At 50.1% G+C, this 69,739-nt stretch overlaps 2 protein-coding genes, 1 long non-coding RNA gene, 2 other non-coding genes and 1 pseudogene across 12 annotated transcripts in view; 4 read left to right on the top strand and 2 right to left on the bottom strand.

The window, feature by feature from the left end:
• Positions 1-1,514: 1,514 nt before the first annotated feature.
• Sirt4 (sirtuin 4) lies at positions 1,515-10,178 on the bottom strand. Of its 3 annotated transcripts, XM_076559940.1 has the most exons (6): positions 10,002-10,080; positions 7,919-8,054; positions 6,475-6,969; positions 4,781-5,075; positions 3,754-3,967; positions 1,515-1,957 (listed from the first exon to the last, which is right to left on the bottom strand). In XM_076559940.1, exons 3-5 carry the CDS (start codon positions 6,960-6,962, stop codon positions 3,815-3,817), a joined length of 936 nt encoding a protein of 311 aa, XP_076416055.1. In that variant the 5' UTR covers positions 6,963-6,969; positions 7,919-8,054; positions 10,002-10,080; the 3' UTR covers positions 1,515-1,957; positions 3,754-3,814. The 3 variants fall into 3 exon arrangements, with proteins under 3 accessions (XP_076416055.1, XP_006970887.2, XP_015853096.1); XM_006970825.4 differs by lacking the exon at positions 7,919-8,054 and having other exon boundaries at positions 10,002-10,178; XM_015997610.3 differs by lacking the exon at positions 7,919-8,054 and having other exon boundaries at positions 3,758-3,967; positions 10,002-10,153.
• Positions 10,179-13,779: 3,601 nt separating this feature from the next.
• LOC107401424 (uncharacterized) lies at positions 13,780-15,180 on the top strand. Its single transcript, XR_001578246.3, has 2 exons — positions 13,780-14,182; positions 14,405-15,180. It is a non-coding gene; the product is annotated as an uncharacterized LOC107401424 (long non-coding RNA).
• On the top strand, positions 13,995-14,135 carry LOC121825542 (U4 spliceosomal RNA). The gene has a single exon (XR_006067870.1). It is a non-coding gene; the product is annotated as a U4 spliceosomal RNA (small nuclear RNA).
• Positions 15,015-15,155, top strand: LOC121825541 (U4 spliceosomal RNA). The gene has a single exon (XR_006067869.1). It is a non-coding gene; the product is annotated as a U4 spliceosomal RNA (small nuclear RNA).
• A 1,656-nt stretch (positions 15,181-16,836) lies between the features above and the next one.
• Positions 16,837-17,527, bottom strand: LOC102925833 (small ribosomal subunit protein uS7 pseudogene; annotated as a pseudogene).
• A 21,384-nt stretch (positions 17,528-38,911) lies between these two features.
• Positions 38,912-69,739, top strand: part of Pxn (paxillin) — a 53,206-nt gene continuing 22,378 nt past the window's right edge. For 2 of the 6 annotated variants that reach the window (XM_076560542.1, XM_076560544.1), the window contains exon 1: positions 38,912-39,186. In XM_076560542.1, coding sequence (XP_076416657.1) covers positions 39,174-39,186 — 13 coding nt within the window. In that variant the 5' untranslated portion in view covers positions 38,912-39,173. Of the gene's footprint in view, positions 39,187-57,584; positions 58,862-63,815; positions 64,928-69,739 lie in introns of those variants that run through there. The other 4 variants (XM_076560541.1, XM_076560539.1, XM_042268358.2 and 1 more) reach the window with 4 other exon arrangements.

Consider the following 69,739-nt stretch of genomic DNA (forward strand, 5'->3'; position numbering starts at 1 on the left):
CAACCGTTCTGCCAACTGTGTTAGCCAGTCCTTATTTATTCAAAAATATGACTGAAAATCACACAAAGTAACTTAAGTTCATCTAATTAGTAAAGAGCAAAACAGACTGAAACCCACTTCTGTCTATTTTCTGAGTTTCAACTCCATGCTGTGCTCTATTTGTAGTAAGTAAAAATGGGGGGGGGAGCTTTCTGGGATGGGTGTGCTGGTATACACCTTTAATCCCAGCACTCAGAAGGCAGAGGCAGGTGGACCTCTGTAAATTCAAGGCCAGCCTGCTCTACATGATTAGTTCCAGGACAGCTGGTACTACATAGAGAGACCCTGCCTCAAAAACCAAAAAGAAAAAAAATTAAAGGGTCTAGGAATGTAGTTCATGGACAGTATTTTCCTAGCATGCACAAGGCTCTCGTATTCAGTATCCAGCACTGAAAAATAAAGTATAAGAAAATTTAAGCCAGGCATGGTGGCACACATTTGCAATCTCATAACTAGGGAGGCAGAGGCAGGAGGATTAGAAATTCAAAGTCATTCTCAGATAAGTAATGAGTTAGAAACCAATCTGGGCCTCAGAAGGCCTTGTCTCTGAACTGGCCTGAATTAATTAGTTTATTAATTATTCAAGATCTGCCACCTTTAATCCCAGCACTTTGGAGGCAGAGGCAGGAAGATCTCTGAGTTTGAGGCCAGCCTGGTCTACAGAGTGAGTTCCAGAATAGCTAGGGCTTCCAGAAATATCAAGTTCTTCTTGGGAGAGATTTGTGTTTGGTTGGTTGGGTTTTTTCTTTGTTTGTTTGTGTGTTTTTAGAATTCTACCTCAGTAGAGAATACAAAGAAAACACGTATGTCTACAGGTGAGCCCTTATTTCAAAAAAAGGGTGTGTGTGAGCAGAATATCTAGACAGATGGTTCAACAGTTAAGAGCCCTGGCTACGCCTTCAGAGTTCAGTTCCAAGCACCTTCATTAGCTCACTCGTGAGCAACTGGGGTACCAGCTCCAAGGACTCCAATGCCCTCTTCTGGACCCATTGGGCACCTGTGCATACACACACAGGAAGATACACATGAACAAATTAAAAATCATGTCTTTAGGGAAAAAAATCCTGGAATGACATTTACAACCCTGTATGTCTTCAGAATGAATGAAGGGGCAGCCCCCACACTCTGCACAGCCCAAGACCATGCATCACCCTGGCAGCTGAGATTGCTCCCGAGGCTGGGGTGGAGCGAGCCTGTGTTGCCTGCCCTCAACTCAGACAGGAGGCTTTCCGAAGTAGATCGTGAGTCTTCCACGTGCCTCACGTTTCAGGGCACACCGATTCTTTCCACTGAGCGCAGTGATCAAACATCCCAGCTGGAGAACCCACAGGGAATGAACTGTTTCCTCATCACAAACCAGGCCCAAGGTCGGCGTCCCCTTCTAAGAGCTAACATCCAGTAGAAATCCTGGCGGCACACTGGCAAAAGACCCGTGCTTTCTTGTATATACAAATGCACAGTCCGCACACTTGATATGCTATTAAAAATAATTTATTGTTCGGTTAATAAAAAAAAATTAACTTATGCTATTGCTCACGTTGTTAAAAATATCAAAGTGCTTCAGTCAGACACAATCACTTGGAATTACAAGCGAATTACAGATGCCCTTCTGGTTATCCCCAGAATTACTGAGATCTCAATGTCGGCCCTCCACAGACCATGCTGGCTTACGAACTTCCCAGCTGTTTCTTCTTCCGGGTCGTATGAAAGGGACACAGCTGTGCCATCAAGAACAGCTACTTCTTGAAGAAGGCTTTCTTGTGGGGGAGGGCAGCTCTACCCCGGGACTCTGACGGCTGGCCTGTGAACAGCAGGGGGCAGCGGTGGACAGGCCTGTAGACATTGCTCTGCCGCCCTCTATAGGACGGAGTCGGTAAGCTTCCATTAGTTTGAAGGGAAGGGAAGAATCCTTAGGGACCTGAAAAGAAATCAAACAAGTTCATGTCAATGGAGTGGAAATAATGGTTGTAAACATCAGCCTACCCACTAAAAAACCAGGATGGAGCAGGCACGGTAGTACACACCTTTAATCCCAGCACTCTGGGGGCTGGAGAGATGGCTCAGAGGTTAAGAGCACTGGCTGCTCATCCAGAGGATCTGGGTTCAATTCCCAGCACCCATATGGCAGTTCGTATGTCTGTAACTCCAGCTCCAGGGCATCTAGCACACTCACACATATCTACACGTAAGCAAAACACCAATGTACACAGAATAAAAAAAAATTAGTTATTTAAAAAAAATATCCCAGCACTCTGGAGGCAGAGGCAGGAGGATCAGAGGCCAGCCAGGTCTACACAGATAGACCCTTTCTCAAAACAAACAAATGAACAAACAAACCCAAGACCAGTAAGTTGGCTCTGTGGGTAAAGGTGCTTGCTGCCAGTCCTAAGGACATGAGTTCAATCCCCAGAGCCCACATGATAGAAGGCAAGATCTGACTCCTATACATCCTTCCCTGACCTAGACACACATACCATGATACCTGTGCATCCATACACACAGACGCACATACAAAAATAAATGAAATTGTAAAAATGTTAAAGTTATACAAACAGCCAGGTATGGTGGTTATTGACTTTAATCCAGCACTCAGGAGGCAGAGGCAAGTAGATCTCTGTGAGTTCGAGGCCAGCCTGGTCTACAGAGAGAGTTCCAGATAAATCCTGTCTCGAAATTCACCCGCCCACCCCCAGAAAAAAGATTTATGTTTAATTACATGAGTGTGTGCAGATGTCTTCAGAGTTCAGAAGAGGATGTTGGTGGATTCCCCTGGAACCGGAGTTTCAGGCAGTTATAAGCATCTAACTGGGAATTGAACTCTAGTCCTCCCCAGAAGCAACACAAACCACATGACATCTTGTGTTTTGTTTTGCTTTGATTTCTCAGAAAGACAAATAAGGGCTGGAGAGTCGGCACTGGCTGCTCTTCCAAAGGTCCTGAGTTCAATTCCCAGCACCCAGACGGTGGCTCACAACCATCTATGGGGGATCTGATGCCCTCTTCTCTAGTGCAGACCTACAGGAAGACAGAGCACTCATATACATAAATAAGTAAATCTTAAAGAGAAAGACAAACCCGACTTAGAGCTGAGCGCACACTGGGAGGCTGGGGCAAGAGGATTGCCCCAGATTCAAGGCCAGCCTGGGCTACACAGCAAAACCCTGTCCTTAGAAGCCAGCAACACAGGGCCGGAGAGATGGCTCAGCCCCCAAAGCATTTGGTTCCCAGCACCCACGGAGTGGATTGCAACCTGCAACTCCAGTGCCGGGGAATCTGATGCCCTCTTCTGGCCTCTGCGGGCACTGCATGGATATGTCATACAGACGAACACCCAAGCAAAACATCATACACAAACAATAAAAATAATAGGTTAAAAACAAAACAACAGTAAAAACCCCATCCACTGTTTAAAAAAAAAAAAAAACAGTTAGTTTTAGTTAAAAAAAAAAAACGGTCATATGTGAAGTCTAGAACTGTCTCCTTGGTCAGTCACCTGACTCCTCAGTCTAATAGGGAACAGACTCTGTCTTCTGGCTTTTGTTTTGTTTTTGTTGTTTGGAGTTAGGGTCTCACACCTGTGGCCTAATCTAGCCACTCTGTATGGAGACTGGCCCTGAGCTCCAGGCCACCCTCTTTAGTCAGCCTCCTGAGGGCTGGATCACAAGCATGAACCACTCCACCTGGCTAGACCCTTCCGTCTGAGAAGGTGTTTACCTACAGCAGCCGGACTCAACAACGGAAAGTCCCTTTCCAGCCTCTGAACATCGGACCTCGGTCACTGTGGGTCTATTAAAGGCAGCAACTCTCCGCAGCGGGAATCCAGCTTCAGGCAGGCCAGGTCGTCCGACCTCGTGGGTCCAATGTTCAGAATGGCGATTGGCAGCTTCTTCTCCCGGGCGGTGAGGATGAACCTGTAACCGGAGTACACCTGCCCAGACAGAAGACAGAGAGTTCGCGCTAGATCCAGGAAAAGAACTACCCTACGACCTCAGAAACAAAACACAACAACAACAACAAAAAGACAAAAGGGAGCTGAGGGGCCGGTGAGATAGCTCAGCAGATAAAGGTCCAACCACGCCAGATGATGTGAGTTCAATTCCCAAAACCCACGATGGAAGGTAGGTGAGAACTGACCCCCACCAGTTGTCCTCTGACCTACACACAATCGACGAATCAATCAGTCAGTCGACAAAGGGGTAATCGTGCTTGGGAAATGGTGGATTGAGTTAAGTCCTTGCTATCCAAGTTTGGGAATCTGAGATCAGATTCCCAGCATCCGTATAAACACTGGTTTTGGTGGTAATCACGTGTAATCCTAGTGTTCACAGACGGAAAACAACAGGGTTCCTAGGAGCTCACTGACCAGCCAGCCTAGTCATTCCATGACCCCTAAGTTCACTGAGAGACTGTCTCAAAAGCTATGCCAGGGGCTGGAGAGATGACTCAGTGGTTAAGAGCACTTGTTGATCCTGCAGAGGACCCCGGTCCGGTTCCCAACACCCAGGGCTGTTGAAACCCTGTCTCAAAACAAAAAACAAAAAACCTAAGGTAGACAGCAACAGATGACATCCAACATTGACACGCCTGCATACACATGTGCACACTCAACCACACACACACACATACACACACACACATACACACACACACGAAGACTAGAAAGGAAACCCAAATAAGAGGGAACCTCTAGGAAGTCTCACCCTGTACAACGGGCAAGGGTGACCCTGACAGAGTGAGGTACCTGCAGGGACGATCCCACCACCAGCAGGGAATCGGCCTCTTTCACACGCCTGTGCACGAAGTCAACCTTGTCTGGGTTCACCGTGTCCCCAAAGAAAACGACATCAGGTTTCAGAGGACCGCCGCACCGGTCACAGGACGGGACCTGAAAGCTGCGGACCTGCTCCTCGGTGAGGAACACGTCGCCGTCAGGGGCCACGCCCTGCGCCTCAGCGCTCCAGCTGGGGTTCAGGACCTGGAAGCGTTCCTGCAGCACCCTGCGGGGAGTCTGCTCCCCACAGTTCAGGCACAGGACTCTAAAAGCAAATATGAGGCCTGCTGAGTATTGGTTCCTGCGAGGGATAAAGCTGCCAGTGCAGCCCCAACCATTTTCAAAGCCCCACAAAAAAAAAGAGTCACTTTCTTTTCCTAGGACCGCCCCCCCATCTGAGGACACCCATTTTCATTTTCGTCTTCTCCCTCCTGTCCTTTGCCACCTCTAGAACAGGGGGTTCTCAACCTGTGGGTCGCGGCCCCTTGGGGGCTGGATGACTTTTTCACAGGAGATGGATGGCCTATCAGATATCCTGCATATCGGATATTTGTGCTATGATTCATAACTGTAACAAAATTACAGTCATGAAGTAGCAACACACATAGTTCTATGGTGGGGCGTCATCACAACATGAGGAAGTGTATTAAAGGGTCTACACCCAATCCTCAGCACTCAAACCCGTGCCCCCTCCACACTTGTCCCTGCCCATCTACAGTGACTGTCACTACCACTCCCTGTGAAGTCACTTTTGGAAGGGTGGTGAGATACACCTTTAATCCCAGCACTCGGGAGGCAGAGGCAGGCGGATCTCTGTGAGCTTGGGACCAGCCTGGTCCACATAGTGAGTTACAGGTTACCCAAGGCTACGCAGAGACTCCGTCTCCACCTAAACAAACAAATAAAATAAGAAGAAGGAGAAGTGACTGTGTTAGGGAGTTAATTTCCCAAAGGTGATGCTGGACCAACATTGGATCGGAGATGGTTCATTAACACCCTAGCTTTCACTTTTGGTGAAATAATTGGTTTTTGTTTTGGTTTGGTTTTGGTTTTTCTTTTTTTTTTTTTTTTTTTTTTTTTTTGGTTTTTCGAAACAGGGTTTCTCTGTGTAGCTTTGCGCCTTTCCTGGAACTCATTCTGTAGCCCAGGCTGGCCTCGAACTCACAGAGATCCGCCTGCCTCTGCCTCCCAAGTGTTGGGATTAAAGGCGTTCGCCGCCGCCGCCGCCACCGCCGCCGCCGCCACCACCACCGCCAGGCGAAATAATTTTTTTTTCAACCCAAACTCAGGATTAACAATACTACTCACCACCCTCATGGTGGCTCTTTCTGCACAGTGGCGATGACAACTCTGAATTGTATTCTAGACTGGGAGTCACTGCCGGATGCAGCCCCACTCACTGAACCCAGAGCTCTGCCCATGCGAGCACTGCACCAAGGATACGGGCCAACCGGAAGGCATCCTTTCTCGGTTTGCTCCTTTTCCTGTTTCGGTCCCTACTTCCTCTCCTCGGTTCACTAGGCCTCACCCCAAAGCCAACGACTTGCCCAGGAAGCCTTTGCTCTGGATCCAAGACAACCCTGCTCCAGACAGCCAAAGGCCCCTTCACCTGGGGAACCACACACATCCTCTTAGGGCCAAACCCGGTAGACCTGGGCACCTACCTGTGCATGCATCCATGGAGCTCCGTCAGCCGCTGGTTCCCGGCCTTGGAGTGCAGAGCGTCCACGTTCTGAGTCACCAACCAGTGCAGCTTCCCGAGTTTCTCCCAGCTGCTCAAAGCCCAGTGTGCTGGGTTGGGCTGGTGAGAGGAGAACTGGGGCCAGCCCACAAAGTTTCTGGCCCAGTACCGCTGGCGGACTGGGGCACTGCGTACGAAATCCATGTGCTGGATGGGTCTCCGGTCGGTGCGGGCGTACAGTCCAACCTTCTCCGACCTGTAGTCTGGGATCCCAGACTCCGTGGAGACTCCTGCGCCTGTCATCACGAGAAGTTTCTTGGAAAGGGTAATGAAGCGTTGTAACTCTTTGATCTTCTCAGGGTCCACAGGAGGGCTTGGCGGCACAAATAACCCAGTAGGGCCACGCGAGCTCGGCCGGCTGAGGGTCCTCATCCAACGGCCCTTTGTTGACCCGAGAGTCAATGCACTCATTCTCCTTCTAGAGAAAAAGAAATCCATGAGAGAAGCTAGGTTTCACCAAGAAAGTTAACCACCAACCAAGGGATGGATAATGAAAAAAAAAAGTGTCTATCCACTGTGGGAACACCTTCAGCTATGAAAATTTGCCATGGTGGCCCTTGCCTGGAATTGTGGTACTTGGAAGACAGAAGCAGGAAGGTTAGGGGCTATCCTCAGCTCTTTGGGGCTATCCTCAGCTCTTGTATAATATATTAGCAGGACCAGCCTTAATATTATACATCCCAGGGGCTCAGGAGAGAGAACTACTAACGGCGAGGACTATTTTCAGGAAATAGAATCTCAGCACACCTAGCTCTATCTCGTCCACTTGCTTTAATTCCTCTGGCAAAACATGCTTTATACACAGCTTCAGTTCTGTTCCCGTGCCTAGTTCCTTTCTTGCCTGATTTCTCTCTATGTTTATCTATTGCTTCCTCTAAGTTCTATCTTAATTCTCTCATCTTAGTTCTGCCTCATCTAGGTCCTTTTCACCTTGTTCTTACCCAGCTAGTACTTCCCCATCTGGCTCTTCCTCATCTTCCATCTCGTTCCTCTGGTACTCTCTTTTAGCCCTTCAGTCTAGTTCTTCCCCATCTCAGTTCGTTCCCTCAAGTTCTTACCCATCTAGTCCTTCCATTCTCTTTTCTCTTCTCCATCCCTCATGCCCTGGAAGTCCCGGTATATATACACTTATAAGCAGTAATCCCTTAGCAGTGCAAAGCCAGGCTTCCAGGGTCAAATGGAGGGGTGATAAGAATCACATTGAGAGGCAATAACCATTAATTATCATTTGCAACCCCAAAGGGAAGTGACCAATGGGGAAATGAATTAACTAAAGGCTAAATTCGGGTAATATCTAAGAAGAGGGATCTTTTTTTTTTTTTTTGGTTTTTCGAGACAGGGTTTCTCTGTGTAGCTTTGCGCCTTACCTGGAACTCACTTGGTAGTCCAGGCTGGCCTCGAACTCACAGAGATCCTCCTGCCTCTGCCTCCCGAGTGCTGGGGTTAAAGACGTGCGCCACCACCGCCCGGCTAGAAGAGGGATCTTATGTGCTCAACTATAGCCTTAAACATGATTAGTAGAAAATGTTAAGAATCTGTAAGTTGCTAAGTTAATGGAAGAAAATAAAACTGCCTTCTTTTTTCCTGTGGCTCCTATCTGTCCAAGCTATCTGTCGTTTATCTTCAGGGTGGGAGGTGTGTTCAGTCCCTAGTGTACAGCTAGATGCCTCTGGTGATAGTTAAAGGGAGATCTGGAACTAGAGGTAAGGTTTGGGAAAGGAGGAAGTTAAGAAGGGAGGGTCCAAGCTAAATTGTGTAAAGCTTAACGTCCACCTGACCTAGGTGGTGTCTCCTTGTGGGATTTACCTTAAATCAGGAGACTTGCATGTGGACTGTTATCACTGCTAGTCCTTGAAAGTGGTTAAGGGAGCTATCTGATTCCAGAGAAAGCCTTTCCTGAGGCTGTTCTCCAAATACCTGGAACGTGTATGTCCAGAGAGTGATCAGTCCACACTGTTCGTCGTTCTTAGGGGAAAGTCAATTGGAAAAACTATAAAGGCACACATGATTTTCATAACAGAAGACAGCTGATATATCACAAGCCAAATAACACCAAAAGCTCCTTGGAATTTGGATTCCTCTGGAGGAATTCCCTGATCCCTCCAGGTAGTGACTTTGCCATAACCAGCTGAGTTCTTATGATAGATTCCTGCGGCCCGCAGCACTCAGCTAAGGAGAGAGTTACAGGACAGTCTGGGCTATACTCAGAGGAGAGAGAGATGGTCCATGGGGGGCGGGGGGGGGGGGGATATGCTAAGTGTAAGAAGTCAGTTACAGGGCTAGAGAGATGGCTCAGAGGTTAAGGACACGGGCTGCTTTTCCAGAGGACCTGGGTTCAATTGCCAGCACCCACATGGTGGCTCACAACCTTCTGTAACTCTAGTTTCAGGTGATCAGACACCCTCCTCTGGCCTCTGCAAGCACTGGGAACAAAGGTGGTACACAAATACATGTGTAGGTAAAATATCCAAGCACATAAATTTTAATTTAAAGTTTTTAAAGTTTTTTTGGGGGGGAGGGGCATGTTTCAAGACAGGGTTTCTCTGTGCAGCCCTGGCTGTCCTGGCTCTCACTCTGTAGACCATGCTGGCCTCAAACTCACTGAGATCCGCCTGCCTCTGCCTCCCAAGGGCTGGGATTTAAGGCGTGTGCCACACACCCGTCTACTTATCTATATTTTTGTTAATATTATCCCTCCAAAGACTATTTGTTCTGTAACCCTACTTGTTTTAAATCAGAATTATTACTTTTTCTTCCTGTAGCCCAGGCCAAAGGTTACAGGATACACCCAGCCACACCGGACTTATCTTATTTCTCCATGAGATATTTGAATTCTAGTATGTCAGTTGTTTGGGGGTTTGTTGTTATTGTTGCTGTGTTTTTCTACATGGTGCTGGGTATCAAACCCAGGGCCTCTGCGACCCTAGGTAATCAATTATTCTATCACCAAGCTACGCTGCAGCCCAGTACGGCACGGGACGTTGTTCTGATCTTCCAGGCTTTTGATTTTATTCGTGTCTTCACATACACACCTTCAAGTCCTTCATTTCCCCCATAATGTCTGTTTACTGTACATTGTAGATTCTGCTGTTTGAACACAGAAGACAACACACACACACACACACACACACACACACACACACACAACTTGACTGTCAAGTTTTCTAATTGTATAAACAAGCATTCGGCATAGCTTTGGATATAATGCAGAAACTACCCAGCGACAGACAAACATTTTAGGCTTGGCTCCCTACACTTGAGCTCAGGACCCGGCTTTCTCCGTGACATTGCCCCAACTACACGTGAAACAGCTTAACAACAGTCGGGTTTGGCTGGGACGAGCTGTTTTCCTCCGTGTCCCCTTCAAGCCCCCCCAAAACAAAAAGGACAAAGAGAATCTATTGTAAAAATGCACAGCGGGATTTCCTAAAGACGGATCAGAACACTTACCGTCCACAATTTCCACCCAACAGTGGGACCGGCTCACTCCATGTGCATCTCGGGAAGTGTAGTCCGAGGCGGACATAATCGGAAGAAAACTACAAGTCCCACAATCCTGCGAGTCGACCGCGGTCCTCCCCTGACTTCCGTTTGTCCTTCCTGGTCAGCTCAGTTAAGGTTCCGGGTGTGCTGCGGCCATGCGGCCATGATTGCGTTTTGGAGTTTCTGTGTTTGGTTAGTTGGTTGGTTGATCATTCTGTGTTGTTTTTTGAGACAGGGTCTCATGCGGCCTACTCTGACTCCAAATTCCTTGATCCACCTCACAAGTGCTGGGAATACCGGCTAGTGCCACCACGCCCGGCAAAGAAATGGTTAATGTTTCCACTGTCCTGCGTGCATAATAGCACCTAAACAGCCCTACTTTAGGAATTCACCCTATTTTGTTGTTGTTGTTGTTGTTTATTTGTTTGATTTTGGGGACCGGGTTTCTCTTTGTCCTGGAACTCATTATGTAGACCAGGCTGGCCTACGAACTCAAGAGATCTCCTACCTCTGCCCCTGAGTGCTGGGACTAAAGGCATGCACCACCGTGCCCGGCTAACAGACACTTCATAATGTAGAACTGACTTGTTTTTGTTGTTGTTTGTTCGGTTTTGGTTTTGGTTTTTGGTTTGTTTGTTTGTTTGAGACAGGATCTTACTATGTAGCCTTAGCTGTCCTAGAACTTGTTATGTAGACCAGGCTTGACCTTGAGCTCATAGAGATTTGCCTGCCTCCGCCTCCCCAGAACTGTGATTAAAGGCGTGCACCACCACAATTGGCAGAATTGACTCGTTTTCCTCTTCACTACGTATATTCTCTTCCATTGAAAAGTAATTAAGTCCCCTGCTATGAGTTATATATGGATGGGGGCTGCCAGGTGGCTGAGCAGGTAAAGACTTGCTGCACAGGCCTGGCAACCCACATAAAGGTGGGAGGAGAGAACCGACTCCACAAAGTTGTCCTTTGCCCCACATCTGCACACATTTTTTATTTTTTTAAAAAGGGCCGCTCGGTGGTGGTGCACACCTTTAATACCAGCACTCGGGAGGCAGAGCCAGGCAGATCTCTGTGAGTTCGAGGCCAGCCTGGTTTGCAGAACGAGATCCAGGACAGGAACCAAAACTACACAGAGAAACCCTGTCTCAAAAAAAAATAAAATAAAAAAATAAAAATTGAAAAATTAAAGAATTTTGAAAAAGGGATTATGGTATTATAGAGATGAGACTCTGCCTCAAAAGGAATAAAGTAGGGAGTAAAAGAGGGGATTCCCCAACATTCTCTGGACTCCACTGCCTCCCCTACACATATGCACATACACCACACACACACACACACACACATACACACACACACACACAACCAATGTGGATTATGAAGAAACACGTCCATAAATTTGAAAAAAAAAATGGATGTTTTTTAAGTCAATCTGAGCAAAGCCAAGTATAATACAAAGAGACTCTTTTTGGTTTTTCGAGACGGTTTCTCCCTGTAGCCTTAGCTGTCCTGGAACTCGCTCTGTAGACCAGGCTGGCTTCGAACTCACTGAGATCCGCCTGCCTCTGCCTCCTGAGTACTGGGAGTAAAGGTGTGCGCCACCACCGCCCGGCAATACATAGGGACTTATACACTCACTGTCTTGACCAGAAAGCACAGAGGTCCACCTGCCTCTGACTTCCAAGTGCTGGGATCAAAGGCTCAGCTACTGTTTGATTTTTTTTTTTCTTTTTTAGTTTTCTCAAGACAAGGTTTCAGGAAACCTTTTCTCGAAAAACAAACAAACAAACAAACAAAAAATGTCAGGCTGTGGTGGCACACACCTTTAATCCCAGCACTCAGGAGGCAGAGCCAGGCGGATCTCTGTGAATTCGAAGCCAGCCTGGTCTACAGAGTAAGATCCAGGACAGGCACCAAAACTACACAGAGAAACCCTGTCTCAAAATCCAAAAACAAAAAAGACAGATTTTTTTTTTTTTTTTTTTTTTTTTTGTGTGTGTGTGTGTGTGTGTGTGTAACAGTCCTGGCACTAGCTCTGTAGCCCAGGCTGACCTCCAACTCACAAGAGATCCACCTGCCTTGGCCTCCCAAGTGTCAGGATTAAAGGCATGTGCCACTACCTCCTGGCTATACTGTTTGAATTTCAATAAGTAACAAAAATCAAAATCAAAATGGAGAACATCCCTCAGGAAAGACGTTCAGACACAGGTTATGAACAGCTTTCTACTCTCCAAAGTAAAAACAGGCAAAGAAATTTACTTCACATTTTATATGCTGCAGCATTTCTAGGGAATAGAGCCATTTAGCCTCTCTCCTCAGAATTAAAGTATTTTCACAAAAGTGTTAGAAAGCCCACCTTGGTTTGATTTCTGTCTTTCTTTTTAACTTATTTATTATGTATACAGTGTTCTGTCTGCAGGCCAGAAGAGGGTACCAGGCCTCACTACAGGTGGTTGCTGAGAATTGAACTCAGGACCTCTGGAGGAACAGCCAGTGTTCCTAGCCTCTGAGCCATCTCTCCAGCCTCCAGCTGGGCTTCATTTCTTACGCCACCAAGGGGAGGGCTTGGATGTGGTGGCCTTTAATCTTCCGCCCTGGGGTGAATTCAATCCCTGGGACCCACAGAGTGGAAAGAGAGAACTACCTCCTACAAGTTGTCCTCAGACCTGCACACACTTACACACGCAAAGAAATGTAATAATAATAATAAAACACTTGTAATTGAAAACAGGAACTCAAACTGAAACTTGTACACCAATATCAGCATTACTGTATTAGACAAAAGGTTCAAACAATCCAAGTGTACAGCCAATGAGGTTGACTGAAAGCGCCGTTATTGCTAATTGGAGAAATAAATAGGTAAATACAATTCCATTAGATGGAAAATTATTGAGCCATAAGAAGGCATGAAATCCAGATATGTATTATAAAACAGATGAGTCACAAATTGTTACAGTAGCCTGGGCAGTGGTGGCACACACCGTTAATCCCAGCACTTGGAAGGCGGAGGCACACACACCAAGAGTTACAATAAGCGATTGGAGAGAGATGATGTAGTGGTTAAAGCACTGGCTGCTCCTGTAGAGGATCTGGGTTTGGTTCCCAACACCCACGTGGTGGCTCACAAACCTGTGTGACTCCGGGATCTGATACCTTCTTCTGACTTCCACGGGTACCAGGCATTCCTATGAGGCACATATGTGCAAGAAAAACATTCATACACATAAATAAATCTTATCAATAACTCTTCCCCCACCCCTTTCCGTAGACAGGGTCTCTCGTTGTAGTCTTTGTTGGCCTCAAACTCAGAGAAATCCATTTGCCTTTGCCTCCCAAGTACTCGGATTAAAGGTGTGCGCCACCATGCCCAGCTTAGAAAGAATTCTTACAGCAAGAGAAACACACACATTACGTGGGTTTCCAGTTATGTCAAGTATCTAGAGTGAGAGCGGTTGCCAGAAGGGCTGGGCATGAAAAGGGCTAGGGAGCCCAGAGTTTCATGTCTACAAAGTTTTAGTTTGGGAAGATCAAAAGGTTCTGGAGATACATGTAAATTTACCCTTAAGATAGTTAAAACTACATTTTATGTTATGTAGACTTTATACACATATTTTATTGTGCATAAAATCATAAACAAGAAAGCCTCCTTGGAAAAGGTGGTATCATGCAGCCAAAAGAACACCTTGACTCGGGCCGGTTCCTCCGATTGCCCCTTGCACGCTCGGAACTGAGCCTATTAGCATGTTCCTTCCCATAGTGCTTTGCTGCAGTTTCCCCACGTACACCTACTTAAATTAAACAGTAATCTCCCTCCTGGGCATCACACAGAGAGCACCATGAGAGTATATGCGGCGGTATAATGTCCCGGCTAACAATAACCGAAGGATTTTCCATTCGACTCGAACCCCCCTTTCTGAAACGGGAGCCTCGCTTCCTAGCGATGATGCGCAGGGGGCGGCGATCTTTAGCTTTGCGCAGTGGCAGTATCGTAGCCAATGAGGTTTATCCGAGGCGCGATTATTGCTAATTGAAAACTTTTCCCAATACCCCGCCGTGACGACTTGCAATATAGTCGGCATTGGCAATTTTTGACAGTCTCTACGGAGACTGAATAACCCCGGTTCAAAGAAAAGCTGTTCCAACTTCTCTGCTCGGTGAGTGCTTAGTGCTTTTCTTTTCTTTCCATGAAACATTTAATTGTATCATTCTCCTCTTGCACTTTTGTCTCTTTGCTTTTGTTACTAATTTTTCTTTGTCCTACATTTATGTCTCTTTGCTTTTGTTACTTTTTTTCTGTCTTGCATCTTTGTCTCTTTGCTTCTGTTACTATTTTCAGTAACAAAAACGATCTCTGTTAACGTGTTTTTTTGCTCGAGGTGCTAACCGAGTATGCATTTGGAATTTTATTTTCCTGAAGTTTCGGAGATAAAACTCTCTCCCGGTCGCTCATTTAAAAGAAATCTCAGATTTATTGAGAGAGGGGTCTTCTCACTTGGATGACTGAGAATTCGCAACAATCCTCCGGTCTCCGCCTCCGGATCTCTCACGGTGTATCCGTGACTAGCCTGAAACTCGCGGCAATCCTCCTGCCTTGGCTACTCGAGTGCTGGGGTTTCAGACAAGTCTTGATGCCCCGCTCTCCCCACCAAAGGTCTGTTTCTGCATCCGACCGCACGCCGGTCCCCTTCGGCTTACCCGTAAGCTTTCTCCCACCGCGGTGGAGTCTCCACCCCGGGCCTTCGCGATGACGTCGCCTCGATTTGCATAAGCGTCGCCCCAGCATCCCAAGCGGCGGCTGCGCTCTTTGTAAATCACGAGCGTCCGGGCCCGAGATAACCCACCGGCCAGGATCTGTCCACGCGGACGCCGGAGGCGAAAGGGCAGGGTCAGCGCCCGTCACGTGGCGGTCGCGCGTGGGCGGCAGCTCACCGTGACCGGGATGGGCATCTCCGGCCCTGGGAAGCTGAGCGAGCCCGGTCCATCTCCAGCTTTGCGCAGTGGCAGTATCGTAGCCAATGAGGTTTATCCGAGGCGCGATTATTGCTAATTGAAAACTTTTCCCAATACCCCGCCATGACGACTTGAAATATAGTCGGCATTGGCAATTTTTGACAGTCTCTACGGAGACTGAATAATGCGGGTCTAAAAGTCAGATTCTTCTCCAGCTACTTGGGATTCACAGTTGCAACTTTCAATACAGTGTGTTTACTAAGTGTCTTTTTCTCCATTGGTCCTAAGTATACAGTAAGGAAGGACGCAAGAAAAAGGGATCTTGCTAACTTCTTTGGGCGATTTCTATTTCTAGTCATCCCCCTGCCTCTACTTCCGAAAGCTGGGGTTGCAGTCCTGTGCCTTCTCGTTTGCTTTTTTAAGAGATTCTCACAGCTCCTCGCTAAGGCAAACTCTTCTCCTTTATCTCCCATCCATTCCACTTCCAGACCCCCGAGAGGAAAAACAGGTTTCTTTGAGGCGTCCCAAGCGGAGCACTGCTGTGGCCCGTGTCTCTGCAGACTATTTAATTTGCTGTGATGCATTTAGTTTTCACAGAAGGGGCTGGAGATGATCATTGGTTATCTCCCTTGTAGAGGATCCGGGTTCTGTTCTCAGCATCCACGTTAGGCAGCTCACCATTGTGTGTGTGTGTGTGTGTGTGTGTGTGTGTGTGTGTGTGTGTGTGTGTCTGTGTCTGTGTCTGTGTCTGTGTCTGTGTCTGTGTGTCTGTCTGAGAGAGAGACACAGAAACAGACAGAGAGGGGGGAGAGAGGGAGAGAGACAGAGAGAGAGACACTAGCCTGGGCTACATGAGTCCTGCAACCAACAGAAGACAGTTCCCTGACAGGCAATTACGTCAGTCCTGGCCTGGTACAATGGCACGTGCCTACTACAGTCCTAGGTACTCAGGAGCCTTGAGGCAGGAGGGTCGCAAGTTCAAAGCCAGCCTGGGTAACTTAGTAAGCCTGCTGAGAGGAGTTTGTATCAGGCCTGATAGCCCGAGTTCCATCCTCAACTCCCACAAGGTGGCAGGAGAGAGTGGCTGCCTGCGGTTGTCCTCAGAGCTCCACAGAAGCACCGTGACACAGCAGCACCTACCTGCGTGCACACACATGCAATAAAGAAATCATCTTATTTTTGATGTCTTATCTGAAATAAAGATCTTAACGAACAAATAAAACAAGCATGGATTCTGGTGATTCATACTACAAACGGCTCCCCTAAACACCAGAGTGGCAGCCATTTAAATATTGGCCTGTATCAGTGCAGCTCTGGGACTGAAGCCTGAGTTAAAAAGAAAAAAAATTCACAACCCCTCACCATGTAGCCTTGGCTGTCCTGGAACTCACAGAGATCCGACTGCCTCTGCCTTGCCAGTGCTGGGGTTAAAGGCGTGTGCTGCCGCTGACTGGCTTTAAAAAATATAATAATTATTAAAAAAAATAATAATAATAGAAAGGCTAGGCGGTGGTGGTGCATGCCTTTAATCCCAGCACTCGGGAGTTCGAGGCCAGCCTGGTCTACAGAGTGAGTTCCAGGACAGCCAGGGCTGCACAGAAAAAACCCTATCTCAAAAAACAAACAAAAAAACACGTTGGAAAGGAATTTGCCGTTGAAGGACCAACACGAAGACCAGGGTGAGATGTTTTTATTAGGGGTACACGGTTTAAGAGGGTGACAAAAAACTCAGTAATCGAATAAATTATATTTTTAGTAAAATGAGTCGAGGAGACTGAAGGCTAGATATTCGAGGGCAGAATAAGATCCCTCTTTGAGACAGGGTCTCACTCACTATGTAGCTTCCTCGGCCTCCTGCTCACACCCAAGTGCTGGAGTTACAGGTGTGCCCACGCCTCCCGCCTCTTTTTTTATTTTTTTTTTCAGTTGTCCCAGAGGACACACAATTTATTGGGCAGCAGCTGGGAAATGAGCAGTTAGACTTGGCCACACGGTCCAGCTCATGCTTCTTGACGGCGTGGGAGTTGGAGGAGCCCTGACTGGCACGGATGACCTCATCGGCAAAGCACTCGGCGATGTGGTCTGGATGTTCCGGAGGGACCTCGGGAGCACCTGTGTGCAGCAGCAGGATGGTCTGAATCACCGGGCGGGGACACACCCACAGCCTGCCGCCTCCTGTCCCTGCGCATCCAAAGCGTGTTGAGTCTTTCCCCGGGGGCCACTGTTGAGGATGTCATTCACCAGGAGGACCTGCAGAGGGTTTTTCACCAGTGAGCAGGTGGACGATCTCAAAGGCATGCTTGACTATGTGTGCAGTCATGAGCTGTGTGCATCATCATGGAGTTAGGGAGGTGCCCCGGGATGGGGCACTGCGCTTTCCACACCTCTCAGCCCTGTTAGGGGGGGAGGGAGTGCAGGACACTTTTCCACTGCAATGTATCCTGAAGAGAAATACAGTTGATCTGCACGTCATCAGCGCTCCCTTTCCCAGAAAGCTCAATGTCTGGGGTCTCTGCTACTGCTGGTGTGGCTGTCTGCCACTCGCTCATTCTGAAGGTGAAGAAACACTATCACCTGGCTTAATTTACTATTAATTAGAGTTCAACCTCTAGGAAGTTTGGGCTAAACTATAGAAGATGGAGAATTCCAAATTACTTATATCCAGGTGAACAGAACACTTCAAACAATGTGATTTCATTTTATTTTATATATTATTTTTGTACAGGACATTAATTAGTTTCGGGGGAGTGCTTTTTGGTCTTGTTGCTGTTTTGTGGGTTTTTAAATGTTTTTCCTCTCTCCTATTGTATTGGCTAATTTTATGTCTACTTGACACAAGCTAGAAATACCTGAGAGGAGGGAACCCTAATTGAGAAAATGCCTCCATAAGATCGGTCTGTAGGCAAGCCTGAAGGACATTTTTTTTGTTTTTGTTTTTGTTTTTCGAGACAGGGTTTCTCTGTGTAGCTTTGCGCCTTTCCTGGAACTCACTTGGTAGCCCAGGCTGGCCTCGAACTCACAGAGGTCCGCCTGCCTCTGCCTCCCGAGTGCTGGGATTAAAGGCGTGTGCCACCACCGCCCGGCAGGGCATTTTCTTAATTAGTGATTGATGTGGGAGGGCACAGGCCACTGTGGGTGGTGCCAGTCCTGGGCTGGTGGTCCTGGGTTCTATAAGAAAGCAGGCTGAGCAAGCCATGATGAGCAAGTCAGTCAGCAGCACCCCTCCATGGCCTCTGCATCAGCTCCTGCCTCCGGGATCCTGCCCTGTTTTGAGTTCCTGTCCTGACTTCCTTTGATAATGAACAATGGTGTGACAGTGTAAGCCGAATTAACCCTTTACTCTCCAAGCTGCTTTTGGTCATGGTGTTTTCACCACAGCAATAGAAATCCTGACGAAGACACATATTTTTTTCTGTCACAGTGGCCACAAGCGTCACAGTCATCTGAAGGGTGCTCTCAACCACGGAGACTCATTTTGCCGTTTTCATCCGCCTTCTAGTATCAGCACAAGCAGCCAACCTTTTGGTTATTCTTGATGGGAGGGTGTAAGACTTCTCTTAGCACCTGACTTAGTCAGGGTTCCTGTTGTTGTGATAAAACACCAAGATCAAAAGCAACTTTCAGGGAAAGGGTTTGTTTGACTCACAGGGCCACACCACTGTTCATCAAAGGAAGTCAGGACAGAAACTCAAGCAGGGCAGGATCCTGGAGGCAGGAGCTGATACAGAGGCCACGGAGGGGTGCTGCTTATAAGGTTTGCTCCTCATGACTTAGTCTGCTTTCTTATAGAACCCAGGACCACCAGCCCAGGGATGGTCCCACCCACAATGGGACCTCCCTCATCAATCTCTAATTTAGGGAAATGCCCTACAGACTCGCCTGCAGTCTGATCTTTTGGGGGTATTTTCTCAATTGAGGTTCCCTCCTCTCTGATGACTCTAGCTTGTGTCAAGTTGACATAAAACTAGCCCGCAAGGGACCACATCACCTCAAAGTCTCAACACAAGATGAAGAATGGACTCCTCTTGAATGTTGTAGTCAGACAAACATGTCCATCTTCCAGCTGCTTGCCCACAAGGTGGCCAGGAGGAATTCCTTCCTCATCCTGGATCTTGCCTCTTACACTTTCTGTGGTGTATGAGGGTCCAGCTTCTAGCGTAATGGCCTGAGGACACCTGTGACTTCATGGCTGCCCTGCAGATGACAAACCCAGGCTGTCTTCAAACTGGTTGTGCAGCTATTGAGCAGAATTCTGATCCTCTGTCCTTCGAGTCCTAAACTTCGGTTGTGGATTACAGACGTGCGCCATCACCCACCCTGTTTAAGCGTTTATATAGTGCTGGGAATGGAACTGACGTCATGTTTGACAGGCAAGCACTCTGCCAGCCGGCTTACCAACTACAAGGCTGCTTTATCATTGAGTTGCCGATGCTCAGTAGCCACCAAGGCGCCATTCTTTTTTTTTTTTTTTTTTTTTTTTCTCCAGTTTTTCGAGACAGGGCTTCTCTGTGTAGCTTTGGTGCCTTTCCTAGTACTCACTCTGTAGTCCAGGCTGGCCTCAAACTCACAGAGATCCACCTGGCTCTGCCTCCCGAGTGCTGGGACTAAAGGCGTACGCCACCACAGCCCGGCTCCAAGGTGCCGGGGTTAAAAATCACACACACACACACACACACACACACACACACACACACACACCACCACCACCACCACCAGCAGCAGCAGCAGCAGCAGCAGCATGGTCTGACTGGGAAGCTCGTTTATGTGGTTCCTATGTGGCCCTCAATAGCCTTGAATTGGAATCTCTCTCAAGTTCTGGATGGCTGGCGCAGGTCCTATTTGCTTGTTCATTGTTTGTTTTGTTTTGTTTTTCATATTAAGATTTGAGAGACTAAGAGTGAGACAGACTCTCTGTTAGACAGACAGACAGAGGGGCAAATTTTCCAAGATGGCCGCTTCTTCCTTAATGAGACAAAAGCCCGGCTTGCTTTTGTCTGCCATCGGAATTGGGCTGCTAAAGGACTATTTCCACAAGTTTAAGGACGGATGGATCAGGACGTGTCAGACAGCAGTTCTGGGGCAATCAACCATTCTTTTTCTTTTAAGATTTATTTATTTATGATGTATACAGTATTCTGCCTGCATGTATGCTTGCAGCCAGAAGAGGGCGCCAGATCTCATTACAGATGGTTGTGAGCCACCATGTGGTTGCTGGGAATTGAACTCAGGACCTCTGGAAGATCAGTCAGTGCTCTTAACCTCTGAGCCATCTATCTCTCCAGCTCTGCAATCAACCATTCTACCTTTCTTCAAACTCAGGAACCCTGAAGTAGGGAGGAAAATTCTCCCAAGGCTTTAAAACCTCCAGCCCTCAAGAAGACACTGAATTTTCCGGCTTTCCCAGTCCTGAGTCTCACCGCCCGACACACACCTCCCACCCCCTACCCCCATCTGCTGTGCAGAGGGTCTTTCTCTGTGTGTCTGCTGCATGTATGCATTTCCCACCCCACCCGCTGCATGTGTGTGTTCCCCATCCCCCCACCGGCTGCATGTGTGCGTTTCCCCATCCCCACCCGCTGCATGTGTGTGTTCCCCACCCCCCACCCGCTGAGGTGTGCGTTTCCCCATCCCCACCCGCTGCATGTGTGCGTTTTCCCACCCCCACCCGCTGCATGTGTGCGTTTCCCACCCCCCACCCGCTGCATGTGTGCATTTCCCCATCCCCACCCGCTGCATGTGTGCGTTTTCCCACCCCCACCCGCTGCATGTGTGCGTTTCCCACCCCTGCCAAGAGTCTTTCTTGACTGCTGATTCTGTCTGCGGTGTTTGAGGTTTCTCTGTTGCTACCTGTGGCGCCATAGATGTTTCCTGCCTTTTAATTCTTTAACTGGCAGAGAAAACAAACCTGATCCAGACCCATAGGCTCTTATTTCAAGACCCTCTAGACTGTGTCAGTTTGATGATGTAGTTCTGGCTGGCCTGGAACTCACAGAGATGTTCTCGCTCCCGCCCCCCCACACACACACACCCCTTCTGTGTAAAGGGCGTGCGATACCACACCTGGCTAAGGCTGGCTTGTACACGTTTTACAACTTCCAATTTCTTTCCGCCAATTTCTTTCCGCCAAGCAATGTATCTTGGACATATTTTCCATGTCAGCCAGCAGTTTGGCTTTCTTCGTGGGTGGCTGTATCCTGCCAAGGTTAATCTCTTCTGTTGATGGACATTTTGTTTGTCCAATGGGAATGTTGTTAGCTAATGCTACAGTGAATAGTCTCATGGCTACATCATTCCTGTGAGTCAGTTTGTCTGTCTGTCTGTCTGTCTCTCCCTCTGACAGTTTCATGTAGCCTAGGCTAGCTTTGAACTCTCTGTGTAACTGAAGATAGCCTTGAACTCCTCCTGATCCTCTTACATCCACACACACACACACACACACACACACACACACACACACACGTTGGGTTTTTTTTTCCTTTCCTTTTCCTTTTGATACAGGGTCTTGCTATGTAGTCCGGGCCGGCCTTGAACTCTTGGTCCTCCTGCCTCAACCTGCCAAGTACTGGAATCTTAGGTGTGAGCCCCACCCCACTCTGACTAGTCTGGAGAAGAAGGTTTGGAATGTATCTGGAAGTATTCCACAGTTGTCACGTGACGCCTTCCCGTTGGACAGTGGAACAGAAGACAGCAAACTTGTACCCATGTGAGCAGGGCATAGCGGTGGTATCACACACGCCTTCAATCCCAGCACTCGGGAGGCAGAGGCAGGCGGATCTCTGTGAGTTTCAGGACAGCCAGGGCAACACAGAGAAACACCTATCTTGCAAAACCAAAATAGATAGATAGATAGATAGATGATAGATAGATAGATAGATGGTAGATAGATAGATAGATAGATAGATAGATAGATAGATAGATAGATAGATAGATAGATAGATAGATAGATAGATAGATAAAGATCAGATCTCTGTGTGCCCTCCAGCTGTTTTCCAGGCTGGGAGCAGGAAAGGCGGCTGGATTCGATGAAGTAGTCCTTGTCTCTCAAGGGAGGAAGAATCTGGACTCATCCCAAACTGACCCTCTCCCCTTCCCATGAATGGAAGTATCACCAGGAACACCCTCCCACACACACACCTCCCACACTGTCTTCAGAGCCCGCCTGAATCCAGCAACTGGTTCCAGGGACTGGAGAGGACTTGGCTCCCAGGCTGCCTCAGCAGAGCAAGGACCCACCAGCCCCAAACAATCTGCTCAGTGTTTAAGGCACTGCAGGATATTTGCAAGAAACACCAGCTCCTCGGTTAAAAATATCCCGTGCCGGAGGGGCCGGAGTCCGCCTCGGAACAGAGCTGCCCCACAGTCCCACGGCTTCTCTGTCACTAGGGGGATTAAGGAGACCCATTGATTCTGCCCACCCCCCACCCCCTCACCACACTTTGAAGTCAGACTTTCCGTGTTCCAGTCTGGCTCCATTATTCACTAGCTGTGTGACCCCAGGCCACACAATTAGTGTCTCTGTGTCTTGGTGCCTCTGGCTATAAAAGGGGAGTCATGGGCCTCCACCCTGGCTGCCAATTGCTTACAGAGTTTAGAGGGAAAAAAAATCCTAATACACAGAAGAAGAGGAGGAGGAAAAAAAAAATCCTAATACTCAGACTACATTCCAGACCAATTAAATCAGAGTGTCTGGGGATTGGGTCTGGGCAAATAAGATATTTAAAAGCTTCCCAGGTAAGGATAATGTGCCTCCAGGGCTGAGGCGTGATGTGCTGGTGAGGTTTTGTGGGTATTAAACAAGATATTATAGGGAAGAAGTTTACATGAGGACTGTTGGGCACAGTTGTAGAGCCAAGAATTCAAGTCCCGGGGGTGGCAGTCACAGAGGCTTCCTGGAGGAGAGGGTAGGCAAGCTGTAAATTGACAAAGGAGAGAAAATGACCAGGACCAAGAGGGCAGGATGGGTTCTATCTTGCAGGGTTGTGGAGTTTTCGGAGCCAGGAGCCTTTGGCTCTGGGAGGAACTGCGTTCCTCTGTGCTGGGTTCTGACTCAGTGGTAGAGCATAGTCTTCGTGCGTCCCAGGTTCTGGGTTCAGATCCAGCCACTCCCTGAGACTGGAGGTGAGATAGAAAGAAGCAGGGAGACAGAGGGAGGAGGCACAGGCTGCGGATCATCGGCTGAGGCTGGAGGTCATTGGTAGTTACTGAGGTTGCTCTGGGGTCCTCAGGGCTGGAGTGGGACAGTGATGCAGACCCAGGGTTTCAAGTCCTCCCCAAGCGTCCCCTGTGGGACAGCCCTGCACTCGAGCCCAGCTTTCCCACTTTTCAGCTGTGTGGCTGTGGGCAGGGCATTTCGTTGATGAACTTCGGTTTCTCAGTACGTAAACTAGGTATAAATTGGACGTGGTAGCCCATACCCGTGGGAGGCACAGAGGTCCTTGCGCTCACAGATAAGCACGAGGGGAACCAGGAATGTGAAACACACACAGGTTTATTCCTTCAAAGGAAGGGATGCATAACCTGTTATCCACCCAGAAGGCTGGGAACAGACATGGTTAATAGCCTGGTGACCTTTGCACTATTTGTGTGGCCAAGACCCCACTGGATCCTCCCCAGACACGTATGAACTTGCCAATCTGTGGAACCCATCTTTAGGGAAGATGTGTCACACATGCCCTTCACAAAGAATTTCCATGTAGTCACGTGGGAAGCTTTAAATGTGCACACGGGATTGAGTTAATTACCACCAGGGACGTTCCCGCCAAGCTGTGCTGTACTTCAGTATGCCTGAAATAAGCCACTGGGGTCAGACTCTCAAAGTCCGAACCAACACCAGCTACTTAGTCACGTTGAGCCAAACTGACCTCTTACCTCCCTCGGGTTGTTACTGGCCATGGTGGTTGCAGAGACCTCTGAGCATGCCTATGATCCAGACTTTGGAGGCTGAAGCAGGAGGATTGCCATGAGTTTGTGGCCAGCCTGGATACACAAAAAGGCTGTCTTACTGCCCCTGCCACCCAAAAAAAAAAAAAAACCAAACAAACAAAAGACATAAAACCTCTAGTAAAAGACTTACTTATGTATTTATTCATTTATTTATTAACTTACTCGTTAACTGACTTGTGTGTATAGGTGTTTTGCCCGCACATATATATTTGGGTTGTGAACCTAGCCTTGAATGGCTGAGCTGTCTCTCCAGCTCTGCCTGTGCATATATTTATGTAATATGTCAGTGTCTCGGTACCCTCAGAGGTCAGAAGAAAGGCGTGGATCCTCTGGAACTGGAGTTGTAGATGGTTGTGAGTTAACATGTGGTTGCTGGGAATCAACCCCAGGGCCTCTGGAAGAGCAGCCAGTGCTCTTAGCCTGAGCCATCTCTCCAGGGCCTACATGAATGGTTGTGTTTGGAGGTTTTTGTCGTCGTGTCGTCGTTTTTTTAAACAGTTCTGGGTAGCCTCTGATTCTGTGTAGAGAAAGATGACCTTGAACTTCTGGCCCTCCGCCTCCATCTCCCTCCTAAGTGCTGAGATTACAGGTCTGGGCCACCATGCCTGGTTTTTGTGTGGTGCTGGGGCTCTGTATGCCAGACAAGTAAGAACTCTACCAACTGAGCTACATCCCTAGCTGGGGTAGGCTTTTCTGGAGTCTTTTCAAGACAGAGCTTCTCTGTGTAGTCCTGGCTACCTTGGAACTCGCTCTGTAGCCCAGGCTGGCCTCAAACTCAGAGATCCACCTGCCTTTGCCTCCTGAGTGCTGGGATTAAGGGTGTGTGCCATCACCGCCCTTTGGGTTTGGGATAGACTTGACTAAAGCAGTGAGGTGGAGAATGTTTACACACGACACAGCTCCTGAGTAACAAACCCGCCGGACCTCACTCCCACTGTATAGATAAAGTGGATGCTTGGATGGATGAGGACACACAGGCGGCAGGTGCAGAGCCAGGATTGGACCCTGACCTGTCTTGGGGTTGCCAGACAATAGGGGATCCATTGGGATCCACACTTTGAGTGACAGGTTTCCTGCTTGAGATGAAGATATACATATCTCTGTCTGTCTCTCCCTTCTTTTCTCCTCATTCTCCTTATTATTCTTATGTTAAGACAGGGTCTCACTCTGTAGCCCTGGCTGGCCTGGAACTCTCTATGTAGACGAGGCCATCTTTGAACTCACAGAGATCCCTCTGCCTCAACCTTGCAGCTGCTGGGATTGAATCAAGGGCCAGCAGGTCTGGCTTTAGTAGGCAAACCTTTCAGGAATTCCTTTCTGAATATCAGTCCCTCCTTCTGGAATGTCCTTCCCATAGCCTCTGCTCCAAAAACCAAGGTCAGAGTCAGGCCTTCCTTCCTTTCATAATATCATAGTTTTATACTCTTCACAACAAAATCAGCTTAGAAATGGATCACTCAGACTCTCTCTTTCAACTTTTTTTAAAATTTATTTTTTATGTATGTTGGTGCTTTGCCTGCATACCTGTCTGTCTGTCTGTGAGGGTATCAGATGCCCTGGAGCTGGAGTTACAGACAGTTGTGAGCTGCCATGTGGGTGCTGGGAACTGAACCCCAGACTTTTAGAACCATGGAGGCATCTCTCCAGCCCCTTGGCCCTTTCTCTTATCACATCCCAATTTAAAATGTGCCTGGTCGGTGGTGGTGCATGCACTCGGGGGACAGAAGTATTTGGATCTCTGTGAGTTCAAGGCCAGCCTGGTCTATAGAGTGAGATCTAGAACAGCCAGGGCTACACAGAGAAGCCCTGTTTCGGAAAAGAAGAAAAAAAAAAAAGCTCAAATGTCTCACGTTTATTTTATGGTATGAATGTTTTGCCTGCATGCATGTGTATGCGCCTTGGCATACCCAGGGCCGGCAGAGTCCAAAAGAGTGTGCCTGATTCCTGATTCCCTGGAATGGGATTTACAGACAGCTGTGAACCACCGTGTTAGGAATGAATCTTGTATAATATTAGTCAGTGCTCTTAACCACTGAGCCTTCTCTTATCCCCAGTGCTTGTAACTCTTAGATCTGAGGTGGGGATCCACACACTCCAGTCTCCTTTGTAGTTTCAGGCGTGTGTGTGTGTGTGTGTGTGTGTGTGTGTGTGTGTGTGTGTGTATACAGCACACATAAATACATATACATAATTTATTTTATGCGCATTGGTGTTTTCCCTGCATGTATGCCTGTGTGAGGGTGTCAGATCCCCTGGAACTGGAGTTACAGGTAGGTGTGGTTGCTGGGAATTGAACTCATGATCCTCTGAGCATCCAGTGCTCTTAACCACTGAGCCATCTCTCCAGCCCCTGGTTTCAGCTTTTTGAGCAAAATGATCTCGATCTGTCCACTCTGTGTCACAGCCCAGCTTTTGCCTGGAAGACAGAGTCCTTGTCCCTGCACTGTGCCACTTTTGTGGGCTTGGTGCATGCTACATTTATTTATTTATTTATTTATTTATTTATTTATTTATTTATTTATTTTTGGTTTTTCTCTGTGTAGCTCTGGTGCCTGTCCTGGAACTCACTCTGTAGACCAGGCTGGCCTTGAACTCACAGAGATCCACCTGCCTCTGCCTCCAGGGTGCTGGGTATGTGCCACCACTATGTCCCACTCATCCTTAGCTCTTTTTTTTTTTGTTTGTTTGTTTGTTTGTTTGTTTTTATGTATACAGTGTTCTGCCTGCCTGTATCCTCGAATGCCAGAAGAGGGCACCAGATCTCATTATAGACAGTTGTGAGCCATCATGTGGTTGCTGGGAATTGAACTCAGAACCTCTGGAAGAGCAGCCAGTGCTCTTAACCTCTCAGCCATCTCTCCAGCCCCATTATCCTTAGCTTTTTGTTTGTTTGTTTGTTTGTTTGGTTGGTTGGTTTTGTTTTGTTTGTCAAGACAGGGTTTCTCTGTGTAACAGTCCTGGCTGTCCTGGAACTTGCTTTGTAGACCAGGCTGGCCTCGTACTTACAGGGATCTGCCTGCCTCTGCCTTCCAAGAGCTGAGATCAAAGGTGTGTGCCGCCGCCGCCGCCGCCGCCCCCCGCCGCCGCCGCCGCCGCCGCCGCCGCCGCCGCCGCCACCGCCGCCGCCGCCGCCGCCACCACCACCACCACCACCACCTGGCCCATCCTTAGCTCTTAAAAAGACCCCTGAATAGGGCTAGAGAGGTGACTCAGAGGTTAAGAGCACTGGCTGTTTTTCCAGAAGACCTGGGTTCAATTCCCAGCACCCACATGGCAGCTCACAACTGTCTGTAACTCCAGTTCTAGGGGATCCAACGCCCTCACACACAGGCAGGCAAAAACACCAATGCACATAAAATAAAGATAAGTAAGAAGTCATTAGAAAAATCACAAACAACACTGGAGGGCCTATGAATGTAGCAATGGTAGTGTCTCTGGCATGTGCCTGTCCTCAGCCTCCTTCGAACTGTGTTACTGAACACACTTGGTGGGCAAGCAGCAAACAAGTCCCTGTTCTTTTAAAAAAAAAAAAAAAAAACGTTCAAATACTTATATTTATATTTTATTTGTTTATTTTTGGTTTTTCGAGACAGGGTTTCTCTGTGTAACAATCCTGGCTGTCCTGGAACTCACTCTGTAGACGAAGCTGGCCTTGCCTGTCTCTGTCTCCAGAATGCTAGGATTTAAGGCGTAAGTCTTGGGGTGTTTTGCTTTCAGGTATGGCTGTGTATCACATGCGTGCAGTGACCAAGGTGGCCAGAAGAGGGAGCAAGATCCCCAGGAACTGGAATCATGAGCAGCCATGTGGCCGGCTACTGGGAAACAAGCCAGGTTCCTATGGAGCAGTGAGTAGCCAGTGCTCTTAACCTCCGGAGCAGCACACTCCAGCCTTCGCCGACTCTAACACTGATTTACTTACTGTGTTTGTATGCGGGCGTGGGCACGCACGCCACAGCATTCCTGTAGAGGTCAGAGGACAGCTTATGGAAATCAATTCCCTCCTTCCACATGGAGTTTCTGGGGACTGAACTTGTGCTGTGAGGCTTGTTGGCAAGTGCCTTTACCCACTGAACCATCTTGCTGGCCCTAATTCCTGTTCTTGTGGCATCTTTTGTTTGTTTGTTTTTCAAGACAGGGTTTCTCTGTGTAGTTTTGATGCCTTTCCTGGAACTCACTCTGTAGACCAGGCTGGCCTCGAACTCACAGAGATCCGCCTGCCTCTGCCTCCCGAGTGCTGGGATTAAAAGCGTGCGCCACCACCGCCTGGCTCTTGTAGCATCTTAAAGAGGGAGAGAGATATATGATTAATAAACAAGTAAATAAAACCAGGTGATGGCAGCAAATACCTTTAATTCCAGCACTCAGGAGGCAGAGGCAGGCAGATTTCTTTGAGTTCTGGGACAGCCAGAGCTATGCAGAGAAACCCAGTCTCTAAAAATCAAATAAATAAATAAATAAATAAATAAATTTAAAAACCAAATAAACAGGGAAATAAATCCAGAATATAATATCAGATGATGAAAGTCAATAAAATAAACCAGGATAAGAAGGTAACGTCTTATGAACACAGACAAGAATCTAGAAATAAACCCGGTGTGGTGACGCATACCTTTAGGCCTTTAGTTTCAGTGCTCAGGAGGCAGAAGCAGAGTGGATCTCTCTCTGTGAGTTCAAGACCAGCCTGGTCTACAGAGTAAATTCCAGGACAGCCAGGGCTCTTACACAGAGAAACCCTGTCTTGAAAAACAATGCACACACACACACACACACACACACACACACACACACTAAGAATTTAGAGATAAAATATCTAGGATGGGATGACATGATACGAGGGCCCATGCATGATCTGCAAAGAACATTCCAGAAAGAGTCTCAAAGCTTTGAAGGCCCTAAGTTAGAGCTGGGCTGAGCAATACGATACAGCCATAGAGCTCTTTCCTATCATGCATGATAACCTAGACTCAACGCCACAAAAAAATAAAACAAGAAAAGGACAAAAACCTGGAACTGTGGTCATGTTAGACTAATATGTAGGGTTACCCCATCGAAGAATTTGGAGATAAAATATCTAGGATGGGATATCCGCTGTCTGGTGGGGCAGTGTCATGAAGACTGAAGACTGAAGACGTTGCACTGGCTCTTGGTCAGTCCATGCCTGAAGCCTTCAGGAGCCACTAGTGCCCTCTTTTTTTAATTATTATTATTATTATTATTTTGTTTGTTTTTTTCCGAGACAGGGTTTCTCCGTGTAGCTTTGCGTCTTTCCTGGAACTCACTTGGTAGCCCAGGCTGGCCTCGAACTCAGAGATCCGCCTGCCTCTGCCTCCTGAGTGCTGGGATTAAAGGCATCCGCCGCCGCCGCCGCCGCCGCCGCCGCCGCCGCCGCCGCCGCCACCACCACCACCACCACCCGCCTTATTATTTTTATTTTATGTGCATTGGTGTTTTGTGTGCATGTATCTCTGTGTGAGGGTGTCAGATCTTAGAATTACAGACAGTCGTGAGCTGCCATTTGGGTGCTGGGAATTGAACCCGGGTCCTCTGGAAGAGCAGTCAGTGCTCTTAACTGCTAAGCCATCTTTCCAGCCCTAAGTAGTGTCCTCTATAATAGGCTCCTCCTAGGATGTGCTCAGAGCCACAGAGCAAAGCAACCGTACAGTAAAGTTTCTGAAACCTTAAAGAGATCCCGGGTTTCTCCTGATGGGGATCCAGTCAGTCAGCAGGTTGTGACACTCGGCAGGGGTCATTGCTGCGCAGGGTGCCGCCCTTCTGAGCAGAGGAAACTGTGGTGAGAATCCTATGACTGTAAACTGCTAAGTGTGTGGTAACTTGTTACACAACTGTAGGAAACAAGCCGAAGAAAGGGATTTGAGGTGTGATGCAAGGAGAAAAGAGAAGTCACTTACTGTATTTGAGACATCAAACAGGATGAAGCCCGTTTGGCTCCGGCATGCTGAGCCACGGAGGACCGGATAAGGACCAGAGGCAGGGGGAAGCCTTGTGAAGAGTTTGGGATTTAACCCGAGCTGACCAGTCCTAATTTGTATTTTTAAACATTACATTGCAACCCGGTTGTTCTGCTCTTTTTTTTTTTTAAGATTTATTTATTCAATGTGTATGAGTGTTTTGTTTACACGTATATATGTGCACCAACATGTGTGTGCCTGGTTTCTGTAGAGCTGAGAAGAAGGTGTCAGATTCACTGGAACTGGAGTTACAGACAGTTGTGAGACACCATGTGGGTACTGGGAATTGAACTCAGGACCTCTGGAAGAGCAGCCAGTGCTCTTAACCTCTGAGCCATCTCTCCAGCCCTGGTTGTTCCACTCTTAGGCATCAATCCAAGAGAAATGAAAACAGATGTCCACATAAAGACTTCCAAACATTATAGAAAATTTATACCTAGCAGACCAAACTAGAAAAACAACCTCAATGTCCATCAACAGTATAGTGCAGAAATTGGTTCTGGTACATCCATACAACAGAGCACTACTGAGCAATTCAAAATGAGTGAATCACTGATACCTATAGTAAATGTAGACAAAGACACCTAATATAGACGAAGCTCACAAACATGCTATGCCAAGGAAGGCAGTTCTTCCCTGTGCCCCCTGGAAAATAGTACCCCTTCCCTGAAAAAAAGAAAAGAAAATGCCAAGTGGACATGGTGGTAAACTGAAGAGATGGAGACGCAGGTGAATCAAGAGTTCAAGGTCACCCTTAGCTACACAGGGAGTTTTGAGGCTACCCTGGGCTACATGAGACACTGTCTTAAAAAAAAAAAAAAGACAAACCAGCCGATAGTGGCGCACGCCTTTAATCCCAGCACTCAGGAGGCAGAGGCAGGTGGATCTCTGTGAGTTCGAGGCCAGCCTGGGCTACAGAGCAAGATCCAGGACTGGCTTCAAAGCTACACACACACACACCAAAAAAAAAAAAAAAAAAAAAAAAAAAAAACCTCTGTCTCAAAAAACAAAAAAAGAAAAAAAAAAAAAGAAAATCAAAACCAAAATGTTCAAACTAGTCTGTAATGACAGAAAACAAACCCATGATTATATGGGGCCAAGAATGGGAGAAGTAGGCTGCAAAGGGGTACCAGAGGGAAACGGAATGTTCTAGGTTTTAACTGAGATGTTGATTACTCAGGGCTATCCATCTCACTGAGCCTAGTCCACTTAGAATTACTGATTCTTTGTTTTGAGACAGGGTCTCACTTTACAGCTGATGCTGTCCTCCAAATCCTTCTGCATCATTATTACTGCATGTATATATTCATGCATTATTACCGCACAAATGACTGCATTTCATCAGGTGCAAAGTATACCTCAATAAAGCAGCTTTTAACAAGGTAGCATTGGAGCTGGGTGATGGAGGTGCATGTCTTTAATTCCAGCACTAGGGAGGCAGAGGCAGGCAGATCTCGTGAGTTCAAGGCCAGCCTGGTCTACAAATCCAGTTCCAAGACAGCCAGAGTTACACAGAGAAACCCTGTCTCAGAAACAAAATGTAGCATTAGGGGCTGGATGGAGTAATGGTTCCATAAGGTTAAAGGTGGTCTTGCAGAGAACCCAGGTTCGGTTTCCAACACCCAGATTGAACATTACTGATTGGAGTTCCAGCTCCAGGGAGATCTGATGCGTCTGGTCTCTTGAAGCATTAGAAAACATTGCTCATACCCACATACAGACACACACATATACACATAATTAAAAACAGACACACCCACATACACATAATTAAAAATACTAAAAATAACTGAGCATGGTGGCACTCAGGAGGCAGAGGTAGGTAGGTCTTTGGGTTTGAGGCCAACCTGTTCTACAGAGTAAGTTCCAGTACAACCAAGGCTACACAGAGAAACCCTTTCTTTAAATAAATAAATAAATAAATAAATAAATAAATAAATAAATAAATAAATAAATAAATCTTTAAGCCATGTGCTGTGTTAAAGGCCTTTAATCTGAGCACATGGGAGGCAGAGGCAGGCAAATCTCTTGAGTTTAAGGCCAGTCCAGTCTACATAGGGAGGTTAGGGTTAGGGTCAGCCAGGGCTATATAGTTGTAACTAGTCTTTCTCTGTCTTGACAGCCAGCTCCCAAATTATTATTATTATTATTATTATTATTATTATTATTATTATATTAATTATAAAAGATTGGCTGATAGCTTAGGCTTGCTTCTAACTAGCTCTTATAACTTAAATTAATATCTTTTAATCTACATTCTTTTATGTGGCTTGGTTACCTTTACTTTGTAATGCCCATCCCATGCTGCTTGCTCTGTGTCCCAAGGTGTCTCCACCTTTTTCTTCCCAGCGTCCTCTGTGCCTGGAAATCCTTCCTAGCTATTGGCCATTCAGTTTTTTATTAAACTGATCATAGTGACATATCTTTACACAGTGTAACCAACTATCTCACAACACATAGTGAGACTCTATTAAAAAAAAAAAAAAAGAGCTTCATGCTGGAAGCCTCCAGTTTAATTTGGCAGTTAATTAACTAGTTGCCCAGGCGAGATAATGGTCGAATGGTCAGAGGGAAAAACAGAGAAGGAAGAAGTGGGAATGGAGGGTGATGGAGGCTTCTCTGTACAGGTGGGAGATGTGTCGTGAGAGCGCTTAGGGATGACTTCTGGGTGTTTGCCTGGCAAACACGTGAGGCCCCCTCCATGATACGGAGGCAACTGAAGATGGAGTGTTGGAGATAAGTCACCTCCCCTCCCCCAAGGAAGGGCCACAGAATCTCTTTGAGGATCAGGCTGGGGACTGAATTTAGGGTCTTGTGCACACTAGGCAAGCATGCGTTTACCTAGCTGCTAGGTCATACCGCTAGGCTATACCCAAGCCCCTTCCGGTTAAACTTCTGACACAGCACTTCCGCTGGTCGTAACTGATGATCTTCAGGAAGTAATGAGGGATGTGCGCCAACATTTAGTTAGCTACCAGGAAGGTCCCTCGGCCTTGCTAATTATGGTGAAAGCGTGGAGGTGATTGCATTTAACTAAGGCGTTGGTTAAATAATCGCTGGTTCAGGTGTATGACTCGGCACTGCTATGGAGCTCAGGAAAATGAGGCTTTAGGGTGAGTGGCGAGGGAAGAGAGTGTGGAGTGCAGGGAAAAAGCAGATTTCAAAGCACCGCCAATCACAACTTAAGCAGTGCGTATGTGAGTAAGGGAATCATCTAGAGCAGCGGTTCTCAACCTCCCCAAGGCTGCGACCCTTTAACACAGTTCCTCATGCTGTGGTGACCCCCAACCATAACATTATTATCGTTGCTACTTTATGACTGCAATTTTGCTACTGTTATGAATCGTAATGTAAATCTCTGTGTTTTCCAGTGGTCTTAGGTGACTGCTTTGAAAGGGTTGTTCCACCCCCCCGAGGGGTCACGACCCACAGATTCAGAACCACTGATCTAAACGCATCTACAACTGGAATTCCGGAGGAGGGGGTGGCTCAGTCATTATAGTGCCTAGCATTTATGGAACTCTGGGTTCAGTCCCCAGCACCGCACAAAAACAGGCACGGTGGAGCACACCTGAGATCCTAGCACTCCTGAGGATCAGAAGTCCAAGGCCGGGCTGGAGAGATGGCTCAGAGGTTAAGAGCACTGACTGTTCTTCCAGAGGTCCTGAGTTCAATTCCCAGCACCCACATGGTGGCTCACAACCATCTGTATTGAGATCTGGTGCCCTCTTCTGTGTACATAAAAAATAAACAAATCTTTAAAAAAAAAAAAGAAGCCCAAGGCCATCCTTGGCTATATATCTAGTTTAAGGCCAACCTGGGACACATGACACCCAAAACAAAATAAAACAATTACAAAACAAGACAATAACAAAAAAGCCTACTCATCACTTTGTTGGATTACAGATATTTTTAATTTAATCTCTTAGTGTATCTGTATTTTTTTTTTTTGAAACAGGGTTTCTCTGTGTAGCTTTGCATTTTTCCTGGAACTCTCTTTGGAGACCAGGCTGGCCTCAAACTCACAGAGATCTGCCTGGCTGCCTCCCGGGTGCTGGGATTAAAGGCGTGCGCCACCACTGCCTGGCTGTATTTTTTTTTTTTTTAAGATTTATTTTATACCAGGCAGTGGTGGCTCAGGTCTTTAAACCCAGCACTCAGGAAGCAGAGGCAGGTGGATCTCTGTGAGTTCGAGGCCAGCCTGGGTTACAGAGTGAGTTCCAGGAAAGGCTCCAAAGCTACACAGAGAAACCCTGTCTCAAAAAACCAAAAAACAAACAAAAAAACACAACAACAACAAACAGATAGATAGAAAGAAAAAAGATTTATTTTTATTTATGTATGCATATTTTGCCTGCATGTATGACTGTGTGCCACATGCATGTGGTGCCCACAGAGGCCAGAAAAATGCACCAGATTCCCTGGAACTGTGGTCACAGACAGGTATCAACAGCCATGTGGGTGCTGGGACTCAAACCCAGGGCCTCTGGAAGAGCAGCCAGTGCTCTTAACCACTGAGCCCTGAGTCTCCAGCCCCTTATCTGTGTTGTTGAAATGCTTTCCCTACAGGGAATAATGATGGTGCATCTGTATTGTAAGTCAGCTCTGGGAGTTTACTCTTCCAAACTGTTTTTTCCCTTAATTCTTTCTTTCTTCTTAGAATCACTTAGCATATCGTCGATAAATGGATGTTTAACAAATGTCATCCATACACCCATTTTCTCGGAGACAAGGTCTCACTGTGTAGCCCTGGCTACCCCAGAACTCACTCTGTAGACAGATTAGGCAACACATGTTTTTACTGCCCCTTCTGGCCCAATCTCCTGTGCTGGAATTATGGGCAAGCACCACTCTGCCCAGATTTTTAATTTCAGTTCTTTAAAGACAGTGTTAAGCAGCTAGGCGGTGGTGGCGCATGCCTTTAATCCCAGTACTTGGGAGACAGAGGCAGGTGGATCTCTGTGAGTTCGAGGCCAGCCTGATCTACAGAGTGAGTTCCCGGACAGCCAGGGCTACCCAGAGAAACTGAAATTCTGTCTCAGAACAAAACAACAACAACAACAACAACAAAGAGTATTCTGATCCAGTGGAAGGTCATGAATATATGGGCAGCAAAATTGGACTTGGTGGGGAGCAAAAAAAAGGAGACACAGAGCTGGGTGTGTAGGGAAGGGGTGGGTGGTTGGTCTGGGAGGAGTTAGGTCAAAACTCACTGAACACAATTTCCAAAGGAAACTAACGTATGTCAGTGAGAAGAGTACTGTAGGGATCTCTGAAATCCGTTGTGCACGCTACAGTTACAACACATTTGAATTCATCAGGTCAAGTGCTCTGTAGCCACACATTTGTCCAGTGGCTACCACAGTGCACTGGGGTTTGTTGCTGTTGTTTTCGAGACAGGGTTTCTCTGTGCAGCCCTGGCTGTCCTAGAACTCACTGTGTAGACCAGGCTGGCCTCTAAATCAGAGCTCCACTTGACTCTGCCTCTTGAGTGCTGGGGTTAAAGTCTTAGGCTACCACCGCCTCCGCCGCCGCTGCCGCCGCCGCCGCCACCCCTCCTGCCCCCGCTGCGGCTTCCATTCTGTGTCCAGTGGATAGTGTCAAGTCCCCAGTGCTCCCCGGCGATCTGGGATGTGGCTCAGCGGTATTGTATGTCACCAACTCTAGGGTAGGGGATTCTCACCGTGGGCAGTTCACAGCCTAGGCTTCTGCTAAGGAGTCCTCTTAGCGTCCGGTTCCCAGGCTCTCTGCTGAGTTGCCCTGTGTTTGTGGGTTCTGAGTTTCTACTTGCCCAATCCTATTTATGCCCCCTTGTCTTTCAAATTAGGCATCACCCCTAATTTGATCTCTACGTCTTCTTGGAGAACCTAGCCTGGCATAGAAGACCTGGTGCCTTGGGCCCAGAGAAACCTGGGAAGGTGAAGTTGTGTGTGCAGGAGTCTTTATATACAATTGGCGGACTGCCATCACCCTAACTACGCATGGTAACTTAGATGATAGCTCCAGGATGTGTGTATCCAGACACTTAGCAAATGAGTTATGTATTTATTTATTTTTATCACTTGTCTTAGTTACTTTTCAGCTGTGGCAAAACCCCATGAACAAGGTAATTTATAGACCAGTTTATTGGAAGTTTACAGTTTCAGAGGGTGTGTCCATGATCATCAAGGTGGGCAGCAGGCAGGTAGGCATGGTGTTAGAGCCATAACTGGGAGCTTAGGTTTTGATCTCTGATCCACAAATAGGAAGCACACGGAGAGTGGGAATGGCGGCCTGGGCTTTTTGAAACCTTAAACTTGTTCCCCAATGACACACCTCCTCCAACAAGGCCACACCTCTCAATCCTTCCCAAACAGTTTCACCAGCTGGGGACCAAGTATTCAAATAGCTGAGCCTATGGGGTCCATTCTCTTTCAAACCACTACAGCATTCAATCCTTCCTTCCTTCCTTCCTTCCTTCCTTCCTTCCTTCCTTCCTTCCTTCCTTCCTTCTTTCCTTCCTTCCTTCCTTTCTTTCTTTTAGAAGTGGGGATATTGTAGATTAAACCTAGGGCTTCAGGCCTTCTAGACAGTGCTTTATCACTGAGACATTAAAAAAATTTTTTTTTCCTTTTGGTTTTGTAATTTTGAGACAGGATCTCTGTATTGTGTAGGTCTGGCTGTCCTGGAACTCACTATGTAGACCAGGCTGACCTTGAACTCACAGGGATCCACATGCCTCTACCTCCCGAGTGCTGGGATTAAAGGTGTTCAAATGTTTATTTTATAAATAGTTATTTTATAATAGTTATTTTAGATGGATTCTTGTATAGCCCAGGCTAGCCTCGTATTCAGTGTGTAACCAAGGATGGCTGTCTTAGTTAGGGTTTCTTTTTTTCTTTTTTTTTTAAAGATTTATTTATTTATTTATTTATTTATTTATTTATTTATTTATTTATTTATTTATTTATTTATTTATTATGTATACAGCATGTATGACTGCAGGCCAGAAGAGGGCGCCAGATCTCATTACAGATGGTTGTGAGCCTCCATGTGGTTGCTGGGAATTGAACTCAGGACCTCTGGAAGAGCAGTCAGTGCTCTTAACCTCTGAGCCATCTCTCCAGCCCCAGTTAGGGTTTCTATTCATTGTGAAGAAACACCATGATCATGGTAACGCTTTCTTTTTTTTTTTCTGAGGCAGGGTTTCTCTTTGTACCCTGGCTGTCTTGGAACTGGCTCAGTCGACCAGGATGACCTTAAATTCAGAGATCCACCTGCCTCTGCCTCTCAGGGTACTGGGACTAAAGGTGTGCACTACCATTGGCCAGCTCCAGGGCAACTCTTCCTTTTTTTCATCTTTATTTATTTCTATTAGCAGCTTGATACAGCACAAATTCTTATCCTAATAGTGAAATGTTTCACTGAGGCTTGCCCAGTGATGGAGTAAAACCAAAACTTATTATAAGTCACAGTCATCCTAGGGTCCCCCCTGCTATGTAGCCTCCCTGGATCTGTGGGTTGCAGTCTGATTGTTCTTTGCTTTATATCTAGTATCCACTTTATGAGTGAGTGCATACCATGTTTGTCCTTCTGAGTCTGGGTTACCTCACTCAGGATGATATTTTCTAGTTCCATCAATTTGCAGGGCAACTCTTATAAAGGAAAACATTTAACTGGGGCTGGCTCATAGTTCAGAGCTTTAGTTCATTATCCTCATGGAGGGAACATGGCGGCACACAGGCAGACATGGTGCTGGAGAGGTAGCTGAGAATTCTACATCTGGATCTGATCCGCAGGCAGCAGGAAGTAACAGTGACACCCTGGCCTGGCTTGAACATCTGAAACCTCAAGACCCACCCCGCAGTGACACACTTCCTCCAACAAGCCACACCTCCTAATAGTGCCACTCCCTATGGGCCTTTGGGGGGGGGCTATTTCCATTCAAATCACCACAATGCCCTTGAATTCCTTACCCTCCTGCATCTACCTCCCAAGGGCTGGGATTAAATTCTGTCTTGCTTTATTTCTTGTGTCTGGCTTGCTTGCTTGCTTTATTTATTTATTTGTATTCTGAGACCGGTTCTTATGTAGCCCAGGCTGGCCTTGAACTAAACTGACAGTGGTGCTAAGGATGGCCTTGAACTCCTGGTCAGCCTGCCTCTACCTACTAAATTTGGGATGATAGCCTTGTGTCACCACACTCAGTCTGTGTGTGTGTGTGTGTGTGTGTGTGTGTGTGTGTGTTTTAAAAAGTTGTTTAAAAATGGAGACAGGTCTCCGTAAATTGCCTAGGTTGTTCTTGAACTCTCCCTGTAGTCCAGGCTGACCTTGAACTTGTGATCCTGCCTCAGTCTTCGGTCTAGCTAAGATTACAGGGTTGAACTACCATGCCAGACTCAAGTCTAGCTTTTATCTCACAGTTGCTAAGTGTAGGGGACCAGAGCCCCCTGGGCAACTGCGCCAGGCTCTGGGGATGGCTTTTTGGTAGTTTTTCGCTTTACTGTAATGTGGGGTATCTCTGCTCTAGGCAGAATTTTGGCAGTCTCTAGGAAGGGTTAAGGGGAAAAACAAGGTAAAATTTAAGGGTTTCATAACCTCCAAGGTACTGGATCTGGAGCCAGAATTTGTCGTGGACACCTCTAATCCCAGCAGTCAGGAGACCAGGGCACAAAGGTCACAAGTTCCAGGACGGCCAGAGCTACAAAGAGACCCTGTCTGGGCATCTGGGTCCCTGCCCTGCAGTGACCCTGACCTGCACTGCCGCCATCAGTACAGAGGGCAACCCAAGGAACGTCCCCGGGCTCCAGGCCTTGCCGATTGATTTCATCCTCCTGGGAGGTGACCTCCTGGGACTCAAATAAATGCACGGGTGGACAAATCCGGTTCTCACCGCGGGACCCCGACACGTCTGTAGGTCGGTCTGAAGCTCGGTGCTCAGATGACTTTGAGCGAGACAGACTCAACTCAGATTCATGGCGTGGAGACGCCTCCAGCCCACTCAGCCGCCAGGGGGCGCCACCGCCACGCCCATCGGCCACTCCCCCCCCCACCCCGCGGGACTGGGCGTGCTCGGGGTCGGCGGCGGGGGCGTGGCCAGCGTGCGCGCGGGGGCGTGGCCAGCCTGCCGCGGGCGCGCGCGGCGGCGGCGGCGGAGGCAGCGGCAGTGGCGGTGGCGGCGGCGGCAGCGGGTTCCGTTCCGGGCCGAGGCTGGAGACGGAAAAGTTGCGGGTCGGCGAGGAGCGGCCCCGGGACGGTCAGCGAGGGCGACAGCGAGCCGGGGGCCGGCGTCTGCGGACCGGCCATGGACGATCTCGGTGAGTGCGGGAGGCGGAGGGCGGAGCGGCCGGGGCCCGGCGGCCGCGAGCCGGCGCTGGGGTTTCCGATCCCACCCTGGCGCCCGGCGGGGCTGCGGTGCCTGCGGCCCGGGGCTGTGCGAGCCGCTCTTCGCTGCCTCGCCTGAGGACCCCACGACCCCACACTGGGTTTAAGGACCCGCCCGGTCCGCCACGGGGGGGGGAAGGCGCCTCGCTTCCCGGGGCAGACCTCCTTCCTCCTCGGCTGCGGGACCCCTCACTTCGCTTCCCCACCCCCACCCCCACCCCCGAGCGGCTGCCTGCGGGACTCGATCTCGGAGGCTGTTCCCCTCTCCCTGTGACCCGCTGCTGTTCCCCTCCAGGCCACCCTCCCACTTTGCAGACAGGCAACCCCCCACCCCTCCTCTCCTCTCCTCGTGCCAGGGCTGCAGCCCCTTTCCAGTGCCCACCCGTGTCACATCACAGGCGACAGAAAAGCTTGTGAGGACCACACCCCCCCATTCGAATGACAAGTGTCCCAGGCGACTGCATAGACCCCCCCACCACTACCACCCCCCACCACATGTCTAGTCGCCCCTTTTTACGGACTGTATTAGTGACCAGTGTGGACCAGCCTTTCGTTCCCAGGCCAGCCCTTCTCCCCTTCAAGTCTAAACTTAGAAAGGCAAGTTGGAGGGGTGGGTGGGTTATGACTCCCGCCTCTCACCCACCATTCCCAGACCCTGATGAAATGCCAGAGGAATGGGCCGCAGGGTATGGCTATCTCTGAACGTGTCCTAGCTGGCAAGGTCCCCCACCCCCAGCGTCGGGCCTGCTGGAAGCCTCCCGGGTAAGGAGGACAGGATGCCCAGAACAGAGTTTCACTGTCCTCATGTTATTGGAGCCTGGAGGCTGTTCTTTTCAGTCCACGCTTGTCTGGTGTTAAGGACAGAGGAAAGAAAGATTCTCCTGGAAGTTGATTCCAAACCCGTGGGGATTGATGCAAGAGATCTAGGGATGCCCTCAGCCCTGTGCATCCCAGAGTGAAGGATCCCCTTGTCTTTCCCTCTCCTAGGGCCCCTCAGTTGAGGAGGTATGTATGGAGTGAGTTCCCTGCTCTGTAGGAGTCTTGTCTTCTCTCTCTGGACTGTGGGTGGTTTGTGTGACCACTGGTGCCATCGGCGTCCCTGGCTCTGGGGAGCAGATTCACTACTAGATAAGACCGAGGGGCCTCTCTCAAGCAGCCCTTAACAGGGCTCCAAGTTAAGATGGATCATTTGTAGGCGCTGGACTTCACTGCCTCCCTGCAGTTGCCTTGTGGGATCAGGGAGCCCCTGAAACATCCCGGAGCCGGGGATGGTGTTGGGTCCTGTTGGTTTCGCAGGGTGGGATCGTTGCCAAGCATAGTTATGCCTTTGGGTCAGGCTTGGCATCCACATTCCCATTGCACTCAAGGCTGGCATAGCTTCCAGGCAGGTATTTTTAATTTTTGTTTTTCCACATAAAAATACCGAAGCTGAAAGGAGGCTGGCTGGGGCGATGCGCTTTTTGATCAGGTACCTGGAAGTCTCAGTGCGTCTTTCCCTGTGGGAACCGGGGAACCGGGGAGCCGGAGTCACGGCATCTCACACGCCGGGGAGGGCTCTGTTGGTTCTGGACAGTCCCTCTGCTGTTCGCAGGACTGAGAAAGTCTTTGTAGAGTTTGCAGAGTCCGGAATTCCCATCTTCTGACGGCCTCCCATTTAGGGCCAGAACACTGGCTTGTCTCTGAAAGGAAAGAGAGTGTCTGGCAGATGGGAATTGTCGGAATCGAAATGTGCCGTTTATGGAGTGCTTACCCATGCCTGGATTCGCCCCATCCTTAAAACCGTCATCCTGTGAGAGCACCCCGAGGCCACTGCCACCACCACCACTGCCTCCTTTTACCAAATTGAGAAAGCAGAGACCAAGAGAGGTTAACTCTCTGACCCGAGGCTGCAGAGCCAAGAAACACCTCCAAGCCCGGTCCCTGTTCCACTCTTGTGTGCATTTCTTCCTAGGAAGGGGGCAAGCAGGCTCTGGCAGGAGGGGTTTTAGCAGGGACAGCCTGCCACCTGTGACTTCTGCCGCCTTTTGTAGACTCTCCGGTGACTGGATCCGCGCTGCCCGCCTTCCTCAGTCTGAGCTCTCAGGGGGCCAGACACGCCTGGCTGACCAGAGCTTTTTTAAGGTGTGTGGGGGGGGAATGGGTGTGCAGGAGGGCAGAGGAATTTGCTTCTGAGCCCAGGCGGTCAGCTGTCTGGATGGCTGCTCAGCACACTGCCCGTCAGCTGTTTTTCCTAAGTTAGGGTGGATACGATGGCCAGCCCTCTTGTTTTTATTCGTCTCCCTAGAGAGATCTCAGCTGTGAACGTCCCGGTTGGTCCCTTAACAGGGGGGATCGTTTAGGGTGGTCTCCCTGTGGCAAGGCCACGGGGTGCATAGCTTCCATGATAACTTTGTTTGCTGGCTTAAGGATTAAAAAAAAAAAAACAAATAAATAATAAATTGGAGCACCCCCCCCTCTCCGCGTAGTGGCCAGTGAGAGAATCGCCATGTGCTGTTTAATAAGTTACAAATTTATAGCTCTTTGGGCAGAAAAAAACATAAACACAGTGTGTCCTGCCCTCCTCTGTGTGTTCTCTCCGCCCTGTGCCGCCGGGTGGCTGCTTGGTGGCTTTTCTCATTAGAGCTTTTAGAGGCTGGTGTGGTCGGGAGCTCCTTCTGTTCAAGTTCTGGCCGGGAGTTTCCTGGACAGAGTTCTCACAACCCAGATGCACTCTGATTCTGCTTTCTGCCCTGGCTCTCCTCTCTCCCCGTGTTCACATTCTTAATGTATCTGGGGAGGCCGTGACCACAGTGCGGCCTGACAGTGATCCCTGGCGCTCCACAGGAGACGGGCACTGAGCTCAGCGCTTTTTCTTTCTTTTTTTTTACTACAACTGTTGAGAGCGAGGTGTTTTTTTTTTTTTTTTTTTAAATCTCAGCTTCACAGATGGAGAAACCTGAGCTGGAGAAGTTCTGTGGCAGAGCTGGGGTTTGAAGCTAGACTGATCCGGTTCTGGACCTGGTTGTCTTAATTATAAAGTCGTAGGAGCTGGTACTAATCACGGGGTGAACCCAACGGCCTGCTGCCGAGGAACTGATCATTACCTTTAAAATGTCTGCTCTGCTGCTGGCCCGGGAGGTCCCCAGGAAATGGCTTGATCGCTTTCTTTGCCTTCTCATCCACTAATGTGGGGCACAGCCAGCTGTTGGCAGTGTCCCGTCTGCTGGAATCTGGTCATGTCTCCTTTCAACTTCTCAGCAGAAAACAGTGCCTCATTGTGTTTGGGGTGATCCTGGGGGGGTAAGGGAGTTGCCTGGGGGCATTCGGGGCTACAGAGCCTCCCAGTTTCCATGGAAAGCCTGGCCTTAGGGCTAGGCCGTATGTGGTACCTCTGTGTGTCAGGCCTGGGCCAGGTCACCCAGCCTCTGGGCTGTGGCAGAGGCAGCGCCTAACCATGGAGCAGTGGTACCCTCCTGGTGGGTGATTTGCAAGGGGCATGCAAGGAAGGGGCCCAGCTTGGAGTCAAACCCTGGGTTGTGTTTGACTCTTAGGCAGGTGCCTTTCTGATAAGTCCAGCGCGGGTGGAATGGGAAGCCACGGGCTTTGGGCAGGGCATGGCCCGATCACGCTGCGCTTGGTGGATTTTGGAGGGAGCATGCCAGTGTTCTTCTTTTCAGTTTCTTCAGGGATGGCCGTGTGTCGGAGAGACTGGGCCAGCCATTGACTGGAGGGATCTAACACAGGCCAAGGGTGACTGCTGAGGCCCTGAGTGACCTCTTCCCCAGGTCCCCATCCTTTGCGGAACCTCTTGTAGGTCTTTACGTTGTTTCAAGGCCAGAGGTGTTGAAGAACTTCTTCCCAGCATCACTCTAGCCTTTTGCTCTGTTGTTCTGGGCTCAGTGCCTTCATTAATAAAAATAATATCTATAGAACACGATTTTTTTTTTTTAAGTCAGTGTCTCTATGGACAACCATGGCTGTCCTGGAACTTGCTATGTAGACCAGGCTGGCCTCGAACTCACCGAGATCCACCCCTGTCTCCCAAGGGCCACATGTACCACCATACCTCACTTACAGAATACTTTTTATTTTTATTATTTATTTGTTTGTTTGTTTGCTTGTTTTTTGAGACAGGGTTTCCCTGTGTAGCCTTGCCTGTCGTGGAACTTACTCTGTAGACTAGGCTGCCCTTGAATTCACAGAGATCCTCCTGCCTCTGCCTCCAGAGTGCTGGGATGAAAGGTGTGTGCCACCACCGCCAAAACCCCACGGGTACAGAACTCTTCTCTGTGACATTTCCAAACACTGTTTTACAAACCACACATAGGGGCTGGAGAGCTGGCTCAGCGGGTAAAGGCGAGGCTCACCACCAGAAACCACGTGTCGAGAGTTCTTTGGCATGACATTCTTTTGTGCTGACATCCGGGCACTGCTGGGCGTCTGTTGTTCTTTCAGCCCTGGTGGTCATGAAGTAAGTTCTCTTCTTACTCTTAGTAGTTTCACTGCTACCCACTTCGAAAGGAGGAAACTGAAGCATGGTGTGAGCCTGCTTGGCTGAGTTCTCTAACTAGTGAGTGGTAGGCAGGATCAGGAATTGAAGCCGAGTTCACTGACCGTAGTGCAGAAATTACTGTTATCATACCATTTTCTCTCTTTCTCTCTTTCCTTCCTTCCTTCCTTCCTTCCTTCCTTCCTTCCTTCCTTCCTTCCTTCCTTCCTTCCCTCCCTCCCTCCCTCCCTCCCTCCCTCCCTCCCTCCCTCCCTCTCTCCCTCTCTCTCTCTCTCTCTGTCTTTCTTTCTTAAAAGTTTTATCTATCTGTCCGTCCATCCATCTGAGACAGGGTCTCTCAGCATATCTCTGGCTGGACTGGAACTCCCAGCTCTCCATCCGTCTCTGCCTCCCAGAGATTAAAGGCCTGTGCTACCACATCTGGCTCCCTGCTTTGTCCAGGCTGGCCTTCAACTCATTCCTTAGCCTAGACTGGTTTTGAATATGTACATCTGTTGCCTCAGTTTCTGGATTAGCTGGCATGGTAGGCCTGTGTCACCAGACCTGGCTCCAAAAACCTTCTCTGTTTGTCCCCTCCCTTCATGGTCTGTTAAGTCCCGCTTGCCCTTTGTCGGGGACTCTGTGCTCTGGGGGAGCTGAAGGGCATTGGTGGCCATGTCTGCTGATCGACGGAGGGTCCATTTGCTCTCAGCGGCCACCTGTCCAGTCTCCTGTCTGTCCCCTTGACGCAGAGCTGTGGGCTTAGAGCGCAGCTGTTAGAAGTCGATAGGTCTTGAAGGTCTCGGCAGCTCTCCATGTGCCGACAGCCGTACACTGCCCTGCACGGTGCGTCCTTAGTCTTCATTCAGGTCTACGCTCTGTCGATCATGTGAACAGGACCATTTCTAGTGGAGAAGCTGTTGAACATGCCAGGGTAGGCTTCATGTGGTGGCACATGCCGCCAGCCATAGCGTTCAGGGGGCAGAGGCAGAGGCAGAGGCAGGCAGAGCTCCGCTTGGTTTACAGAGGGAGGTTCCAGGCCAGCTGGGGCTCCGTGCTGAGACCCAGCCTCAAAAAGAAAATGAAAGCACTAAGGAGAGGAAGAGAATGGAGGGTGGCCTGTGGGGATAGGAGAAAGGGTGGGAAGAGGAACAAGAGAATTAAAAAGCTGAGAAATGTCGATTGAGCAACTCATGAAAAGGAAAGGTCAAGGTTCATCTCCTCACCAAGTCCAGGCTTCCATCCACTTGACTCACATCAGGCCTCAGTATACGTTCATATCCTGATAAGTTTCCAGCTGACTGATTGCCTAACCAGTGGGGCTTAGCACTGGCCTCCCTAGGGAGGCTTTGGACACTGGGCCAGGAGCAGGCAGATGTGCCGTCGGGGAAGGCCTACCACAGCCCCAGTGGCCGAGTCTTCCCTCGAAGATGGCCCTAAATGCTTATTTCTGGTGTGGTTGTGGTATTGTGGTTTATGGGAGAAGATCGTCTTTCTTCGAGGCAAGAGAAAGGGGGAGTGAAGTGTCATGAAGCCTGTAACTTATTTATTTATTTGTTTTTTTGTTTTTGAGACAGGGTCTTACTCGGTAGTCCTGGCTGGCCTGGAACTCCCAGAGATCCGCCTGCCTCTGTCTCCCGAGGGCTGGGATTAAAGGCGTGCGCCACCACATGTGGCTCTGAAGTTAGTTTTAAATGATATAGTAAAAAACAAAACAAAAATTAAAACCCAAACCAAGAATTCAAATATTTACACACACACACACACACACACCTTGGTATCTGTAGGGCATTGATTGGTCCAACACTTACTTCCCACTAGATATTAAAGTCTTGAACACTCATTTCTCTGTATACAGAACTTCCTATATGCTCTTTCCAAAAAAGTTCCTTTTGCACTTATTTAGGTGTATGAGTGTTTTGCTCACATGTGTGTCTGTGTATCATGTGCGTGACTGGAGTAGTGGACTGTTGTGAGCTGACATGCGGGTACTGGGAATTTAACCTGGGTCTTCTGCAGGAACAACCAGTGCTCTTCACAGGTGACTCGTTCCTTCAGCCCCCACCCCCCAAATCTTTTTTTTTTTTTTAAAGACGAGTTTTTTGTAATCTAGATTGGCTTCGAACCTACTACGTAGCAGGTGAGACAGTGATCTTGAACTCCGGGTCCCCTGGCCTTCACTGCCCCCTCTTCGAGTACTGGGATCACAAGAGTACTTCCGCCCAGTTGACGCAGCGAGAGAGCGAGCGAGATCAGGCCTAGAACTCTGAACAGTTAGGCAAGTGCTCTGCCAACTGCGCCGCGCCCCAAGCCCTTCCTGTAAACTTTAAAATTGAAACCACCTCGGGCTGGGGAGACGGCTCAGGGTGTGAAGAGTTCGCTTTGGTGGATTCACAGCCGCCCTGTGACAGAGGGAGCAGAGACAGGCTGAGCCGCCTCGGAACTCACGGGCCAACCTGTCTAGGCATTGAGTGAGCTCCGGATTTAGTGAAGATACCCCGCTTCAAAAAATAAGATGACAGAGCTCTGGGTTTGAGGCCAGCCTGGTCTACAGAGCGAATTCCAGGACAGCCAGGCACACACACACAAAAAAACCTTGTCGTCCATTCCTGGAACTCACTCTGTAGCCCAGGCTGGCCTCGAACTCACAGAGATCTGCCTGCCTCTGCCTCCTGAGTGCTGGGATTAAAGACGTGCGCCACCCACCACCCAAAAAAACCTGTCATGAAAAGCCAAAAAAGTGAAAAGATGGGGCAGCTAGATGGCTCAGTGGGAAAAGGGGCTTGCTGCTAAGCCCTGTAGCTTGAATTCAGTCTGAGGCCTCATGCGGTGCAAGGAGAGAGCAGCCGCTCACAAACCGTCCTCTGAAGTCTGCGCATGTGCTCTGGCATGTGTCTCTGTACCCCTCCCCCATAAATTAGTGTTCAATTTAAAAAAGGGGGGGGTAATAAAAGACACTACCTGTTTGAACTCTGATCTCTACATCGACTCAGACCCTCACACACATGAACGTGTATGTGCATGCATGGACACCCCCACCCCACCCCCGCCCAACTTAAAGCATCCTTAGGTTACCCAGTAAGATGTAAGTGCTTGTTACTGTAGCTATACTGCATTGTTTAGGCGGGCAGGACTGGAAAGGGTCCTGCGCTTACAGTTTAGCGTGTTGCGGTTTGTCGTATTGCCCTGTCCTCTACTGTTGGATCTGAAGGTGTGCAACCTGTGGGTGCAGAGGGCCGATTGTCTGTGGATTTATACATGGAGATGTGTGCCCGTAAAAAGCGTGTGCCATACATTTGCACGGGGTGGCAGAGTGTTAAGTGGGAAGGTATGTATTTCCATTGTTGTGGTTTTCAGTTTCTGTAGACCAGGCTGGCCTCAAACTCACAGAGATCCACCTGCCTCTGCTTCCCAAGTGCTGGAGGTAAAGGCATGCACCACCCACTGTCCAGCATGTTTGGACACTCTTATGATCATAGGTATTGAGAAGAAGTTTAAGCTCACGCAGTGCAGTGGTGGCGCATGTTTTTAATCCCAGCACTTGGGAGGCAGAGGCAGGTGGATCTCTGTGAGTTCGAGGCCAGCCTGGGCTACAGCGCAAGATCCAGGACAGGCACCAAAACTACACAGAGAAACCCTGTCTGGGGGGGGGGGGGGCGGGGGGGGAGTTCAAGCCCTCTTTTTCCATGGGGGACTCTGAGCTGTAGAGCCGAGGTGCTGGCTGGTGTCTGCTTGTCTTGGCCTGGGACAGCTGGTGATGGGAAGACAAGCAGATGGGAGATGCTGTCAGCTGAGGAGGTAGGTCACAGTGCCGTGCCCTGTGCAGGGGGTAAAAAAAGACAGGATTAGACAGAGAGACAGCACACTTGTGCAAGTATAGAGTCCGCTCGTGTTATTTTGGCTGGTGTGACATTAATCAGACAGGGTCAGGGAGAGAGAGAGAGAGAGAGAGAGAGAGAGAGAGAGAGAGAGAGAGAGAGAGATGCTTGGAGTGAAGGCGTTGTCTGGGCCAGTGGGTTTCAGAGCAGGAATGGATGTCTTCATGCAGTTTGAGCCAAGGGAGTTGGGGCCGGGGTGGGGTGGGAGGGTGGGGTGGGGGGGTAGGGGTGGGGATGGGGGCGAGTTTGCCTCACTTCCCATAAACTATCTGTGGCCAACATCTTTAGCCTGTGGGCATGGGGCCACGAGCTCTTACTTGCACAGATCTGGCCCTTCCGGTTCTCCAGTCTCTCTGCTCTCCCCTGGACTCTCCACTCCCTTGGTTCCCACTTGTATCGTAGTGTGCTGAGTCAAAGCTGGGCCACTTGGGTCCCCAGCTTTTGGGTGTGTGTGTGTGTGTGTGGAGGGGGGGATTGACTATAGTCCAGCACTAGTGGCCCCGGCTCAGGCAGAGCTGAGGGCCCCTTGTGCCTAGCAGAAACATTTTGAGCTTGTCAACAGGCCCTCAGGAAGTCGCTGCTTCCATGCCAGGAGGTGGGTCTTGGAGCTTCAGGCTTGTCCATCAGCATGGCTGCTCGGGAGGGGATCACGGAGGCCTCCTAATGAGGTCTGGAAGTGGTGTGTCAGGGCCTCATGCTGCTGGGCTGAAAAGTAGCCCGATGTGTGTTTTATGGGGGAGGGGACGCGCCCCCCCCCCCCCCCCCCCCGGAGGAAGCTTTATGTAATTCTTGGCTGGAGCTCAGGTAATTGTTTTAATGAAATGGAATGCAGCTTATTCAGAACTCGCTTGGCAGAAACAGCCGTGTTCTGGTCCGTTTTCATGTTGAGGAGCTCGGGGGTATATATTTCCAGCTGTTTTGAATCAGAGGCCTCGGAGTGAGCTGGGCAAGGTGGATGGAAGCCACTGGGACGCTCCTTCCTCGAGTAGCTCGGGGATCTTCCTTCAGGCTGCCTGGTTCTCACTGGCATGTTAGTGTGTCTCCTGCGTTGTTGGGGATCCTTGGCCAAGCATGCCCCCTGCCACCGAGCTGCCCTACCCCAGTGCTGGTGTGTCCTTCTGAATGAGCCAGGGCGCTTTTGACCTAGCAACAGAAACCCTGCTGGAAGCAGGCTGTGAGGAATGTGCCCGGTGCAGAGGTGCGGAACAGTGCAGAGGTGCAGAACGTGGAGCTGCTGACCACGCAGCAGCCGGGCCCTCAGGGAATGATCGCCTTGTTTACTCACGGGTTGCCTCACCCCCACGGCCAGCCCGCTCCCCACTCCCCTTTGTAAGCAGGCTTATTGTTATTTTTTATTTACTGCATGTGTGTGTCCCTGCTTGTCTGTATGTACACTGTGTGTAATGAGGTGCCCACCCAGGCCAGAAGAGGAGGTCAGATCCCTTGGAACTGGAGCATATACGCGCCTCCCCCCTCCCCCGCCACCCAATGTAAGTGCTAGGAATTGAACCTGTGTCCTTTGGAAGAGCAGCCAGTGCTTTTAACTGCTGAACCTCCTACTGGCCCCTTCTCAGTCAAATGCCTTTAATTTTAATGTTACATTTATTTATTTATTTATTTATTTATTTATTTATTTATTTATTTATTTATTTATTTATTTATTTATTTATTTATTTATTGTGTGAATGTGTGGGGTCAGAGGATACCTTGCCTGAATATTCCCTTTTCTTCTGCCACGTGGGTCCTGGGGATTGAACTCAGGTTGTCAGGCTTGGTGATCAACTACTTATCCACTGAGCCATCTTGCGGTTGTACCTCCCTGACCCCCGCCCCCGCCCCCGCCTGCATCAGTATGGTCCACTGTGGACTTTGCGGTCTCATGGTTCCAATCTATCGCTACTCATCTGGGCCTTCTCTTCCTCTTTCTCAGTTTCTGACCCAGCCCGGTACATCCTTACACACTTGCTGACACGCGTCCTACCCTAGTGGGTGTGTTTTCTTGTCCTCTCTCCTTCAGCTGCGTGTGTCTCTAAAGAACTTCCCTGTCCTCCCCGCCTCTCTCTGAGTGGGGGGCGCCTTCCCGGCTTCCCTGAAGATTTCTCTGGGCTTGCTATTTTTCCTCCTGTTTATTTACTTCCATGACCTCTTTTGGAACTTTTGTGCTGGCAACTCCCAAATTTCTATCTCCACCCCTGACGTGGATTCTATTGTCCAGATTCTTCCGGTTTGCAAGCCAGCAAAGACCCAGCTCATTTCCTTTCCCTGGCGTCCCTCTCTCTCTCTGAGGCCTCAGCTATTGTCTGGTCCCCGTGTGTGCCCTGTCCCGCTTTCTTGGTCTCTGTTCAGATAATGGACGTAGCTTCTGAGGTGGGAGACAGTTATCCCAAACCTGCAAATGAGGAAGCAGAACAGAAGCTGACGGCAGTGAGGGGAAGGAGGGGGCACACCCGGTGTCCCTGCAGACCGCCATGAAGGAACTGTGACCTCGGTCTTCTCTGGTACTCAGCCCAACCACCCTTTAAGCCAGCCCCCTCCCCAGGGGAAGAGGGGTTGGGGTGAGACGGAGGGAGATTCATGTAGCTCAGGCTGGCTTCAGACTTGCTCTGTAGCCAAGGATGACCTTGACTTCATAATTTCCTTACCTTTGACTCACCTGCTGAGATTACTGGCATGTGCTACCGTGGCTGGCTCTCCTTGATTTTTCATGCTGGACACCCAGAGGTGGGAAGTCACAGGTCAGGTTTTAGCTGTAAACCTGTGTTGTTTGGCCTTCCTGATATTCAAAACATTCCAGGTTAGTTGCCAGTACTTCAAACACCAAGAGATTATACCTGAAATCATTATTTCTTTTGAAAACTGAGATCTGGCTATGCTGTACCCACATTCTCTCTCAGTTTAGGTGACCCCATAGTCCCTGTCCTGATAGCTGAGCATCTTTGCCCCTGCGGTGATTGACACTGACTCTTAGAATCATCTAGGCTCTCCTCTAGGGTTTGGGGCTCAGTGTTTAAACTTCCACCCTACGTCTGTGACCTTGGCAGTGGGTGTCAGTGTGTCTGGCTGCTAGCCTGTTTAGCTGCCCAGGGAATGTGATTCTGGTGGTCCCCTAAGAGAACACAACAGCATGACCACTTCATGGCACTGTGCGGCTCCGCCCTGGAGGTGCAGTGGCCTCACTTTAGTGCTGGTAACATAAGGTCGTGTGGCGGGTGTGTCTGCCCTCCTCTTTGGCAGCCTGGAGAGGAAGGCAGTAGAGCAGGAGGCTGTCTGAGCTTGGCTTGGACTAACCACTCACCAACACTGCTATCTGAGAGCTGCAACCATGAGCTGTTTGAGGTCTACTCCCCGTCAGCCCTGGGCTGTCAAGGATGCACCGTGACATCCGTGAAGCCTCCAGGATACGCTGGCCACTCAGGCTTCTTTATCAGTAGGGAAAGGGAGAGTTAAGCTGGAGGTTAGGGCATATACTCATCATCCTAGCATTTGGGTCGCCGTGAGTTCCGGGCCAGCCTGGAATACAGAATGAGACCTTGTCTCAAAACAAAACAGGATCTGGAGAGATGGCTCAGCAGTTTAGAGCACTTGTTGCTCATGCAGAAGACTGGGGTTCAGTTCCCAGAACCCACGTTGTGGCTTACAACCCATCCATAACTCCAGTTCCAGGGCATCCAATGCCCTCTTCTGGACCTCCATGGGTACCAGGAATGCATGTATTGCATATACATACATATAGGTGAAAAACTTACATAAGTGAAATAAAATGGCGCACGCCTTGAATCCCAGCACTCAGGAGACAGAGGCAGAAGCAGAGGCAGGCGGATCTCTGCGAGTTCGAGGCCAGCCTGGTCTACAGAGTGAGTTCTTGTTGGAGGGCTGTCCTGGTCTCTGCTCAAGTTTGGAGTGGTGTAGCATCCTCAGCAGGCTTTTCCTGTCAGTTTCCAGGAGCACTCCTCTTCCTTGGGTGGAAATGGGAGTGTCCAGTGGCCCACACTCAGTTTCCTGTGGGCTCCCGGCTCCCGGGCTGGTCAGGTGGCCAGGCCTTCCCCTCGCAGATGAGGTCCGGGGCGGCCGGGTTGGTTCGGCCTCTTCGGGCTGGTGTGAGGGAGCTGCTGTGGCGCCTGGACCTCCACACTCGTTCCTTGGCTGTCAGCCTGAGCTCTCTCGGTCACACGCTGTCTGTCTTGGAAAGTTCTCCGCCTGCCCCCCAGGAGTGGATGTGTGGTCTCCTCACCGTCCTGAACGTCAGCCTCGCTGCATGTTTGGCTGGGGCAGCTGCTGGACAGCTGGTGGCCTCTCTCCCCCTGCCCTGCTACCTCAGATGGCCTCCGCTGCCGGGTCCTGAGCTGTCCAAGAATTCCTGCCCCTCCCCTTTATAAGTTGGTCTGCTGAAGGGGCCAAGCAGGAATAAGCCAGTGTCACCTGGAGGTGGTGGTTGTCATGGCTTCCTGCGGTCACTTGTGGTCATCGGTTTCCAAACATCCTGTTTGTGCCTCTAGAGCAGAGCCGTTTGTTGTCCAGGAGGCAGTTCAGCGGCTCCAGGCCTCACCCTGAGGCAGAGTGTGCGGCCAGGGTGTCAGGTTCATCTGCTCACAAAGGCACTCGCTTCGCCGTCCCTGGCTACGGAGGACATGGCTGGTGGCGGATTGTTTGAGGGCGTCCTCTCCTGGCTCTGGGCCGTCTCCTCTCCCTGCCTTGACTGCCTGGGACGTTTGCCCTGAATCTTCTGTCCGGTGGATATTGACAGCCCCTCCCAGAACTGGGCGTCTCAGGGAGTCTCCAGCCTTTACCTCCTTCAGTCAGAGCTGCTAACTTATGTTCGTGTGTGTGTGTGTGTGTGTGTGTGTGTGTGTGTGTGTGTGTGTGTGTGTGTGTGTGTGTGTTGGAAGGGGTTTGGTTAGGGTGGGCCTTCTGTTCTTCCTGTATCCCAGGAGGGCCTTGAGTTTACTGTGTGGCCAAGGATGACCTTGAACTTCTGATCCTCCCGCCTCCACTCCCATGCTCAGTGTGTGAGGTGCCTGGAGTTGAACCCAGGCAAGTCTCATGCATGCTTAGGCAAGTGCTTTATCATCTGAGCTGCATCCCCAACTGTGTCTTGCGGCTTTTGAAATGTTCGAGAATAAAATGTAAAGGCATTTGAAAATCAGTTATCAAATTCAACCCTGTACTGCCTTAGCCTAACAAGCCCGGTCGATCTCTCGGATGAAGAGAGTTCCTTCTTCTAGAACTCTCCACCTGTGTCCTGGTGCCGCCTCAGGTTCCCCTTCTCATGTCTCTTTGCTGGCGATACTGTGATTTATTTTAATTTATCTGTTGAAGAAGAGTCGTGCTTACTGTAAAGGCAGAGTGTGGAAGTGAAGGTCTCTGTATTTATGCTCATGTTGAAACAAACAAACAAACCCAAAGCCGGCAGGGGTGGGGAGGGGAGGGGGCTGGAGAAATGGCCCTGGTTAAGAGCACTGGTTGCTCTTCCAAAGGACCTAGGTTCAATTCCCAACACCCCCACATGGCAGCTCACACCTGTCTATAACTCCAGTTACAGGGGACCCAACACATTCACACAGACATACGTGCAGGCAAAACACCAATGCACATAAAATAAATAAACTAAAAAAAAAAAAAAGAAAGAAAACTAGCAATTTTGAATAAATACCTGTACACAAATATTCCTATTTACCATAGCCAAGAGATGGGGAACCACTGCTAACAGTCTGGTCTGTGTCTTTCCCGATAATTTTCTATCGATTTAAAACATTTATTAGTATGCATATCGGACACATCTCTCATTTTATTTGTTCATTTATTTTGACAGGGTGTATGTAGCACAGGGTGGCCTAGAGCTTGCAGTATAGACAAGGATGACTTTGAACTTCTGATCCTTCTACCCCTACCTCCTAAATTCGGGGCTTACCACCACAGCTGGTTTGTGTTGTTCTTTGTGGTGCTGAGAATCGAACCCATGGCCTCACAGGTGCTGAGCTGGTGCTGGGGTACATCCTGGCACCTTTTGTTACTTTTATTCTTCTCTGTACTTGGGACCAAACACCCACCTTGAACTTGGTAAGCATCTTGTGACTGAGCTGAATCTTCAGCCTTTTTGTCTGTCCAGTGTCCCCGTGTCCCTGTGTCCCCCCACACACACACACACACAACCTCCCCCGCGCACGCACGCGCGCGCTTTCTTTCTCTCTTATTTGCTCTTGACAGGGTCTCTCTGTAGCTCTAGCTGCTGACCTTAAACTCACAGAGATCTGCCTGGCTCTCTGCCTCCCAAGAGCTGGGGTGTTTCTTATTTAGATGAAGTACACATAGTAAAAAATTGACCATTTTAAAACTATAATTAGGGAACCTGGAGAGATGGCTCAGAGGTTAAGAGCACAGACTGCTCTTCCAGGTCCTGAGTTCAATTCCCAGCAACCACATGGTGGCTCACACCATCTGTAATGAGATCTGGTGCCCTCTTCTGTAATGCAGGCATACATGCAGGCAGAACACTGTATATGTAATAAATAAATAAATATTAAAAAATAAACAACCTATAATCCAGTGGCATCTGGTGTATTCACAGTTGGGCTCTTTCTGGTTCTTCTTCTTCTTCTTCTTCTTCTCCTCCTCCTCCTTCTTCTTCTTCTTTTTTTAAGGATTTTCGAGACAGGGTTTCTCTGTGTGGCCCTGGCTGTCCTGGAACTCACCCTGTAGACCAGGCTGGCCTCGAACTCACAGAGATCCTCCTGCCTCTGCCTCCTGATTGCTGGGATTAAAGGCGTTTGCCACCACCGCCAAGGTGGAGATTGTGTTGTAACCTGCTGCCCACTGAGCCCTCTGGTCACACTGGACTCTGACGCCCCCTTGTCATGACGGCAATAGAAAGTGCGCTGGGGGGGGGGCGGACAGTCTGGGTCGAGTGTTTGTGTGTGGAAGTCATCTGTGGATCATGCTGGAGCTTGCTTGGCAGCGCTGCCATTGAGGCAGCGGCCCTGCAGGTCCGTGGGATGGGGGAAGGGAGAGAGGCTGAACTAGGTTCTGAGGTTTGGGGGAGGGGATGCTGGAGAGTCAAGTGTGAACTGCCTGTGACGGGAGGAGTGTTTTCTGCCATGAGCCCATTCTCCCCCCACCCGTGTCCTCCTGTGCCTCGGACTAACAACAACAGCCATCGGCCCTCTGACTTGCCGCCCGTTCTGAGCTATTTACTTTTTCTCTCTGGCTTTCATTCTCTTTCCCTTTCAGTTCCGTCCGTTTTTTGCTTCCTGTGCTTGAAGCCCTGTTATTGGCTGACACCCCTTTAGAATGCTTACTTCTTCAAGATGATGCCATTTCATAATCACAGAATGTCCCTTTGAGGGGCCGGAGAGACGGCTCAGAGGTTAAGAACACTGGCTGCTCTTCCAGAGGACCCTGGGTTCAAGTCCCAGCAACCACATGGCAGCTCACAACCATCTGTAACGCCTGTTCCGGGGGATCTGACACCTTCACACCAATGCATCTAAAGTTAAAATTAAAAAAAAAAAAGTGTGTATATACATATACACACACACATATATATATATATGTCCCTTTTAGTCTTACCTTGTGTGTGGCTAACAGAAGCACTTTAATTTTCGTATCCTTTCCCTTCCCCCACCCCCTTCTTTCCTGCTGTTCAGTTAAATAAGACAGTTGGGAACACCTGCAGTGGTGACCTCACTGGACGCATGGCTCTGCAGTGCAGATGGACACAATGTGTCCCACAGCCTTGTGGGGGGAGGGTCTTGGTGGCAGACCCTCATCTGGAAACAATCCTACATCTTACAGCCTTCCTCACAGGAAGTTCCTTGTGTAGTGGTAGGCTTCCGAACTGGTCCTTGAACTTGAGAGGCCTTTCTTTTGAATCTCTGAACAAGTCAGCCCACCCCTTCCCTAGAGTTTGCATTGTGGCCCATAGAGACATTCTGCTGGGACGGATGGTGGTGGCGCACGCCTTTAAAAAAGACAGACAGACAGACATTCTCATTGGGTGAATTGCCATCCCTGCTCCCATGCTGACTCCCCACCCCCGCCAGACAGGATCTCTCTGTGTAGCCTCAGCTGTCCTGGAGCTTGCTCTGTAGACCAGGCTGGCCTCTGAGATCCGCCTGCCTCGGCCTCCCAAGTGCTGGGATTAAAGGGGAGCACCACCACAGTTTGGCCCCTGCTGTCTCTCAAAGCCCTGGCTGGAGCACGGCTCTCTAAATGACTTGTTCCTGGGCAACGGTGAAGGAGCAGGCAGGAGCAGGCAGGGGCAGGCAGGAGCAGGCAGGGGCAGGCAGGAGCAGGCAGGGGCAGGCAGGAGCAGGCAGGGGCAGGCAGGAACAGGCAGGGGCAGGCAGGGGCAGGCAGGGGCAGGCAGGGGCAGGCAGGGGCAGGCAGGGGCAGGCAGGGGCAGTCTGGAGTTCTCCAGCACCTGCCACTGTGTCTTCCTCAAAGGGTCACTTTAACTTTTTCTTTTGAAAGACAGGGTCTTTTCAGGCTGGCCTTGGAGTCTGAGGGAGTCAAGGGACCCTGAGTATCAGTCTCTCACGTGTCAAGTGGTGGGCACAGGTCATGTCAATTACACTTTGACTGTTGTGGGCAGGGACAGTACTTTCTACCACTGAGCTTCGTCCAGGCCTTTGGCCTCTTTAGCATTGGTGTTTTCAGGACATATCTTCTTCGCCCACTGCTTTTGAATCTGCCTTTGTATTCAGAGTTTGTTTCTTATAGCCTGCATAGTTAAAATGTCACTTTAATTAGTCTGACAACATCCATCTTTAAATTAGAGCCTATAGGCTTTAACATTTAAATCACTATCAGTGCTATAATTCATTGGTTTATTATTTTCATGGTTTGCAGACTAACCTATCATTTGTTTTCAAATCTTGGGCTGGAGAGGGCTCAGAGATTAAGAGCACTGCTTACTCTTCCAAAGGTCCTGAGTTCAATTCCCAGCAACCACGTGGTGGCTCACAACCATCTGTAATGAGATCTGGCGCCCTCTTCTGACCTGCAGGGACACATGCAGACAGAACACTGTATACATAATAAATAAATAAATCAAATCTTACTATTCATGTTCGATGTAAAAAATCTCGTAATTACTAAATTTCTATATCCCCCCATACTTTTGTTGTCATAATTCTGCCCCCTCGTACATTATAAAAACTCACCGGGGTTGTCTGCCTTTTAAATCTGCTCTCAGTTGCCGGGCGGTGGTGGCACACACCTTTAATCCCGGCACTCGGAAGGCAGAGGCAGGCGGATCTCTGTGAGGTCGAGGCCAGCCTGGGTGTGTGTGTGTGTCGGGGGGGGGGGGGGGGGGGGGCAGCATGATGGTGGCTGGCTGGGAGTGGAGCTAAGTGGTAGCATGCATGTTTAGCCTTCATGGATCCCCAAATTCAGTCCTCAGCACCCAAAACAAGTAAATAAGCAACAAGGCCGACCTAGAGAATTTAACAAAATGTGAGAACGACATTTTTGTCTTCCTCCCTGGCTGGTGGCCTCAGCTGACCCTCACTAACTCACCCACACTTTGCAGTTCCTCTCTTCCTGGGGCAGGCATAATAGCCGGTGATGCTAGCAGACTGTGCTGCAGAGTCCATGGTCGATGTTGCTCACACGTTCCAGCCGGGCATGGTTCAGAAAACACAGCTCACAGTGTTTACTCTCCTCCGCTCTGCCAGGAAAGGTGTGAGCAGCTCCTCGGGACTCAGGCTCCCCCCCACCCCCTCCCCCCCAGCGCCAGGCCGAGGTGCTGCCCAGTGGCAGGCCCTGACCCTTCCTGGTGCCCACGTTGTTCCCGCTGCCTCATTCCAGAGCAGTGAGCTCCCCTCTTCCATTTTGAAGGAAACCAGGCAGGCCACACAGTGAGCTGAAGTGCCCACAAGGGCCTGTGCTCTGGCCACAGAGTCTTGTGGAGTTTTCCTTTGCTTTCTCTTCTTTTAGAGTGAGGGGTAGTGTGGCGGGAGGGAGGAGGTGGTAAGTAGATCCTAGGAGATGGAGCATATCCTGGCATAGGATGGAGGGACCCTGCTTCTGTCACTGTCCACTCTGTGCTTTGTATCTACTGAGTGCTCACGGAGGACCAGGAGGGGGAGTGAACTGAGGTGCAAAGGTAGATCACTGCATGGACGGCTTGTCCAGGGTCATTAACTCATTTCTCCCGAGCATCTACTTGTACTAGGCTCTCTGTTCATTGCTCAGAGAGGCCGATGGGTGTGAGCACGCTGTTCCCTGCCCTCCCCGGGCTGCTCAGGGGCTGTGGGGTGTGGCCAGACAGTCTCCACTGGTTTGACATGTGCTCTCCTCAGGGAAGACCATGATGCTTTGGAAGCGCAAAGGAGAAGGGTCCTTAAACCCTGAGTCCAGAGGGAGGGCAGAGAGGAAATGGTGTTTGATACTGCTTGTTGTTCAGTTTGTTTGCTTAGAATGCGTCGAGGAGACGGGGTGCCTGGGGTGACGTTGCCATAGACAAACATGGACATTTAGAAAGGCTCCGTCTTTGAAGTAGACGGCCATTCTGGAGTCACATCTGTAAGCTTCTCACAGCAGAGGTCCCCAGCATAAAACCAGCATAGACGATTTTAATCCTTGTGTTGTTGGAGTAGGAAACTGAGGTGTGTGAATGTCAGTGGATTAGACAAGATTGGAGGGTGGTCTGTGGAGAGGGAGAAGGCACATGTATGACACGCATGTGCACATGTTGAACTCATCATTTGTGATTTCGTACCCTGTGTCCTCCTAATTGGGTCTTTCAGGCAAGCCAAACAGCCTGAATCACAAGGTTGAGGACAGTCACCAGCCTGTGCTTCCTGCACAGAGTGACCTTTTAGGGGTAGCCTTGATACGGCAGCCGAGCCAAGGCTGGGACATGGACATCTGCCAGCCTCCGGTGTGATGCTGAGTTTTGTCCAGGTAAAAACTCTCCAGGCTCAGATGTACCTGATTCCCCAGCCTGTTCTGAGGATATTTCCATGAGAGCAGGAGGCCTGAGATTGCGGATTAAGGCCTGGAAGGGCCCCAGGGGTCAGCCTCAAGCTCCTGTTGCAGGAAGGAGCTGGCTCCCCTGATAACATGCTTGGCCGAGCCCTTCTTCCTGGAAGAGAGTTATCATACATGGAGCTGGCTGTGTCCGTGGACTGCTGAGACTGTCATCAGAGGGAGAGGCAGGGGGAGGGATCTCCGAGAGTCCCTGGAGCAGGGGACATGCAGCCTCCAGAACTTTCCAAGGCTTGGCCATGGAATGACTTGTTTTCAGCGGGGGACAAACTGGAGGTAGGGCACCATATCACTTTCCAAACGGCTACTTTCCAGGCCCCTGAGAGATTCAGACTTGGGTAGAGCAAGAAAGGTCCCTGTCCCCCACCGGATCTCTTCCCCCTTCCTTGTTCCTGCCTGTCCTTGATCTCCCTCTGGTCCTCCCCTGGACCTGCTTGCTCCTGTCTTCCTGTCTCGGCTGGTGGCTGTTCTGTGCTCCAGGACTCCCTCAGGAGAGGCCTCCTCCTCCTTCTGCATACACTCAGGTACCAGGTCTTGTTGATTTATTTTTTCCCTCCTTTCATGTACAGCATTGCAACCCCCCCCCCCCCGGGAGCCCTGCCCCCCTCCCATCCTGCCTGCACACACTGACTGAGCAGTCTAAGAGGCAGGCCTGGTCCTGCGTTCCCCTGTAGAGGCCCTTGTAAGCCCAGACTCTCCTGCAGGCCCTGGGCCCTCGACTCCCCTAACCAAGCTGGGACTTGCACTCTGAGCTCCATTCCCTGTCCTGGCCCTTTCCCAGGTTGATTAGTTGTTTGGTTTTGGTTTTTGGATTTTGAAGACAGGGTTTCTCTGTGTAACAGCCCCGGCTGGCCTGGAACTTTGTAGACCAGGCTGGCCTCGAACTCACAGAGCTCCACCTGCCTCTGCCTCCCGAATGCTGGGGTCAAAGGTGTGCGCCACCACTGCCCGGCTCCCAGGTTATCCTTAACCTCTCCTGGCCCTCTGTTAACTCCTCTCCCTTATAATAGACTCACTAGGTAGTGCTCTCTGCAGCAGACCCTCTGTCTCTCCCCTTCGTGTATTGGGACACCAGTTGAGCACTGAGGTGTTAAGGTATCCTGGTATTGAGGCTACCTCCTGTGAGGGACGGATAGACCTAGAGCAGGCAGGGAGGCTGGGTACACAGTGAGACACGATGGGGCCTGGAGAGACGGCTCAGCAGTTAAGAGTACCGGCTGCTCTTCCAGGAGACCCAGGTTCAAGTCCCAGCACCTACATGGCAGCTCAAACTGTCTGTAACTCCAGCTCCAGGAGTTCTGAGGCCTTCACACAGAAAAGTGAGACAGGGTCCATTTTGTGCCCTATGGCCTGTGGGAGCATTGTGGAGAATGTACTGCTCCATCCTGTTCTAGGAATTCCCGTCACCTGGGGCTGACATGGAGCTGGAACCGCTTTAGCCTCAAGCACCACATGTCTTAGTGAGCTGTGAGGCAAAGGCCGAGCTTTCAGCTCTGACCCGGGCCGGTTTCCCTTTCATCGATTCTCATCTCCTTTGCACTGTGGCGATTGGGAGCTTTCTCCCTAGAGGTACGTGGTAGGGACCCACACACAGTGTGGCTTACAGATCTCCTGGAGGTCATTCACGGATGTTGTGAAAAAGTCATCTTCCTTGGTGAGGTTTGGAGGACGATTTCCATCCTTTCTCTGGAGAGGGAGGACCAAGGAATGGCCAGTTCTTCCCAGATGGGAGCTGAGCTCAGGAGGAGGAGGAGGAAGAGGAAGATGTCAGGGCAGGGCTAGCTACACTCAGAAGGTCCAGGGCCTCTGGAGTGAATCCTGAATGAGTTGTGTCTTGAAGCCCCTCAAAGACCTAACTTTGGAGTCTGGAATTGGAGGGCTTAGTTAGACCCATCCCTAGACTGCTTCCTGGGTGCCGGCATTGTTGGGAGGGCATTGGGCTGCGAGGCTGGCCCTGGACCAGACGCCCAGGGGAACCAGCAGCATCTTTCCCCGCCTTGGCCACGTGCATCGACTTCCACAGCCTGAGCACGGGGCTCTGGGATACTTGTACTTGGATCACTTGTGGCGATCTTTTGAGTTTGGGAGTCAGTCAGGGAGAGAAACTGGAGTTTTAACTGAGTCTTTCGTTGTTGTTTTTTTGTTTTTTGTTTTCAAGACAGGGTTTCTCATTGTAGTTTTGGTGCCTCCCCTGGATCTCGCTCTGTAGCCCAGGCTGGCCTCAAACTCACAGACATCCGCCTGGCTCTGCCTCCTGAGTGCTGGGACTAAAGGCGTGTGCCACCACCGCCCGGCTCGGCCTGGAACTCTTAATCTTAGATTCCACCCCTCAGACTCTGGGATGATAGGTGTGAGCCACAGTGTCCGGCTGTAAAGTCTTTTTGACAGGGACCAGTGTTCTGTTACTGGTGTCTTAACAAACACGGCTGGTGAGAGTGTGGGGAGCCCAGGCACCCAGCTGACAGCTGTCGGGGAGCCTTCTCTGCAGTTCACACCGGCATGCTCTCACACCTGCTCAGGTGGGGCCGTCAGGGATGTCAGCTTTGTGGGTGGGACAGCTATTCAGGTTCCACCCGCCACCTGGCATCACCTGGTGAGATCCGTCCTGAAACTGTAAGGCCCGTGTGCTTTAAATTTGTCTTACGTTTTATTTATTTACGTGTGTGTGTGTGTGTGTGTGTGTGTGCGCGCGCGCGCGAGCGCTGTGGTGAATGTGTAGACGTCGGAGGACAACTGGAGGGGGTTGGCTCTCTCCTTCTACCATGTAGGTCCCAAGGAGTGGACTGGAGTCGCCAGAGTCACCCTCTGCCATCTCCTCAGTCAGCGGTGTGCTCTCGGCCCCCCAGACCTGCCTTCTGTCCGCTGTCTTGTTTGCCCCGTCAGACGGCTTATGGGAGGCCAGGGACCCGCAGGCTGTAAGGGGCCCCCAGTACGCCCAACTTGACACACGAGGAGACTGAGCTCAGAGGGGCTGTGCTAGCAGATGCTGGAGCCGGGACTTGAGGGCCCGTTGTTGGTGATTACCGCTCCACGCTGCGTTTTGTCACAGATCCACAGACCTGCCGAGGCCAGGCAGGTGATGGGAATGGCAAAGGAGCAAAGAGGGAAGAGGACTGATGTTGCCGCCGAAGGAGGCGGCCACGCCCCTTCTGGTGGTGGAAAGTCGACCAGTTCCGACCTTCCTTGGCTTACCGATAGACTTACAGTCCGGTAAAGCTGTGAAGCTGAAAATGCCTTCTATGCGGTTAAGTCTACTGAACAGCCGCAGCTTAGCACCCGGCACCCAGCACCCGGCACCCAGCAGGGTGCCACTTGTTTACCCTCATGATTGGGTGGGGTCGTCGCTGCCGCCTAATAGTGCAGGAGCGCCTCGTACCACGTGCCGTTCAGAACTTTCACACGGTTCCTCCTAAGTGGACGGTGTTGCCTTTGCTCCACTGTGAGGTTGAAAAATGGTCAGTGCAGTTGCCATTTATCAGGGCCGTCTGTGTTGCCAGCTCCTAGGAGGCTAAAAGTCCTGGTTTTCATGTGAAATCTTATAGTTTCCTCCTATGTCTTTTTCCTTTTTTTTAAGTTTTCACTGTGTAGCTCTGGAGTCCTGGAACTTGCTATGTAGTCCTGGTTGGCCTCAAACTCACAGAGCTCTGCCCACCTCTGTCTCTGTCTCTCTGTCTCTCTGTCTCTCTCTCTCTCTCTCTTTTTTGGTTTTTCAAGACAGGGTTTCTCTGTGTAGCTTTGCGCCTGTCCTGGAACTCACTCTATAGCCCAGGCTGGCCTCAAACTCATGGAGATCCACCTGCCTCTGCCTCCCCAATGCTGGGATTAAAGACGTGCACCACCACCGCCCGGCTCCACCTCTGTCTCTTAAGTGCTGGGACCACCGTGCCTGGTTTGTGTGTGCAGTAGTGTGTTCATGTCATGCACACACGTGGAGGTCAGAGAACAACTTGCAATAGTCTGTTCTCTCCCTCTACCACGTGGCCTAGGCCTTGAACTCAGGTCATCAGGCTTAGTGGCAAGAGCTGTTACGGCTGAGCCTTGCAGACTTCTCAGGCACAAGCACACCTATGAGGTGATTCACAGGCAGGCTTCAGACTAGGATCTGTTTCCCTCCACTTCTGAGTCTGGCTCTTCTGCCTCTAGAATCCCCTGGAGAAGGAGAATCAGAGTTCATGGCTGAAAGAGGTCCTGGAAGTCTGTTTTTGTCTGACCAGTGGCCCTGTGCAATTCCTAGTCCACCAAAAAGGTAAAAAGGCAGGCAGGCTCAGAGAGGTGAGGGGTGGTAGAGTAGGTGTGAGGGACAAATGCAGTCCGGACTCAGGCCTCGCCTCTGGCCACCCCACCCACCAGCTCTGTAGGCTCTGGCTGTCCCAACGGCAGCTGTGACTTCCTACCTCAGGCACGCATGCACTCTCGCACGCAAGCACGCACACTATGCTACCCCTGGCTCTTAGGGTAGCAGTCACCAGTATTACTGGTGTCTTCTTTTTCATGGTTTTTTGGTTGGTTGTTTTTTTTTTTTTTTTTTTTTTTGAGACGGTTTCTCTGTGTAGTTTTGGCGCCTTTCCAGGATCTTCCTCTGTAGCCCAGGCTGGCCTAGAACTCACAGAGATCCGCCTGCCTCTGCCTCCCGAGTGCTGGGATTAAAGGCGTGCGCCACCAACGCCCGGCTGTTTTGTTTTTTAAGCATACGTTACATATACATAATAACTGTCTCATTATGACATTTTCATGTGTACACAGTCTCATCGTACCGACTCCCCCACTACTCTCCTTAGGCCCAATCCCGCTGGTCTTCCCCCCCTCTGCTGCCGTTTGTCTTGGTGAGCTAAGGAGTTCCATAGATTTGCTTGCAGGAGCGTGAGTAGGAGGTTCCTTCCGGGAGCACGGACACTTTATCAATGGCTCCACCTTAGATTGATGGATGGATTCCCTATAGATGCTCGGGGAGCATGGGAGTCCTTCCCCTTCCCGCTTCTGCAGAGGACCTGGGCACTAGCCCAGCGTCAGGGCTGCTCTTTGTGTCTGGGTTTGACATTTGTCCTCACGTGGAGCAGGAAATCTTGCTTATGGTCAGGGAGATTGGGCCGATCTTAGCCCAGCTTGGGCTTCCTCTAGGTATGTCTCAAAAAAAAAAAAAATGGAGCGGGCCCTCCACGGAGGAGTAATGTCCATGGAGACAGGTCTCACGGTTCAGGGCGTAACATGGAGGGAAGAGGGCAGGACCTTCCCCTCTCTGTAAAGACAAATGAATTGCATCAGACAGGTCAGTAGTGGGACAGGTCAGGTCGCTGACTTCTGTGGTGACCGTTTCCTGTCTGGATACCAAGATTGGCTGACGGTTAAGTTCCAGCAGAGGTAACCTGTTTAACCACGAGGCTCTGTGATTCACACAGCTTCCCGTTCGTCCTTGTGAAGTTTACCCAAGAGAACCCCAGACAGCTGTGCTCCACACCTGGCTCAGAGCTCGAGCGGTGGGTAATTCAGGTGCTCTCCATTTACTCCAGCCTGGTCCCACCCCAGGTGAGCTGGCTGTCTCTTCCACACTTCATCCTGAAGAGCACGCTGCAGACCCTAGAGATCGGGTGATGTGATCGGTCTACCTGGACAGTTGCCCAACCTCCCCTCAGAATGTGGCTTCTTTCAGAAGACTGTCTCGATGGTTCAGAATCCAGCTTCTAAACAAGCTCTGGAATGCTCCCTGTGTGTACATGGGGACTTCCTGTGTGATATTTCTGGGCATTACGACCAGGCGCCGCTGTTACCATCTGTCCCTGTTCTGCTGGATTGGATTCCCTGAGCTCCAGACTGTCTCCTGCAATAAAACCCAAACTGGGGGTGTGGTGGGTCCCACCCTGCTCTGCCCCCATTGGTCTCCTGAACCAAGCCAAGCAGGAGCCTTGGATCCCCCCTCTGCCTCTGAGCCCAGTGCACAGACTCCCTCAGCCAGGGGAGCCATGAGGACTGTCATCTGCTGGGCTAGAGGCTCCGGGGTTGGTGGGCTTTTTGCAGACGGGTCCCGTTGTTTGGGTTGTAGTCTGTGTTACTCTCCTCCATATCTTATTGCTCCTGCATGTGAGCCCCGTCAGCCACACTGAGCCCAGAGGTCCCCGGACACATTTTGTTTCAGGAAAGCATATTTTCCGTTTTCTCCTGTTGTGGTTTCCCTGTATGACTTCGCAGCCACCATCTGCTTCCTCCCTGTCCAGGAAGAGGCAGATTTCCCACTGTGAGAATTGAAGAGGACCTCCCCTTCTGCGGAGATTAGCTTTGCCCCCTTCAGGACAGTGACTGGAGGTGTCACTTCTGTAGAGAGGCACTGTCATCCTCCCAGGGCCTCTTGTGAGTTTGCGGGTCACCTGTGAGCAAGCGGGGAGTGATTGTGGGCAGGGAACTGGGATGGGACCAAGAGCTTCTGTGCGTGGGCTGGGTTCCTTTTCAGGAGGTGCCAACTGTCTGCGGGGACACCAGCTGTCAAGGGGCCCCGGCATTTCCTGGAGCTCTGACTTCAGCAGATGGCTGCCTAAAATTATGAGACCGAGGAGACCCGGGGCTGGATAGTGTCAGTGCTTCTAGGGAAGCAGAAGTGTCATTGAGGGTTGACCAGGGGAGTGCTGTGGGCAGCTGGCCTGGTTCTCTTACTGCTTCCTCATTTCTTAGAACTCCTGGCCATCCGAGATGGCTGTTTGAGCTGATGCCAAGGGTGTGTGTGTGTGTGTGGGGGTCCTGTGTGCTCTGAGCACACACTCATCACTGGGGCTCGTGTGGATGAGACTGACCGTCATGGAGTCATCTTGAATTCACTTCAGTTGCTTTTCTCAAAGTCAAAGCGGATCATTACATATGTCAATACCCAATGACTGCTGGCCGGTGACGGGTGGGGCTCCACCTCCTGATTGATTGCACATCCGGCAAGAGATTAGGGGCCAAGGATAGCTCTTGGCCGCGTCTTCTGTTACCCTAGCAGGCTTGTGCCCTTGACCTCCGGGGCAGGTGGGAACAGCATTTACAGAGGGCCAACCTGGAACTGCTGTGTGTGTATGTGCGTGTGTGCGCGTGTGTGTGCGTGTGTGTGCGTGTGTGTGTGTGTGTGTGTGTGTGTGTGTGTGTGTGTGTGTGTGAGAGAGAGAGAGAGAGAGAGAGAGAGAGAGAGAGAGAGAGAGAGAGAGAGAGAGAGAGAGAGAGAGCATGCTCAAGTGCTTGGAGGATGGATGCACTTAACTGTCCATTGGGAACATCCAGGTTGGTGTAGTCGCCTGTGAGTTCAAGCCAGCTGTCTGTCTCATCCTTGTTGGACTGGTTTGGTGTGCAGAGGAGAGCTCCACCCACCTGCCTGTGGCCTGGTCCCCGAGGCTGCAGGTCCGCCTGGGGGAAGGAACACTCCCGTCCTCGTCAGTGCTCAGATGGGAGCTGCTGTGATATGATTGGAGGCCAGGAGGCAGACACCGTGCAAGTTGACCTGGAGCACAATGGATTAGAACGTGGACCCTTCCAGAAGAGAAGGGTGGACAAGAGGCCATGGGTTAGGGTAGGCGGTGGTAGCACTGTACTCCTGTGGACTGCCTTCCTGGTTCCTCCGGGGGCTCCAGCGTTCACTCGTTCACTCGCTGGGCCTCACTCAGCCCCCAGGCTGCAGCCCAGGAAGAAGCCTGGGTGCTCTGGACGGGTTAACCCTTCCTGAGCCGCTGTCTCGCCGATGTAGACCTCTCTTTGGTTTCTCTGTGGCACTCTGTAGTCTCCCTGTGACGGGGGGGTGTGGGGGGGCAGTAGCTGCTCTCTCCTGGCCATTTCCCTGGGGTCTTTGGTGAAACTTGGGGCAGCTCCAGGTTCAGAGTCGCAGGGCCCACCCGGTGGAGACGGGGCGTGCTGCTAACGCTCGCTCCTCAGCTCTTGTCTTGCCTCTGCTGGGGAGTGAGTTGGAGACTGCTGGGCTCAGCTGATGTTCTCTCAGGAGAACTTGGAATGAACCCCAGGCAGAGAGGGTGAGGTCAGTGGTTTGCTCAGCACGAAGGCCCGAGTTAGTGACGATCTGTCACAGCTCCCAGGATCCCTGGCCTGCAGCTCCTTTCCTGTCCTGTTCCAGGAGACACGGGAATCGGTGGTGCAGGTTTATTTATTGTGTGCCGTCTCTGTGTTCGAGTGGGAGGCCCACGTTTATTTATCATCATGACGGCTTTCTCCCTGCTTTTCCTCCCGCCGCTCAGTGAGCTCTAGGAGGTGTCTGAGTAAGCGGAAGCTCCTGACCGTCTAGTGAGTTCTCACCGAGGCTGGTGAGCAGGACTCGAAGTCATCCTCTTCTCTACGGGGAGGCTCTTACTTCTACTGTAGCCCAGTGCCTGGGGGTGGGAGACCAGCAGGGCGTACAAAGAGCTGTGTGACTGCCCCAGCCCCCAGTGACACCAGAGCAGCCAAATCTGTGGCATGGACAGGGTGGCTTTATGTGTGGACAGTGGGGGCTTTGTGGTGCTGCGTAAAACTGCCCACCGAAGTCCCTGAGTGCGTGTGCAAAGGACTCTGGGAAAGCTCTCTGCCTCCCTCTGTCACTGGCTTCTTGTCAGTTTGGTCCTCACAAGGCTTTCTGGGTTTTCCCTGACGTTTCTCGGGCCCCGCTGTCTCCTGTGAACATCTAGGAAACAAGCAGGTGGAGGAGGGAGAGGTTTGGGCCGGATCTGATATTGTTGGTAGAGAGAGACACAGCCGGGGAAGGGAATGGGGGAGGGATGCGGTCGTGGGGGTCAAGGGCCCGAGCCGGAGTGAAGGCTGCTGGTTTGGCCTCACGTTCTGAGAGGCTCAAGACCAGGTGTCAGCTCCAGGGGTTCTGCCCTCATACACTTAAGGCAAAGGAGGCCGTGAGTGGGTGTTTGTCCCTCTGTATCTGCGGGTTTGCACGGGAGTCTTCAGAAATATTTGGGGCCCAAAAAAACCACAGCTCAGGGACATAGTCCTTGCATTGTGTGAGGCCCTAAGTCTAGCACTGGGGAAAATTATTTTACATTTGTTGGAGCTGGAGAGGTGACTTAGGCCTTAAGAGTATACACTGCTTTTTACAGAGGCCGGAATTTGCAGCTCACAATCACCTGTAACTGCGGCCCCAGGGTGCTCTGATGCCCTCTGATGGACTCGGCAGGTATTGCACTCACATGTGCGGGCATGCACAGACACAACTTACACACATTATTAAAAATAAATCTGTTCACACCAGGCGGTGATGGCGCACACCTTTAATTCCAGCACTTGGGAGGCAGAGCCAGGCAGATCTCTGTGAGTTCTAGGCCAGCCTGGTCTATACATTAAAAAAAAACAACAAAACAAACAAACAAACAAACAAACAAAAAAACTGTTCTAAAGGACACATCCAGTGGCAGGTGAGACAGCTTAGCAGATAAAGAGAGACACTGTGACTAAGCCTGTTCATCTGAGTGCAACACCCGGGACCCACAAGTGAAAAGGGGAAGGGACTCCACAATTGTCCTCTGATTTTAATCTGTGCATGCATGCACACACACAAAAGATAATATTAAAAAGATTTATTTTTACGTGTGTGGCTATTTTGCATACATGTCTGTATATGCACCGTGTACATACCTGGTTCCCAAGGAAGCCAGAAGAGAGACCCGGGTCCCCTGGAACTGAAGTTCTAGGTGGTTGTGAGCCCCATGTGAGTGCTGGGAACTGAATCTGAGTCCTCTGCAGAAGCCGCACACACTCTTAAGTGCTGAGCCATCTCTACAGCCCTTACAAAATGTTAAAACAAAAAATAGTATACAAGTATACCAGGCGTGATGGTTCATGCTAGACAACTCTCCAGGACACTGAGTCAGGATTGAAAATTGATACCAGCCTGAGTAATACAGTGAAACAGTGTCTCAAGGCAAAAATCAAAACAAACCCATATATAGGAAGACGTGCAAAGGATCCATGCAAATACTGTACTGTTCTGTAGGGAGGAGCAGGCATCTGAGGACTTGCTAGCCGAGGACTGTATTGTGCCTCTGCCCCTTTCTCAGCTCACATTCATTCCAGTCCTGTGAGCGGCCAGGAAGGGTGTTTGAGCTGTGGGGATCCAGGAGTAGGGAGGAAGTTCCTCCCGAGAGCCTGCAGTCTGGTAGGAGGGGTGAGGGTGAAGTGTGGGACCCACGCAGAGGGGTGGGAGTGGCGGTGTAGACTTAATCCTAGCACCCACCGGGAGGCGGAGCCCAATGGCTCAGGGCCATCCCGGACTGCACATGGAGGCACAGCCTCAAAACAAAAAGTGTGTGTGCTGCAGGGGAGAGGGATGTTTCAGGAAGCTCACGCCATTTCCGTCTCCTGGAAGGGAGGGGGTTAGGAGAACCCAGGGAGGTGACAGGGACTCCGGGAAGGGCCTGAGCTTGGTTTCAGGTGCCAGACCATAGTGTTTGCTGTAAGTGATCAAAAAAGCTGGTGTGTGACATGGAGGGGCCCAGTGAAGGGAGAGTTGTTATAACCTGGGGACCAGTTACAGCCGGGAACTAGAGGAGGGTGGCCAGGCGGACGCGAGCCAGCTGCTTGACCCGGGAGGCGGCCCCAGCCTTTCTCCGGTTGTTCTGGGCTCTGTTCATCAGTCAGAATGGGGCTAGTAGGGAGCCGAGAGACTGGGGCCTGTAAATCCATAAACACTGTGGAAAGATTACAGCTCATCCCAGGCACAGGCAAACTTTTGAACTTTTTGTTCAGGTCTCTGCGGGGCCAGCGATGACTCACTGCTGAGCCCCTCCTAGGCTCTGTTGGTGATTAGCAGGGGGAGCAGCTGAGGACCCGCCCTGCTCTGCTGCAGACTCAGGCGCTTGGAAGAAGAGCCCAGCTTGCAGCAGGAAGGGCCTGGAGGGGAGGCTTGCTGGAACAGACCCGGGGACATTTCCAGGACAGGGTTCTCCTGGGCTCCGGGTGGCTTCTCTTCATACATGAATCAGTTTTACCCACTGAAGGAGCTGTGGGCTGGGCCTGCAGGAGGGCCCTCAACTTGACCTTAAAAGGTTTAGTGTTAGCCGGGTGGTGGCACACACACTTTTAATCCCGGCATTGGGAGGCTGAGGCAGGTGGATCTGAGTTCGAGGCCAGCTTGGTCTACAGAGTGAGTTACAGGACAGCCAGAGCTACACAGAGAAACCCTGTCTCGAAAAACAAAACAAAAAA

Source organism: Peromyscus maniculatus, chromosome 23 (assembly GCF_049852395.1).
Source record: "Peromyscus maniculatus bairdii isolate BWxNUB_F1_BW_parent chromosome 23, HU_Pman_BW_mat_3.1, whole genome shotgun sequence".
NCBI lineage: Eukaryota > Metazoa > Chordata > Mammalia > Rodentia > Cricetidae > Peromyscus > Peromyscus maniculatus.

Bases quoted from the DNA above. Each gene is read 5' to 3' on its own strand.
- Sirt4 (XM_006970825.4), bottom strand. From the start codon at position 6,962: ATGAGTGCATTGACTCTCGGGTCAACAAAGGGCCGTTGGATGAGGACC. The intron at 5,076-6,474 runs GTAGGTGCCCAG...ATTTGCTTTTAG, and splicing joins CTCCATGGATGCATGCACAG to AGTCCTGTGCCTGAACTGTG. The intron at 3,968-4,780 runs GTACCTCACTCT...CTGTCTGGGCAG, and splicing joins TGGTGGGATCGTCCCTGCAG to GTGTACTCCGGTTACAGGTT.